The sequence below is a fragment of the Centrocercus urophasianus genome, unplaced genomic scaffold (assembly GCF_019232065.1).
Source record: "Centrocercus urophasianus isolate 14NV4802_14NV808 unplaced genomic scaffold, USGS_Curo_1.0 seq_32, whole genome shotgun sequence".
Classification (NCBI taxonomy): Eukaryota; Metazoa; Chordata; class Aves; order Galliformes; family Phasianidae; genus Centrocercus; species Centrocercus urophasianus.
The window spans coordinates 8446717-8518805 of NW_024884889.1; positions in this window are offsets into that span (position 1 = coordinate 8446717).

Below are 72089 nucleotides of genomic sequence, written 5' to 3' on the forward strand. Positions count from 1 at the left end.
TTAAACATTGGTTTTGATAGAATTTGAGTTTTTTTACTGCCTAGCAGATATTAGTGTAGGGTTTTTGCAATGTACAGAATTTATAGACTCGATTCACCTGGACTGTTGAGAAGGTAATAATCACTAAATATCTTCTACTGCTTTCTTCCTTCCCTCCTGCTAGCTTGTTTTGATTTAGAGAAATCCCAGTGATCTCTTAGTTGAAAATAAGGTAAAATATGATGAATGGGTATTCTGAATCACATTGGTTTGTTTTCCTCGAGACCATTAATGTATCTGCTGGCACATTCAAGGATTTGCTGACCCCCATTAAAATACCTGACAGACTTTATGACATTTTGCTTTAAAATACACTTACTGAGTACAAAAATCAGGAGACACTGGAAATTATGGAAAGTGACCATTTTTATTTTCTTTCTTTAAGATGGCTGAGGTTTAGTTGAGCACACTGCTTACTGAAAGCATCTCATGTTGTTAGGGAGTGTTCTTAAATAAAATAAAGTTTAAGAAACCATCAAGTCGGTATAAAGGACCTTAGCCCTTCAGATTTGAAAGATCAACTCCCTTCCTACTCTTGTACTTCTCACGTGAATCCCACAGAATCAAGTATCTCTGCTGTTGTACCAACGTGTCTTACACTGCTGAATATTTAAACATTAGAAACTGCTTTGCATATTTCAAAATAACTTTGGAATGTCACCAGAAGGCTTTCCAAAACCAAACCATTCCTCCAAAATTAAGCCATATGTCCTGATGGGTTTTTTCCATGTTTTTTTTTTTTTTTTCCTCAGAGGCTCAAGTTCCTTTGAAGTTTTTTAAAAGCTTCAGACGCTATTAGTTTGTATATCTAAAGTCAATAAAAATAGCCAAAGATATAATGTTAAAAAGTACCCAGAAATTCTTAGTGGGCATTGTCCATCAGAATTTTTGCTCTGATTTACGTAGCTGAATATTTTTCTTCTTTGCTTTAATGCAGTGTCTAAAAGCAGACCACAATACTCATTTCTAGAATGTGCAGATCTACAAGTTCTGCACCTTCCACAAACAAGGTTTGCAAAGAATTTTTGCAAAGAATTCTGTAAAAGCATTCATGTCAGCTTTTTAGTATGATTAAAAGGTGTCAATCAGGAGAAGATAAGGTTATGCAAAAATCACAGTAGCCTCTTCTGTCCATCTCTTCCTAATGATTCCATAGCTCATGTGGTCACCTGATCCTTTTCACATTGTATTTCAGCCATCACTTATAAGGCTATTCTACACATTAATTATCTCTGGAAAAGTCACTCTTGAAAAATATTAAAGCATCTTGCTGATAAATTGAGCTGCTGAAGCCAGCATTCAATGTATCTTGAAACACGGAAAAATGGCTAATAAGTAAATCTGCAGTGGGTGCTAAAAATGAAGAGGGTGACCTGAGCAACTGTAGGATGTTCAGCCTGATATCAAGGTCAAGCAAAAATAATTAGAAATACTGCTGAGGGATGTGAAGATTACTAGCTGAAGAGCGTTAGTACAATTAAAGCCGGTCAGTGTGCTTGTTTCTTTTAATTGGGAATCACTCATGTCAAATAAACCAGTCTATCATGTAATCATGAGTCCACTAGGAGGCTGAATAATCCCTTTAGTCTAACAAAAGGTCTTGCACTGTATATTGTAACTACAAATGGGTGAATCTTGTCTTCATGTATTCATTAAAAATATTACGACTCAGCCTCACAGTGATCTATTACCCCACAAGGTGATTAGCTTGCAGTAGCTTGTGGGATGGTGTCCCAGCTAACAAATGTCAATGTGACTTTCAAAATACCTAACTTCTGAAAATAAACTTCTCTCCCTGACATCTGTTGGCATCTAGCTTAGGAGTACACACAGATCTACTGTGTTTTTTGGTGATCACTTTGCACTCTACAGAGCTGTTTTTCATCTACTACCAACTTAATTGCCCTTAACCATTACTTCGAAACAGCAATGGTTCCTTCCTGCCTATAAGGCTGAACAGAATTTTGTTTTTCTGCTACACTGAAACAGAGTTTTCATAATATTAAGTAAGCAACCCAGGGAACTCTGCAAGATGACTGCAAGTCAGGGCGCATCTACATTAACATAGATTTGACTGAGAAGTGCAATTTGAAGGGAATCTCCAGACTGTTGCTGTTTATTGCTCTTCAATTCACATCATGAAGTGGTTTTAGAGCGTATAAAACATTTTCTGCCTGACTCAAGAAAAATGAAAAGACATGTATGCACTCAAAAGTTGTAGTTACTGTGTGGATGTCAGGTTGTCAGCACCAGCTACTTTGCTCTGAAGATCTGCTGCACTGATAGAATCACAGCCTCCACACTTTCCCAAAATGATGTGCTGTTACCAAAAATGTGTTCCAACATAGAGTGTCATGGCTGCATTTTTCTGTCTTACCCCTCTTTACAGATGACAGCGTAAGATATACGTGGTTGATACACATGGTTGCATCAATGCAACAAATTAATTTAGCTGATAAGGCAGTACCTTTACACACAATTGTCTTATCTGAAAAGGACAGTTAGATCAATAGCTTTGTTAATAAGGGACATTATACTGGGAATAAGAAATTAATTAATAATAGTCACGAAAGCTGCATGACCTTGTTGGCAACAAAAGACCCCTATCAGAAAATGAGATCTATGAACAATCCATTTGCATGTTTGTCTAAGTAGGGGGTCTTTGGATGGAGCACAGTGAAGAAAGTCTCCTTTCCAGGAGAAAGGAACTTTCCCCTTGAAAATAATGGTGAGTGCATATCTCTAACTCCACAGAAGTGACTTTGGTTGACAGCCTGAGGCTATTTTGTAGAAGGCAGCCTTGTGTAAGGTAATGCAAACATTCAAAATGTAATTGTTTCAGCTGGCTTCTCATTTTGAGACAACATCTGGTCTTGAATGTCTTCAAAATGGACTGTACCCTCTACTGGAGTCATGTATAAATACATATAGGTGGATTTAACAATTTCAGGCATTCTGAAAAAGATTTTTTTTTCTTGTTCTGTGAATTTTTGTGTAAATGCCAAGACACCATATTTAGAATGGGAGATTTTGGGCTGAGGAAATCAGGTGCAGAACCTTATAGGAGAGAGCAACTTGTCTCATTTTATTAAAACAACATTTACATCAGCTGTAGGTCTGGCCATTCATCTGTGGGGATCTCAGGGTTTCTGAGCACCCATCTCTGCTTTATCATGATAGAGAAGAGCTGTCCTGGGTATGGACAGCCCACTTCTTCCTGGTCTATCAGCTTTCCAATTGGCATCTGCAATTTGCCTGGAAATTTAAACCAGGATTATTTGGAAACACGGGAAAAAAAAATACTGCTGTTCCAATAACCTCTTTTAAGAATCTTCACACCTAAGTAAGTGGCTTTGTTGAATTAGACTATCTAGAGTTCAATTCTAAGCTGGCATTATATGAACCTGCAGTTTAAAAACAGATTTGCAGTGTCAGAAAAACACTATAAAAAGATACATTCAAAGTCAATTATTGTACCAACCAGAGAAGATTGCCTTTAGCTGACCTAGCATCCCAACTCTTTCTGAGGCTGCCTAATGACTTCTGTGACTTCATTCCTAATCTGGCTCCTGAGGAGCTGCTGCTTATTGTAGCACTGTGAGCGCTTCTGCTCTGAAGTTTTATTTACTTGCACCTTTTCCCTATGGCCTGGAGCTCAGATATCTCAGAGTGGTGACTACATACTTCTGTGTTTCATCATTTTCCCTCCATTACTGAACACATTTTCAGCTTCAGAGTTTCCTCCCTCTCCTACTGTTTTGTACAGTGGGTGGTGGTATCTGTTTTCAGGTCAATAATTCTGCTGTAGGCTCATAGTTTTTATGCTGTAGTAGATTGGTCTCCATGGGTCTGTATAGGCTCCATGGGTATGTATATCTTTCTGGGGACACCTCAGAGTAGCCCTGGGCTTGTTCAGCCTGGAGAAGAGAAGGCTGCGGGGTGACCTCTTTGCAGCCTTCCAGTACCTAAAGGGAGCCCATAAACAGGAGGGGAGTCAACTCTTTGAACAGGTGGATAATGGCCAAACAAGGGGAAATGGTTTTAAATTGAAAGAGGGAAGATTTAGGTTGGATGTCGGGGGAAGGTCCTTAACAAGAGTGCTGGAACAGCTGCCCAGAGAGGCTGTGGATGCCCCGTCCATCCCTGGAGGTGTTCAAAGCCAGGTTGGATGGGGCCCTGGGCAGCCTGGGCTGGTATCAGATATGGAGATTGGAAGCTCTGCCTGCAGCAGGGGGTTTGGAACTTGCTGATCCTTGAGGTCTTCTCCAACTCAAGCCCTGGTCTATGATTCTGTGATTCTAAAGCGGGGCTATAAGAAGGAAGGAATCAGACTCTTTAGCAGGGTCTGCTGCGATCTCATACCAGCTTTCAGCATATCTAAAAATGACAATTTTATTTACCATCAGTAATTATTTGGAAACATCTCATGAACCAAAATCATCTGTTTCTTGCACAAGCCTTGTGTCCAGCATGCTAGACTGCTAGAACTTCATCTGAAAGGCTTATATCTCTAAGACTGTCCAGGACTAGAAGCTGGGGTTTAGTAGACAGCTACTGTCTTGTGGAATTTAATCTCCTTGGCAGAACTGAAATCCAGATTTTCTGTGTGGGTGTGTAGCTTTCTTCTGTAGCTTTTATTTTAGTTACTTGCACAGCCCATCAGTATTTATGCCTGAATACTGCAATTTTTAAATCAGTTCCATTCCTGCCTACATCTCCAGTAGTCTCTATCTTTTTAGTGATAGCAATGCCACTCTAATAGAACTCTTTTGTCTAATGTATATTTAATATTTGTAGTTTTATTATAAGAAAGTTTGTATTAATAGATTCCAAATAGATTAATTCTGCAGATTGTTAATCTAAAAAAATAATCAAAACTTTTCTGTAAACTCTAAAAAAATATAAATTTTCACTCCAAAAATTACACAGCATAATCACTGTAAGTTTTCAAAAGCTGCCAGCGATAATGGCATATAAAAGATTTCAGACACACATGATAAGCTTTGTAATGTAGAAGACTACAGATAAGCATAGCAGCACCATTAAGGAGTATTACTGCAATCTTCTATGCATTTACATTTCTCTTTTCCATTATCCCTCTCCTTCCCCAGTCAGCATATAAGACACATATGTACAATTCAGTAACAGAACAGTGAGTGTAAAACTCCTCTAGCCAAGGTACTGCAAATCCAAAAGCATAAAATACCAGTTAGCTAACTCTGGCCTCTTTGGAGAACCTAACAACTCATAGTAAGAATTTGTATATTTCATTCTCCTGTTCTCAGAAAGTTCAGTTCAGTGCCCAACAATTTGATGTTAAAAATGTGTGTGTGTTTATCAGTTCCTTGCCTCCTTCATTCTGTGTCATATTCTATGTCCTTTGGGTACAACCTCCTTTTCTGGCAAGTTTTTTTTTTTTTTTCTTTTTAAAGAGCTTTCTTGAAGGTTACACCTGTGCTTTGGGACATTACACGTAGAGTTGGGTTAACCTTACTGGTAGCCTCTTGAAACTACTTTTATCAAGGATAAAGTTATTATTGCCTGTGGAGAAAATCATTCCAGCTTGTCAGTCTCCATTGGAGCAGATGGGTATTCTTGCTTTGTAGCATCCACTATTAGCATCATTTTTTCTCGTTTCTCTTTCTCTGTACCACCCTTTACCTTACACCTTCTATAACATAAGCAAGCCTTCATTTCTGTACATTGATGACACCTTCGTAAAAACAATGCCCTGCCAAAGCATCAGATGCCCTTGACAAACAATACACAGGTAATCAAAATGCAACTGTGGAATGCACCAAAAAGCATTACCATAGCAGCACAGTAAATAATCATAACTCGCGGGTACTGTAAAGTGAAGCACAACATGTGGTATGAAAACAGGGCTACTGGTGAGGCATACACATCTAGTGATCGTGCCATGATGTTAGCTGAGCAGAAACATTCACCTTTAGGAATCTAAATTCTCTGGCTGCCTACGACAGACAAGGTCAGTACTCTAAGAAGTAGCTAATTTTTTATTCCTACCACAGCAGACTATTGCACCAGAAGTCTCAAGATTATTTTTTTCTTTTGCTTAAAAGTTGTTAAAAAAAAAAAAAAAAAAAGATGAGACCCTGTGTATAAATACACAGTGTTGTTGCTATCTGGTCCTGGAAAAATTAAATGCACCTAACATATTACAAATATGAACTATTGATTTAAGCCATTTTTAACCTTAAAATGGCAGTGAAGGGCTTAGTATGAGTTGGAGAGAGTTCCAAACACTTCATGCATTTCCTTTTCTTGGTGTCAAATCTGACAATTCAAAAGGCTTTCAGGAGAACAGATATGCCTCTACTGGACCTTGAAGTGGTCATATCATTAATTCTGCTTCTTGTTCTGAGCTTTGACAGGTTTCATACCAGTTACAGAATGTTCTATTTCATTGCATTGGCAACAAATTCTGGTTAGAATAAGCAAAACCAAAATGAAGATTTTTTGCATGTGCTGTTAAATTCTCTGGGTAAAAAACCTATCAGAGCTGAGAGTTCCATTCCCACTAAATAATGGTATCAACTGCTCTGCCATGGGATTTTACACAGCAAGTAGTCACGAAGAAGCAAAACTTGGCATGGAGGCAGAACAATTTTAGGTTGGCACGCTGAATGCATTGCTGAGGAAGTCAGGGTTCTGGGGCCTACAGAGAGATTTGGCTCTGGAGCATCACCCATCCCTGTTCTTTAGAGTGTTACCTTCATTTGGAAGCACAGGAAGCAATGCACTGAGCAGTTGTGTGCAGGGCAGCGCTCTCCTCTCGCATTGATAAATTCCAGTGACTGGCCTGGTGGGGAATAATCTAATCCTATTTGGGATTTCAAGAGGACGCAGTTCAAACCTGGTTTGGATACACTGAATGCTGTAATAGCTAGCTTCTGAATTCTCCTCATTGGGAGGCTTTTATCCCATTTGCACTAATTTCACTTTCCCTTCACATGGTCAACACAGTAAAACCCTCAAAGTGTGGCCAAATGTACTTCAAATATGCATTTATTTTGTCACATAAAATAATAATGTTTGCAACTGTAGATTTTCTCCCTGTAAAAGCAGAACAGCAAACTCAGTCTTGCCTATTAGAAGCTCCTGGCCTCTTTCCATGTTGCACAATATCACTTGTCATAAAAAATGCTGCAAGTGAAATGATGCCCTTTTGTTAGGTCCGTGATGCAATTACCTTAGTGCATTTGGCACTGACATGATTAAACAGATTAATCACCTCTACTGATGTAGGATAGGGAACGGTGCTGCAGCTCATTCAGACTTAATTGTGTTGGTTTTGCCAAGGCTATACAACATAAAACTTTTCACCAACAGGAGCTGACATGATTCACAGTGCACAGCAGGACTGGGTTTAGTGTACTGGCACAGGCAGGGACTTCACAGATCAGAGCTGTGCATTAGAGCCTGCCTCCTGCACCTGCTAAATCATACTTATCTAGAAATGGATTCTGAAAGAACGTATATCTCTGTCTGTGAGACATCTGCAGACCCTCTTGGCCCTTTGTCCTTGCCAAACCTGTCAGTATGTGTAGCTTCTTTCAAAGGTTCAGCAGGACTTTTCTGTTCAATTGCACCCAGTGAATGGCTTGAAGCACATGACACTCTAACAAGCACTGCATGTAACTCACAGTTCAGAACTCAGGTACAAATTAGCAGACTTGCTTTTAAAATCCAAGTGGTTGAATACAAAAGAATTCATCAAACCGGACCAAGAGTGCAAGACTTTGTTATTTCTCTCAGCTAAGCAGTTCATGTTTTCCACTCCCAGGAAAAGAGCAGCTAGGGCCTGACTCTCGCAGCCCCAGGCCACAGCCTGGCTCCCAGCAGCGATGGTAGGGGATTCAGAAGGAGAGAGAAATCAAGCAGATTCCCTCGCCCAGATGCTGTCTACAGCACAACATTGAGCAGCTGACCTCCAGTGTTCTCATCTTTTTTTCCCTCAGAAGAGATTCTAGCTGACTTAGGGCAGGGAATAGAGGTCAAATGCAATCAAGCTCAGATTGTGTTCAGGTGGTGGTTTTTTGTTGTTTTTCTTCCCCTCCCCCCCCCCCCCCCCGCGTCTCTTCTTATGTTTCAAGTTTATTCCATGTTATCTTTATGATGCCAAGAATTGTTCTCCTAGTGTGTGTTCCCGACTAATCTGTCCAGCCTGAATTTCAAATGAGTAGAGGGATGTATCTTTCATTTCAGAGGAAACTGAATTCTTTAGGAGACTCCTATCCAAAAAAGCCCCCTGCTCTCTGCTCTGCTGGAAGTTTGCTTATTTTAGAATCATAGAATTGCTCAGGTTGGAAAAGACATTAGAGATCACCAAATCCAACTGCACCCTAAGCATTTTGTGCCAAAATGACATATTTATGATGGTCTTTGAGCAGAGTTAAAAAGGAAGAACTAATTATAGCTACCGAACATAGAAGGGAAATTTTTTGAAACTCATTTTCCAGGTAATGCCACAGCAGAACAACCTAGGAAATAAAAATTGCTTGCAAGATGGGTGGAATATTATTTTGATTATTTCGCAAAATGAAAAGGAGCAGTACAAGATGTGCATATGAATGAATTTATGCCAAGATCTGCAGAAGGCTCCCTTACCCGTCTGTGGTCTCTCTGTAGCTGTAATCAGGTGTGCTTGTTCTCTGCTGAACTACCTAGGAGCTCTTTGTTGCAGGACTTCCTCTGGTGTGGTTACTGAACTTCTGACACTACATCTAGTGACAAGTGCATTTGATTGAGATAGATGCGACTGAAAAATGCTGCAGAGGATATTAGGTGCCTGAGGTTGAATTAGGAAGAGAGGCTACAACCAAAAAATCCTCAGGACTTTGCACTAGCAGATAAGTCTAGCTGTGGAATAACTGAAAGCTGTGAATTATGTGGCAATCAATTTTTTTTTTTTTTCCAAAGGAACCTCCCAAACATTCCGAACCTGAAAGAAGAATCATGTTTTCTTCCTGTCAGGCGTAACATTCATTACTGATTACTGTGCTATACTAATCCAAGCAGGTGTCATAATGTGCAGCCCAGACTAGGAAAGCTATGATAAAATAACACTCCTACAGTGTGTCAGTTAATGATAGACTATGGCAGAATTCTTGAAGAAGGTAATACAATTAGAAATCCATATTACTGTTGAGTGAATTGGCTATGATTAGCACTATATGGGCAGCCTGAGAGAAATTCATACTTGCACTCTCCAAAAATATTTAAAGTAGAACTTTGATAGATAGTGGATAAATCTTCATAAACAGTGTAATTTTCTGTTGAATAGGTGATAGCCAGTTCTGAAGACTTGAGTTCTTGTGTGGCCTTTGAACTATTTTCTAAAGTGTTTTTGTAGCTGTACCAAAATTTTGTTATGAACCACTATGAGACTGAGTATTTAACATAGATACTAAACATCGGTGATACCAATGATCTTAAATTTGTTCCTAAAGGACAGAGTAGGGGAAAAAAGGAATGATTTGGACGATGACAGCACAGTTGAACAATAACTGAGATACAATGCATTTTGCCTTGCTCTAATGGTTCCTGTCAGAGGGCTACAATTTCTCTTGCGTTCATTTAAACATCTTTCTAAAAAGATCAGTACTAAGTGGAAGCTCAAACATGCAGGCAAATACTTGAGGTTGTTCACTTGAATCAAGTTGCACATACCAGCCTACAATTCTGCTTTCAGGACTGGTTTGTAGTGGCAGTGGTGGGTTCTTGCCTATTCATTGCTTACACTGAAGATGATTCAGAACACTGCAATGGCTAAATTGCTACCCACAGCATACTGACTCTGCATACACTCAAGAAACAACACAAACAACAAAAGCAAATTCGGTAAATCTGTACCATTCATTCTGGAGGAGGTGACAAAAAGACAATAGTTTATTAGTGGTTTATATCAAGCCATAACTTTCAACTGTTAGATTTAAATATACTTGTTCTTTCCCCTTTCATAGCTCATGATTATTCAAGTAGTCTATTTGTTATACTTACAACAGTGGCTATATTTAATCTCAATGTGCAAAAGCTTGATGTGTCTAACCGTATCTTTGCTTTTTCCTGTGAAATATATTTGATTATATACAATGCAGAGACTGAATACCCACATTGAAACGTGTTTCTGCTGCATATAACCATCTTTTATAGTGAATACATATTGTTTAAATTGTTCAGATCCCTGTAAATTGTGCCCTCCTCCAAGGAGGTATGATAGAGCAGACAAGCCAGTTTAACTGCTCGAAACGGAAGAAACAAGATGTGTTTCAGAATCATAGAATCATAAAATCACAAGATTGGAAAGAACGTATGAGATCGAGTCCAACCATCCTCATATCACCATTACTACCACTAAGCTATTAATCCACATCACGCAGCTCCTCATCCAGGCGCCTCTTGAACACTGCCAGGGACGGCGACTCCACCACCTCCCTGTGCAGCCATTCCAGTGCCTGACCACCATCTGAGAGAAAAAGTTTTTCCTTATGTCCAACCTAAACCTCCTCTGGTACAACTTGCAGCCATTACCCCATGTCCTGTTTGTTGCCTGGGAGAAGAGGCCATGGGGTTGCTGTGGCCAAAGTGCAGGACCTGGCACTTGGCCTTGTTGAACTTCATCCCATTCACAGCCCAGCGATCCAGCTTATCCAGATCCCTCTGAAGGGCCTCCCTACCCTCAGGCAGATCCACACCACCTCCCAGCTTGGTGTCATCTGCAAACTTATGAGGATGCACTCAATGCCCTCATGTAGGTCATCAATAAAGATATTAAACAAGATGGGCCCCAGCACCGACCCCTGGAGGACACCACTTGTAATGGGTCGCCAGCTGGACTTCACTCCATCAACTACTACCCTCTAGGCACTGTTCTCTACTTGTCATGACACGTATGTTTTTACTCACTGTAAAGAATATCACCTTATCTTTGGGAATCAGATACTGTGACATCATACTAATGCAATAATTAAAGCTCAGATAGCATTTTCACCATGCCCTTATATCAGTTCTTTAAAGGCACTCATGCTTGTTCTTTAGTACACAGAAAATATTTTTGAAGAGTTCTAGTAAGATTGCATTTTAAGACATTTCAGCAATACTATTTGGGGATCCCTAGAGTATTTCTGTAATACTAACTACAGCAGCAATAAAACAAGGGTTTCTGAGAGGTGTTACCTTTTAAAAATAAAAATACTGAAAAGCATTCCAGATCTAGTCACTGAGTTACAAGCACTAAAGAAAGAAAGGCATCTGGACTATAAGTGACCAAATCTGAAATGCTAAACGAGTTAACTGTGCTAATTCTTTTTGCCAATAGGCACTGGAATTTGGGTACCAACAATACTTAAACTGCTGTCAGAGTAATTTGAATCAACTCTTAGTGTTCATGGAACCTTGTTCTAGGATTTTGATTTGCTCTGGAAGTACCATAAGGAGCTCCTCAGCACCTCTGATCTTCTAACCTTTCTAACTGTTGCTTTCCCCAGAAAAGCCTTTTGAAATTAGTATTTCAGTTTCGGTTATATAACATGCTTACACAAATAATAACCTCCATAAACTACCAAAAGTCAGTGTGCGTTGAGTGACAGTGGACTGAAACTACAACCTCCTTAGCTATTGATAGGATATTTGATAGGAACATAATACCTCTTTATTTTCTGACAAACTAATTTAAGATACGTTGTTTTAGATAGATTATATCTAAAGCTTATCTGATTGATGCTATTTTTCAAAAGGCAGAAAGCTTTATTAACAAATTAAGACTCTATAAACATTCCATCATGCTGCCCCCTTCATTACTTCAAAACACTGATGTTATCTTTTGTCAGCTGTTAGAAGTTGACGGTTCTGAATCCAAAACAAAATTGATTTGCTGTCAGTACACTGCACGTACTGGACAGATCTGTTTTATCTTGAGAGTACAGAATCTGATTTCACTCTATTTTCCTTAGTCTGACTGCATTCCCAACCAGGAACCTCATGAACTCAGCACCCTGCCAAGTAATTGGGCTCTCCTGGAGCAGTCGGCATATAATTTATACATGAAGAATAGGAATATCTCAGCAGCGCAGCAGTAATCATTATTTGCAGTGGGGCTGTGATTAAAAATGCTGGGTTTTTATTTGTACACCCACATCTTCAATTCTGCTACCAATGCTAATCAAAAAAGTCAGTATTATTCAGAACTAAAAAAAAAAAAATCTGAATTACTCGTCATGGCCAGTTGGTTACATAATGCCTTTTAACTTCAATTTTCTTTCATAGATAACAGCTCTACTCAGAAATCTCTGACAGACATAACATTTCTTCCATCCCCACCTGCAGTAATTTAGAACATTGGTTTGATAAAACCAATGCGAATGAAATCAGAACCATTTCGTATTTATACCTTGGAGGTTTTTGGTACAGTTGAATAGGCATTAAACTTGTTTTACTGAGATTATCAATACAAATTATAGGCAGGATTTCCTTTAGCAAAGGCAATGGAAAATTAGCTATACACAGTCCTAACATCTCTGAAAAACCTGCTTAGAGGCCTTCTGTTTAGTTCAACATTCACAACTTGGGTGATGCACCAGTGTATAATCAATGAATATTAAGATGTTATAACTACAAAACAAACAAGAGTTTGGCAAAGCAGACTATGATAACTAAAAGAGAAGGGATAGGAAACTTACCCCTATCCTGGGCTCACTCACAAAACTCCAGCAGAGCAGATCTCCAGAAGAGATCCTTCCCCACTGCTAGCCAGCTCTTAAACAGGTCTAGGATAATTCACCTTCCAGCAGCACAGGTGAATTGCCTTCACCTGTACTGCTCTGGCTGACTCACTGCTCTCCTCAGGTGATCCATCAGAGGTTCAGGCCATACTCAGCAGTTCCCATACAACCAGTGACAGTGCAAAGGAAGGAAGCCCCCTCGCAGTGTTTATGCCATGATGTTTAAGCTGTGGGTTTAAGTTATGAGAGCTTAAACTCTATATCTATAGAGTGAGAGGAGGAAGAATATACCAAGTATCTTTTATCTTGGCTATTTAGATTCTTCATCTTTCTTAGAAACAGTACTGGAAATCTTAAATTTCTGCAGTAAGAGAATTTTGCAGCAGCATGTTCGTTCTGCTGTCTCCTCTCCTCAAAAGTCTTAACAAAATTGTGTTTTGATAATGCTTTCCTTGGCAAGTTAGCATGAAATAGTGCTTGATTTAGTGTGTCAAGGCTGATTCAACAACATAATGAATAGTAAAATATGAGACACTGACCTAAGAGAAAAAGTGATGTCAGATCACTTCAGTTTAATGTTTTCTTTTGGACACTCACATAAGATGTAAATCTTATTCCCAAGGAGATGAGGATGAACTAAACATGTCTTTAAACAAAATGAAAAAATGCACGACCAACACAGTGATGGAGATTAGTGAAAAAAAAGGAAGGGCAGTCTGTCAGATTTTGAAGGAAAAAAAAAAGGCTTTTAAATAAGCATTTTCTCTCTGGCTAGAGGAAAATCTAAATAAAAGGACAGGATGGGAGCCAGTTAAAGAATAGAAGGAGCCAGAAGTGGAGATTTAGATGTTTCTGGCTGTGGAGCACCTATAATGTGGATGGCAATTACGGACTTCTGATGTGGAATTATTTTGTCTGCTGTATTCTGGACTGATGCAAGAGAAGTAAAAGGGAAGTTGCATGCGGAAAGATAGAGTACTGTGGTAGAGCTAAAGAAACAGAAGAGAGGGACTTCTGACCCCACTGTTAAAAGTGAGAGAAGGGAAATTACTGTGACTTGATGAATGGACTGAGAGGATTAAAAAACTGTCCCAAGGACAGTGGGCTAACTACACTGTGCTCCAAACTGGGAAATCTTGATCCAGGTCACCAAAAGTGCAAGTGTGGGAAATGTTCCTTTCCACTCAAAGTTTTGTCTGATACGTATCTTAGGTGCAGATACAGTTGGCGACATTTCAGATCCACTGGACTTTCTTTTACAGGAATTCTGTTTTGAAACCATTTGACTAAGCTTCTTTATGTTCATTGGCCAGGTTCTCCAAGTGCCCCTTTGCTGCACAGCACAATGTGCATTGCCAGAAATCTCTCTAACTTCCATAGTCAGACAACAAGACATGAACCTGTCCTGACAGCCTCTGATGGTCAGATCTTTCTTTATATTTAACTGAATATCTGAATTCTCCTTTGCTGGAATACACTGCTAACAGTTTAGAAGAAAAAGCTCAGTATTGGCCATCTTCTTGCAAGTTAAATTTTGAAGGTATCCAGTTTGAATTAAAGATAGTAGAAAATAAAGATACTAGATCGGGATCCTTGCTCATTCCATTCAGATTTTGACATTTGTAATTTTAATAAAGCTGTTATCATGCAAAACAGATGTAGTTAGTGAGCAGGTCTATCTGCAACCTGAGACTTTACCTGCCAGAAGAAAGCACTGAGGAAAATTTCTTTATATTTTAAAAACATACTAAAAAAAATTTCTCCTGCTTTGTTTTGATCTAAACGAATACATTAAATTCAGATGAAAAATGTTTTTATCAACACAAAATTCAACATAAATTTTTTGTAATTATTTTTTTCTTATTGTCACTGTCTCCTATTATTTCAAAGTCTGCAGTGATATACAAAGTTTAAAGCCATGAGGCAACAAAGAAACTTCAGTACCTGTAATATTTGTCCTAATGTTTCATTTACTAGTGCTGTAAATAAATTACATACTTGTAATACAAAAAGGGAACAGACTTTTTACCAGAGTCTGTTGTGATATGACAAGTGGAAATTGTTTCAAACTAAAAGGGGGAAGATTTAGACTGTATATCAGGAAGAAATTTTTTACCGTAGGAGTAGTAAGGCACTGGCACAGGTTGCCCATAGGGGTGGTGGATGCCCCATCCCTGGAGACACTCAGGGGCAGGCTGGACGGAGCTCTGAGCACCTGATGGAGCTGTAGGTGCTCCTATTCATTGCAGGGGAGTTGGACCAGATGGTCTCTACAGGTCCCTTCCAACTCAAATGATTTTAAATCTATGATTCCATGACCAACATGAAACAAATATGAAAGAGAAATGTGAAATCTCTTGTTTGAACGCACTTTCTGAAACTCTCGGAATGAGCAAATTCATCCTGCAGCAACAACAACAACAACAAAAACCAACCAAACAAACAAAAAAACCCCAAACCACAAAAACTTAAAAGCAAAGTAAATGAATTATTATTAATAATAATAATAAAATCAACCAAACAACTCTTCCGCTGAAAGCCCCAATCCCCAATGACAGAATTACCTTTTAACAAGCTACCAGACTACACCCTTTAAAGAATAAATTCACTGAAAGATGTAGCTTGTGAAAAGTAGTTCAGTAGGCCATCTTATTTTTACGTATGTCCTCAAATGAAGTTGTTGTGCAATTTAATTCCTATTAGGTTCAGTGAAAACTGTGCTAAGAACCTGACTGTGACTAGAACAAAGCCTATTATTAATCATGTGTAACTGGAAACAAGAGAATATGAGAAATGAGGACACTGGAAGATATATTGCAATGAATCTTCCAGAAATGTTGAAGTTCCCAAACATTCCCACCCACTTTTCTCTTGTAGTCAGTGCTTCTGTTTCCACACAAGGTGTAGCACAATGAGCACTCGGGTGCTTCTCAGCTGCTTCAGGCATGGGTGAGAAAAGAAAGGTGTTCTGCTTTACTACTGTGGGCAGGTATGGGTAGGGAGGCAGGGAAGAAAAGGATAAGGAAGATAATAAATGTCTTTTCAAAAACTGCAGATAGGAAGGAAATAAATGTTAACATCCTTGAATGTTTAATGTGGAGCTTGCACTTTAAGTCTTGAAACGCCAAGATTTTTTCTTTTCATTATATAATTTTATCTCCAATGTTGTTATGACTTTTAGTTGCTGATAAACTTTGCAGGATGATAAAGAATTTATTTAAGGAAAGAGGTGTGGGTGGGGTTTTCTTGGTGGATTCGTGTTCTTCTGTGGTTCTTTCTGTGCAAACGTGAGAGAATTTCAGCACAGCTTCAGATGTGTTCCTCACTTTCAGAGTGAATTTTCTCCTCTTGCTTGCAGGATGGAGTTGAATTTTTTCAGCCTCTTTCCTCTCTCAAGTTTTGTTGACAAAGAAAGGAATAAACCTGCATCACGGCAAACAAAATATTGGCTTCTGATTGCTTATGCTTTCTAACCATGCCAGTCAAGTAGCTCTCTAAGATTTCTGAACATTCAAAATGGTAGTCAAATGCACACATTAACAGCACTTCACGACAGAGGGCAACAACTTCTCATATCGCTCTTCCATTTTGAGTTTGATAGTGAAAAATATCTTTCCAAAGACAGGCAAGGATTAGAAGCCACCTAATAAATAACTTTGGATTGCAGAGCAAAGAGGTTTGAGTGAAGAAAATCATCAGAGCACCTCCAAAGAGAAACCTTTTGCATAGGTTTGCTCTAAAAAAGACAGATGATCAGAGACAGGAGGGACATGGCCTATGTTGGCCAGTGGCAGGGGAAACATCCCTTCAGTTCAAGACCATGTCCTCTTTTTATCATTTTTTGGATTGTCTTCACTCCCAATTCAGCCAAATTTCCCTCTGCCAGCTATCAAATTTCCTTAAGGACAGCCTGCCTGAGAAGTCAATACCTTTTTTCTATCCTTGTATCCATGAAGTTGGTCATCGGTGTTTAGTTTGCTGTTGTTGTTGTTATGAAACCTTAAATAAATCAAATTCTTAACAAAAAAGGGAAAAGGCAATTTCATAATTCCTTGCAACTTTTATTTTTCCCTTATCTTCCCCACATAGTGTACTGTAACAAGCTATTTCCGTGCAACTCTTTGTTTGTCATGGAGTTTCTTAACACGGAATGTCACAGGAGAAAGGATTGTTGATTTTTTGGGGGGTGTGTTGACCTCCCTTTGATTCTAAACACGAGCAGATTTCTCTGTGCAAACAGTTCTGCAGTCTTTCCTACTACACTCTGAACATTCTGGAGCTTTAAGGCAAATAGAATGACTGAGCAGAGCCAGAAGTACCCTTTGGAGGATTTTAGGATGCCACACTAATGGGAAGGAGGTGAGCAGAAGGCAAAGACAGACAAGAAAAGACATCACCTCAGTGCCAGAGACACAAAATGCAAGTGCCCTGAGAGAATCATTCTGTTGTACAGAACAGAGATGGCTGAAGCTGCAGGCACAGTGCTCTCTTGTTCCAAAGACTTGTACAGCTGATGCAGCAAGTTTCTAGTGTAGTTAAAAACTGTTCCTGCTTACTTAGCTAGCTCTGGCCCACATACAGTTTCATATCTTGTTATTAAAAATCTTGTTATTAAAAAAAATCCTGCCAAATAAACAGGTAATGCTGTCACTGAAAACAGCTATCTAGGTTGATCCTGAGTTTCATGGAATAAACTGAAATTAGGTGCTGTTGTTTAGCTGGTGACTCAGAGTGGAACAGTAACACTGCCAATATTCTGCCCAGCCCCAAACCCCATCCTTTTGGGTTTTGTTGGATTTGCTTCTCCGTGCCCTGACACTGAACTGCAAAAGTGAGATCTGATGCTACGCTCCTACGGTGTCTGCCTGTACTGTGTACAAGTTTCATTTTTCCCCCTTTATGGAAATAATCCCTCATAAAACAACAGCTAACTGCTGCCAGCTCAGTGTGGTAACGTACACAGCAGCAACCCATCAAATAACTCATATCAAAGGGTGTAATGAGAACAAGCTGAGTAATTGGGCTTGCCTGAATAGAAGGAATCTAGCAAATTTTGAAATGCCATTTCAATTTGCTGTAGCTCTATGTCATGCTCACCAGCGTTCCTTCTGCAATTGGATTTTATTCAGTGTAATTGCTAGGGGGCATGCAGACTTACTAGGGAGGTAAGCATTTGTGACAACATTAGGGAATGCGATAATGGTAATTATCATCTACATCAGCTGTAATGATTTAAAGATGTGAGCATAAATAAGAATCAGAATTGGTGGTTTTTTTTAAATTTTATCCAGGACACCTTCTAATTTTCGTCTTCTGTAGCTTAAGAATATACTTTAACTATTATTTGATGGTATGATAGCCTTGCTAAAGATAAGTTAGAAGAATTTGTGATGATTGAAATTAAAATCTACTGATTTAATCCCATAGCTAGTGGTTGTAAACAGAAATCATACACATACACAGGCTTGTTAGAGATTGTTCCTGAATTTAGCAGCAATGTCTGTTGAACAAATGAGTGAAGTATGTTCCCTCTGTTATCTCTTGTTGATCTCCTTGTATTGTCACACTAAAAAGGCATTTTAATGATCTTATCTGCAGTGTGCTGAATTCCTGAATCTGCTGCTGAAAAACGAAAAGCAAAGCAACGCAGAAAAGAAGGGACGTAAGAGAAAAGCACAGATCCAAAAGAACAGAAGTAAAAAAGAAAGTAGAACGTCTACAACAACAACCTGGAGACAAGAGTAATGAGCAAATCTAATTTCAGAAAGAATAATCATACTGCAGAAATCTTCCAGTGAGGAGCACATGAGGCTGATGCACACAGTTTAGACAAATTGTCTGAAAATTTAGGAGCTGTTCAGTATGTGATGTTACCATGAGGTAAATTGCTTAGATGTTCAGTGTGAACTGCATTCTCCAGGGTGCTTGAGTAGCTAACTGGAAAGTGGCACACCTCTGCAATTCAAACCAACGTTTAATGTTGATTTTCCCGTTAGGGAAAGGTTAGGGACTGGGGTGACCCTGAAGACATCAGGACCTGAAGGGTTCATTACCTAAAGCAGAACCCAGGCAGCTGCTGAGTGCTGGTCCCACTCTTTGCTACTGCTCTTCTGCCCCATGGTCCTGAGCAAGTCTCGTAGCCCACGGATGCAAAGGCACATGTGGACAAGCCTCACCCCACAACTGAGTTTCTTCTGTCTGCTTGGACACAGAAATAGATGGTCACCCTCAGCTTTATAGCCCTAATTAGCTAGTGCTGCCACAGTGCTTATAAACACCAAACACATAAAGCTGGTATCTTGTACAAGCTGATCACTGATTTATTCTTCTGTAGTTCAGATTTGTGCAAGTCTCAGGGAAATAGAAAATACTCTCTCCCCAACTACTTTTGCAGTCACCCATAAAATGGCAGTCAAAAGACATTTAGGTACCCCCAATATCTTTGCTGTGGCAGCCAAATAAGTTGTATCCTGTAAGCTAGATCAGATTTATGTTGAACTGATTCAGACTGACTTTGTTGCTCACCTTTCTGTGGATGTATGAAGTACAGAAAATGGCTCCTCTGCTCTCTTTTCGAATTCATGTTCCCTGCAACAAGTGAGATTTTCTTAAAGGAAAAGAAAGGAACATCTGAGAAAAGATTTGTCCTCGCATCTCATCAGCAAGAGTGTAAAATAAAACCAAAGGAAAAAAAACAGAAACAAGGGTGCAGAATGCTGGAAGGAATGTAGCTCTCAAAGATACAAGCTCAGAAAGAAATTAAATTCACAGACACCAAAAAAGGGGAGAAGACTGGAATAATAGTGGTTATGACTCTTGATAGTTATCAGAGGGGAAAAAAAGCCGCAGGAGAGGAAAAGACATATTAAAGCAAGGCAGTAGCAGTGTTTTAAGGAAACTAATTGGAAAACTCAAAGCAACTTTGATGCTAGTGAAAGGAAAAAGAGAGGGGTCTGAGGCACAGCACTCAGGTTTGATCCGAAAATACCTCTTTTCATGCTAGCTTCCCAAAAAGTCTATTTGGGAAGTAAATCTGTCAAGTATTATTTCTATCTATCTGATTTATCTAAAACATTGCTTATAAACTTCTTTTAAAATATCACATCTGAGGTTTATTTATTTGCAGAAAGAAACTAATCAAAGAGGAATTTCAAAGTGGATAATTCTGATATATTAATATTATCTTTCCCATAGCAAAGACTGAAAGAGTAATTTCAAAAACCAGAATAATTGTTGTCAATACTATAAGATGCATATATAGTGTTACTTAAAATATTTAAACATATAAATTAATAAATGAAACCCTTAGATATTTCAGGTAAAATTCCCCAAACCTGCTAAAATCTATAATTGTAAAAGGAGATAAGCAACATCGAACTCTCAAATTTAACTCCTGTTGTCTTATAACAAGTAGAGGGAGATCTAAGCACTTGAAAAGGAGATGGACGCATGTAGAGAACCTCAAAATCCCCAAGAGGTTATACACTTATATTTGCAATGGATCAGGTCTTTTATTCTAGAGGAACATTTTTCTGTTATCAAGTTTCAAATCTCTAAATTGCAGTAGAAATTTAAGTCAGTATCTTCCCAAGTACTGAGAATCTGTCTCTGACACTGGGAAATTTTAATCTAAATTGAATTATTTAATGAGGACAAAAGACCACGGAATGCTGTCAATAAAGCTGGCAGAGAAGAAAGATGGAAATCCCACTGAAGACTATTGCAGTGTCTCTCTGTTGCACATGAGCCCACATATGTACATAGGATACGTAACCAAAAAGCAGCTAGTGTTACTGGGGACAGAAAACTGAAAGAGTTGAACCACTGAGTTAAATCAATAAACAAATTAATATGCTTTTGAAAAAGGTTTGAACAAAGTTATGCTGCGTATCAAACAGGAATCAAATGCCAGGATGGCACCCTTGCAAAAAGATGATGTTCTTACAGTGGCAGATGGCAGAAAGGGATTTGTCCTTCCTAGATTCTGCTGAAGACCAGCAATGTAAAGAGTCTGTGAGTTGAGGAGGTGTAGGTAAAAACTGAAGAGGATGAAAGGAGGATGCAGGCGTATCTGGAATCTTTGTCTTTCTGGTGACCACCTTTCCTTGGCAAGTCTTGAATATTTTTCTATAAGAAAGGAAGAAGAAAAAGGACTAATACTCATCTGTTTCACAACTCAAGAAATTCATAAATGAAAGTCATTTTTTTCCTTCAAAATGGTGTAACTACTTAATCAGGCAATTACTTCAGCTCCAGCAGGTGCACTGAAACCGTGCTTGCCTCACGCAGAGAGCTCTTCCACTATTTTTATTTGGGGCTGGATAATTGGATTGAAGTTTCTTGTTCACTTCTTTTGTTCCCAGGCTTTGGATAGTTGGGAGCCTCTCAGATCTCTCTCCATTCCCAGCACCACCGCAGCTCTTGCTTAAACATGAACCGAATATTTCTGCAGATCAAAGTTCAGGGATTCTTTCAACATGCCTGTGGCAGCAGGGCTGGAATTCACTCCTATTTCAAATAGGGAAGCTGCCGGTCTGTGATCACTTAGTGTCTAATGCAAGGTGTTTGTGGCATCAGGAAGAGGTCCATTAGGATACTTAAGCAATGGTGCTTTGTGGTGATGTTCTTTTTTTCCCTTTCTTTTTATGGAAAATATTTGTTACAGAGCAGAAGCCTGATCATTTACTACTACTGTTAATGAAATTTCAATAAGAATATTTATATTGCTTGTAAGAATAAGAGCTTTAGGGGACGACTTATTTAGACTTTTCTCCTCAAGAGATCTGCAAAACAGGAAGTAATGTGTTTTTTCATGAAGCAGAAAACACAGTGAATTAATAAATTCAATAGCAGATTCATCCGTTAAAAAATGCACCTACAAGATACAGAATCACAGAATGGCCAGGGTTGGAAGGAGCTCAAGGATCACGAATCTCCAACCCCCTGCCAAGGCAGGGCCACCAACCTCTCCATTTCATAGCAGCCCAGGCTGCGCAGGGCCCCATCCAACCCGGCCTTGAACACCTCCAGGGATGGACGGGGCATCCACAGCCTCTCTGGGCAGCTGTTCCAGCACCTCACCACTCCCATAGTAAAGAACTTCCCCTTGCCTTCAGTGTATAAAACAGAATCCTTTACTTTTATTTCTTCATGAACTCTGATTCTTTTTTTTTCTTTCCTGTTCCAGTCAATTTTAGCTTCTTAAGTGTGAGAAACGACACCATTCTACACGATTTTAAATCAACTCCTGCTTTTTAATTACTGAACCCATTTTAACGGGGCGGGGGCTTGTTATCTTGTGTAGTGCTGCTTTGGAAGGAAAAAACAGTGGCATTCTAAATTGCCATAACAACAGGCTGCACCACTTAAAACAGGATAAGCTGTGTGTCAAACTGTTGCCGTGGTAACCGGCTGCGTATTTAAAGTGCAGCCTGGTTTAATCAGCCAAATTGCCCCTTTTCAAAAAGGAAAACATGTAGGCATTCCTACACAAGAAGAGAGAGGAGAATGCACAACTTAATCAAGAATCAGCCCTTCAGTTTGTTTCCTGAGTGATACCTTTGAGTTCAGCAATGTCACTTACTCTGCTTTTTTTATGTGTGTGAGAATTCCCGACCCTGTTTCACCGGAGAACACTCAGAAATTCCTCTCAGCTGCTCGTGCTACGCTTCCTTTGAGCAGATTAATAAGATCCTAGCATCTAAGCATGTAGGTGCAACTTCATACAGTCACCTAGTGACAGTAGCACATATTTATATCCTCTCTGGGAAGACTTAAAAAAATGGCAGGTGAGCTTAAATCAACATCACCTTAACATGAGCTTAAGTCAACATCTGCTGTTTCTATGAACCTCCTGATTAGAAGGTCAAAGCTAAAAGCTGTTCACCTTCTTTCTTTTTCCTTCTTTTTTTTTTTTATTCTTTATTTTGAGAATACATTTGTGTACTGAAAAATAGATTGTTTCTGTTTGGAAGAGTTTTCTCAGGTGTGTTTTCTCAGCCATATTGTGTCATGTCAAATTCCTGCACTTTTGTCTCTGAATGTTGACAAACCAGCAGGAAAGCAACATTTAAGTCACATGAGAATACAGAAAAGTAAGTAAACATAGCATTCCAAGTCTATACAAATGATCCACAATTACTAAACAGTTCTTTTGAGATACGTTCTGATATGGTAGAAGATGAGTAGAGCACACAACCTATAAACAGCAATTGCACAAATATCACCTAACCTCCCAGTATGTTTAGAAGTACCAATAGCTTACCTTTCCTAATAACTTTTTGAGTAAGGGAGTCCAGTTCTCAGTCTCAGTGGTGTAGTTGCCTGTCTTATTTCTTTCAAAGCCTAGAGAACAAAGTGGTTGAATACAGAAAAAAGGAGGTTCTGTAGATTTGGATTGGCTTCCTTCTCCTTGTCAGTGATGTTGGATCAGAAACTGCAAGAGAGCTCCTGGAATGAAAATGGCCTCTTTCAAGACCAGATTTCATAATTTTAATAGACAAGTAGAATATAACAGGTGTCTTACTGAAAAAGGTTAAAGAAAAACATGAACTGTGAAGCACTTCATTTGTTTTTTGCATTCCCTGCAGAGAATATAAACTCTATTACGTTACTGTTCTTCTACCAGAAATATTAAGGTTTCCTGAAAAAGGAAAAGCAGAATTACAGAGGGATTTTGCCATTTCCTGGTGCAGTATCTCTATGCAAGATGGTACATATCTCAGAAGAATGGCCAGATCTTCCTCTAAAAGCTGCCAGAAAGTCATTAATTTCTAACACGGGACAAATGCAGAACACAACTGATCTAAGTCCAGAAGTGGTCTGACTGTACTTTAAGCTTGCATATCTCATCGCTGCTGTGTTATGGTTATTTGAGGGTGACGTCACAACTGAGACTTTCAGAAATTAAATATAGCTATCAGCTCTCTTTTCTAAGTGACTGTCAGAACATTTCTTTTTCTTGCTCGTGGTGATAAGCCTCCCTTCTGACACTTCTATAGCACTGCTAGGACATTGTTTTGGTTTTAATATATTATGGAAACTGCTTATGCTAGCTAACCAAAAGCAAATGAAAAAAATATCAGAGTTACTCTGTGGTATAACTAGACCTGAAGCTTCAAAGGTCTGTGAGATACAAGACCTGGAATCTCAGGCACAAAGAGCATTCCTCCATTTGCTTTCTTGAGTGACTGTCAGCATTACTGTGCATTCCTAGCATCACAGCACCACCTGCTACACCACAGCACATCATGGCTTGTGAGTTAGCAGTTTTGTTGAACGAGAAACAGGAGAAAAAAATAAAATAAAATCAAGCTTTTTCCAGAAGGGCAAGAAATCTACAGCAGCCCACAAATATAAGTAGTGAAGCGAAGTAATGACCACTGCATGAAAATAATTACTCTCAAGAATCCGGATCCCAAACACTCATTCTCTACTGCAGGAAGCAGATGGCTTCTGAAAGCTGACATTGAGGATATTTTTATATCGCAGCCAAGACGCAAGTGCAGCTCACAAAGACAACAAGTGAATCTGAGGTAATGCAGAGCCCAGTGCAGGCTCTGTGGAAAGGATCCTTGATAAGGATGCACACAGGTATTTTATCTTGAGCTCAGATAATTTGCCTGAAGCTGAATGTCACCCCATGCTATCTTTGCATTAATCTTGAAGGAGAAATTTGAAACTAGCTTGGAAGCCCTGAAACAAGTAAAGGAATGATTTAGTGTGTAAAAACATCTTGAGATGGAAAGCAAACTTACCATAACACTCACAAACAAGAAGAACCAACACCACAGCATTGCTTCAGACTGAATACTGCTCATGTGCACCTGCTTTAAAATCATGCATAAAAGACAAAAGCCTTTGGCATGACACCTACAAACAAGATTCAGTCACTGCAGCTTGCAAGAAGCTAGACACTGAGGCTGCTCTGTTGTGAGGAGAAAGACATGGCCTCAAGGAAAGAGTCTTCCAGAAGTGCTCACTGCTACACTGAGTACCCACTGTTTAGCCATTTAATATGGATGAAGGCCACAGGGAGAAGTTGCCCCCCACCATGGCAGAAGGCTATGGAACTGTCTGTAAGCCTTGGGCTATCTCCACTGCCCTGCACACAGTTGGGTGCCCCTTTCAAAGGGGAGAGCTTCTGCCCAGTTTTGCATATGGGAAAATGAAGGCGACAGCAAAAATTTAAGCTGGGAAGAGCCCTCAATGGGCAATACCCTTCAATGCTCCTGCCTGGCCCAAGAAGTCCACAGCGGGCCTGGATGTGATGAAACAGAGGAAAGGTCTCAGCGTCAGGAGCTCTGGGCTTAGCCAGGGGAGATGCCTTGTCTTGATCTCTCTCTCTCTGTTGTTTTATCCCTAGCACTCTCCCATTATGTGCATACATTATTCATAGTTTAAAAGATGAAGGTTAAATAGGACGACAGTTTAGTCTGATGTTTAACATGTGCTACTCTTTCTGTATTTATATATAGAAAAGTTATTGCTGTAACAGCTGTATGGACATTATCTCTCCTTCTTTACGGAGGGAAGTTTTTACCAGTGTGATCAGAAATACATATTTGGGCCTGAATGCTCATAATTATATTTCAATAAAATATGCTCTTGCTCAGCTGAAAGAACCTTTGTGATTAGTGTTTAACTCTCAATTGCAGAGAGAAAAGCAGACCAGCTTTGAAAGAAAAAAAAAAAGAGCAACAAAAACAAAAACAAACAGTAGGGAGGATCTTATCAATACGTACAAATATCTGAAAGGTGAATGTAAAGAAAACAGATCCAGCTCATTTTGCTCATGTCTAGTGCTAGGACAAGAGGCAATGGACACAAGATGTTGTTTCTGAACACTTTTCAATTTTACCTGGAGCTTTTCTTCTGGTTTACCAAACAGCAGGAGCATCTGGGCAGGTTGGGTCTGGCCTGATCTCACTGGGGTGGTCTTGTGTTCTTCCCATTGCAAATTCCAGTCCAAGCAGAGCCTGTTTTGGGATTACCTCAGTCGGTAATCTTTGAAAGTGCTTTCTAATGTACCAATAAAAAAATGACACAGTATGTTATCATTTTGTTGGTTTTTTTTTTTTTATATATATATAATTTTAACATTTTTAATCTCTGCAGCAATATCCAAATCTTTGCTTTTAATGCAGAGCCACTCCTTTAGGATGCACACAAGGATCCCAGTCTTTTACTTTAGTGCGTTTGATCTTTCTGTAGCTGTTGCAGGCACCTTCTCACACGTACTAGAAGCAGCCAGGCACTAAAAGAAAGTGTCAGTCTCAACTTAAATGACTGGTACGACTTAAACAGATTGCTGCTGCGTGGCTGCCTCCTCATCACAAAGCTAAAGACATGCTACAAGTGCAAAAAAATCTTTATATCCCAGGCACAAAGCTAACTGTATGCGTGGAGGAGCTTGGGTGTTTGTGATGGCAGGCCTAGCATAAGTCAGTAGAGAAAATAAAATAGAGATCTACTCCACACTCCTAAATTCATATGAAAATCCTCGTCTCCTGAAGGCAGACAGCACCATTTGTTCTGAGTGAGGCACTCTGCTAGCTAGATGAATACAGGCCATTAAATCTGGCATGCAGTGTTTAACGTTGCTACAATTGCAGAATAAATTCAGCTGCAGTGTTTTTCCTCCTTCTCTTCTGCTCTTTCCCTTGGGCATTAATTAAATACAGCATTCACAAGCGAGGCCCCTTTAGGAATGATTGTTCTTTACATATTACAAATCTCAAGCTGTGAATGCATGGGATAGCTATATTAATTTCTAATCACCATTTTTAACAGGAAGCAGCTGGGCTGCATCAAGCCAGCAACAGATATCTGTAGGAATTTAAATACTTTTGTCCATTAGTATGCAAATGTAAAATTGAACAGAGTCTTATTGCTAGAACAGTGAATTTTAGTTGTTTGAAAATATGAGTAACTACAAGGAAGTTAAAATTAGACCACAGTCCTCCTAGATACAGTTATTTGTCATTTATATGTTGTCTGAATGCCTCAGGTGTTTGTGCAAACACGTGAGAAGTTCATATGGTAAAAAAAATACACATCCAAGTGTGCCTGAAAAGCGTACAGAAAGTGGGAAATCCATCAGAAATACTTAACATCTCTGTCAGAATGACTGGGTTACAAACTTGAAAGAAAGGAGACGTTCTACTTCCATTAAATAAGACTTAAACATTATATAAATAGCATTTATATATAATATGCATGTGCAATATAGACTGTATTTTCCATTGCACATTTTCATTGCTGAGCTGAATTGCCTTGTTTGTGCTTTCTCCATTATTTTGCCTTTATTGGTATTTGAAAGCACATTATTTATTTAGGAAAAAGCATACTCAGTTATGTCTGTACTTTCTGTTGCAATCAGCCCTTGACCTAGATCCACACAGTTCTCAGAAATTATGTTCCTTAAGTTCTTCAGATATTGTACTTCAAAGCAGAGCGAGCTCTTAAAATGTTGTATTTAGTCAAAACTCAATGTGTTAATCAATATTGGACAAAACTCATATTGTCCTACTCTCAAGAGCCATTTTTAGTGTATTCAATAATTGCTTCACAGCTGGCTTTAATAAAAATGAGCATTGGAAAGAAGCCAGGCTCCCTGTATTTAAACACACGTCTAGCTGGAAAATAAAATGTTACTGCAGTCTGATATTTAGAGATGTCAGACAGACTGATTTTTTTGTGTAGTAGTAGAGAGCTCAATTTAATATGCATCCCATATCTTAAGCATACAAATAACATAACGCAAATTGAGTATTAACAACATCCCATCTCCATAAACAGAGCCAAAATATATATATGTGTATGTGTATATATATATGTGTATGTGTATATATATATATATATATATATATATTAATGCTTTAATGCATTGTTCTTTCTTCATTGTTATGATCAAATCAGAAGGGAGGTGCGCAATCAGGCTCAAAGGTATGCATGAAGTCCCAGATCAGAACAGGTAAACTGTAAACATGACAGTCTAATGGAAGGACAGACTGTAATCCAAAACTGAATGTAGCATCATTATCTCACTGTATCTCTCTACCTACCCAGAGGTGTCCAGTGGTAAAATTTAATGCCAAAAGAGGAAAGATTAGAGATTGCTGAGGAGAGGGCTCTCTGGATAAGAGAGTGTAATAGCTCTAAATTGATTTTCCATAAACGCTTTATGTGTCATGTGTTAATAGCACTGTTAAGGTAAAACCCTTAATTAAAACATTCTACTTACATGTCACTCACAGAGTTCAAACAAACTGGAAGGATCATCCTGTAAACTGTATTTCTCAGTTTAGTCTTGAATTGTGACACAGCACTTCCTTCATCTGGCTTCAGAGCAGAAAAGATGTCAAAACAACGCTCTAATATCTAGCTTGAATAATTGTTACAGCAGGCCTTTGAAGATCCAGCAATATTCTTTGTTAGGTTCTCCAGGCAAATATGTAAACACGTTTTATATTCTGTTGAAATCCCAGTTCTTGGGGAAGAGACATGTTTGACTGCCCAGCTTTCACCATCTCCTTCAGACAGAACGCTGTGAACTGAGCTCTGGAAAAGACATTCCTGTTGCTTCTATTTATTTGTCAATTGGTTGTGGTTCCTCACCTGCCTGATCTATCTTCCTGGTTATTGTGTTCCACAGCAGGAACTGTATGCTTTGGGTAAAGGACACAGAGGTATTGTGCATTTCAGACTAAACATAGATAGCTCTGAAAGTAAAGAAGACGTTTTTAGCAAACAACATCCCAAAGTGATAATCTTCATGTATTTTAGTTTAAATAGCTGTAATTTAATCACACATTACCCAAGATGTAAAGCTTGTCTATCATCCATTTTTACAGTTTACATACTTCGGAAAAGCAGAAACATCATGAGAATTCTAATGAGCCTTTGCTACCATGTAATAACAGAACTGTAAGCTGCCCTGTGTTTTAAATTTGCTCTTTGGCATCACTCAACCAACAAGCTTGGGAACATGGATTATGCTTATTCTACTGATTAAGCTTATTCTACTAATTTCCTTGAATAAATATGTAAAAACTGTCATTCACACCCGTGTTTCTTGGAACAAACAGCTTTCAGGAAATGCAACAGAAACAGATGGCCGTCATGAGAGTCTCAAGTGCTAAAAAAAAATATAATGAAACATATCAGCAAGTTTATATAGCTAGTTTGATGTTGAGTAATGTTGAGACCTTACTACTACCGCCTTCATGTTCTCTGTTCTTCTCTTCAAAGTCACGCTTGCTATAGTGTTGGTTTATTACATGACCCTTCTGTGCAGGCCATGGAACCTCAAGTTGTGTAACAGTAGAGACAGGAAGAACTTATCTTCCAGGATAGCAAGTCCAGCAAGTACATCCGTTCTGCATTCTGAATTAGATGCTCAAGGTTTCTCTACAAGAAGAGACTCAGAGATGCTGAGAAAAGGAGGCATGCAATCACCCATGTGCTCGAAAGGCTGCAAGCAGGCCGATGGCAAAGTGCAGCAGACAGCACAGCGCTGCCAAGCTGGGCACAAGGCACTCTCTCTACCTCCTGCTTGGCTTTCAACAGAATAATTAAAATCGCTGGGCCAGAGAGAATCTCTGGTGTAGTGGTCAGGGCACTCGTCTGACCACATTTCCTTCTTGGCTCCAGTCAGTGCCGAAGCAATTTACGTTACTTACTCCTTGTGGCAAGGGCTGGGGGCTTTCTTCACACCCTGAGCCGCATGCAGTTAAAGGAAGCTGAAGAGTCTATCTGTTCAAACTTGAGCAATAACTAGCCAGGCCTTGAAGCAGAATTTTACATAGAAGCATTTCAGGTGAAAACGTAGGTAGGTAGGCGAAAATGTTTTTCTCTGCGCAGTCTTAAAACTTACGAAGAATTGAGTACGTTTCTGGTTTTGCAATTTCAATTTGGGTGCATACTTTCCATTTGAAGCCTTAAAATCTGAGAAAGGAAGGAAAGAAATCAAATTAAATATTTACCCCAGGAAAATATGAGACAAATTTCTGCATGCTCAGCACTGCTGATCAGCAAATACTCAAATTAAATATTAAATATATTAACTAAGCCTTAAACATTAAGTATTTATAAATATTTAAATTAGATATCTAATACACTATTATAAACACTAACGTTTTAATACAAATATTTTAAATATCTTGAACAGTTTGAGAAGCAATGATTATATTTTGTTTCTTTATTGTATTATTTTTCTCTTGATTGCCACTATCAATTTCTCCTACAGTAGATTAACACAGCATTTTCCTAGCACAGGAATAGGCAAAAAAGAAATTCATTTTAGTCTTAGAATGACAAATTTGAGAAAGACTATATTTTATATTTAACTCCTCTGTATATGCATATGAATTACATGTAATGCCATTTTACATACTTCTATAAGTATGGTATCTACATAGCAATCTTATGAAAACGAAGAACTCAATTTCATTAAGAAACAGGATAAAACTAGTGATTTTTTTTTTTTTAAATCAAGAAAGAACAAGTAAGAAAAATGAAGGAAAGCAAGCCTTCATTATGTTATCTAATTATTGCAACACATGTAATCTCATCTACTTTGTTTCAAATATGATGAAAATGAAGAAAAATCATTTCAACAATAAATATGCATCAATTAGTACCAGTACTCAGGGACTTATTTCAGTAGACAATTATTATAGAACTAGAAATAGAAAATATTTAAAGAGTAAAAGGGCTACATAACCATTTCTGTGACAAAGAAACGCACTCAGAGGTGTTTTATTTTCATACTTAAAGTCAATCTCAGCAGAAGTGTAATTTGAAGCACTAATGTCTCTGCAGTTTCCCTATCTACATCTCTGTATGTGCATTTTTGTATCTGGAAAAACTAATATAGACAATAAGCAAGTGACATTACAAGAAATACAGGAAACTATATTAGGAATAGTGTCCTAGGCAAATTTTCACAAAATGTCATGCCCAGATAATTACTCATAATTTTCATGCTGACTTCCCCAGCACAGCTAGAATTCCCCATAGGGTCACTATGAGTTCTAACTGTAAAACAATAGAAAGAAAAATCTGGCTAAAATCAGATAGCAATGTTAGTCATAATTTGACTTCCTGAAATGATTGGTAGCTTTCGTTTTGTACTTCATTAAACTCGCTTATCACTGGGTCAGAAGCATTCAGAGAAAAACAGGGGATGAAAAATGAATTGCATGCTCAAAACAACACACCGGGGATAATATTAATGTCCTCTCTGTTTTAACATTGAAATAGAATGAAACAAAAGGAGGAGTGTGAATTATACACCATATTGAGCTTTTTCATCACCTTCTATAGTCCTTGGACCCTGTGCTTCAGGATAGCAAATTTCTGACTGCAGCTGGAATTGCTGGATGGAATTCCCTAGGAAACTGCCCTTAGGGGCACAGGCACAGAACAGGACTGGCAGCTCTTTAAAAGCACCCTTCTGAGAACACAATGCTCTCCACCCCCCAGCAGAAGTTGTCGAGCGGGGGGAAGCAGGCAAGCAGCATGGCTGAGCAAGGACCTGCAGCTTAAACTGAGGGAAATATATAGAAAGTGGGAGCAGGATTGTGTAGTCTGGGAGGATACAGGGCTGTTGTCTGCATGTGTAGAGATAGGATTAGGAAAGCCAAGGCACAGAGGGAGTTGAATTTGGCGAGGGAACTATCAAAGATAACAAGAAGGGGTTTTACAGCTACACAAGCAGGAGGAGACAGGCCAAGGAGAGTGTTCCCTCTCTGATAAAAGGTAATGGAGAGCTGGCCTCCTCAGACATGGAAAAAGCTGAGGTACTCAGCGAGTGTTTTCCCCCAGTCTTCACAGGTGGTCAGGCTTCACAGGAGGTCTGAGCAATGGATTCTGTCCCACTGTTACAGTGGAACAAGTCCGAGACCTCCTTGTGCAACTAAATGTGAGCTTGTCCTTTTGACTCGTCTCTCCTCAGTACAGTTCCTGAGTGATATTAGTGCAGCTAGCACTTTAGTATTGAACACTCCTCACAGTTAAAACATAGCTCTAGCTTTACTCCATCACTGTAGCCAGATCCAGTTTTAACTCAGTTATGCATGTTTCAACTAACCTAAGCAATTAGGAGACAAGAGATGAGCGAGTTTTTACTTACATGTCATTGACTTTTGTTGCATCTAATCCACTGAGCAAGATAGAATTCAAGATACAATAGATCAGTCAGGTGGAGCAAGACAAACCTCTACAGCCTGGCAGTTCAAAGCAATCAACCTGGAAAAGAAGTACTATTTTCCAGGCCTGTTCTGAGAACAGCTTTTAAGTATTACCCTGTATCTCCCACAGCAAAATATATTGATTGCCTTTTTAATAAAGGCTAGAACTGACAAAGGCAGCAGAGAAATCTAATGTTTGATTCTGATTAAATTTAGATATGAGACAGATGCCTGTAGTCAACCTGGTCAATACTAAAATGCTGTAGCACGTACAAAAAAAAAAGGAAAACTATGGATATAAACTGCTTTGATGAAGCATCGCAGAGTTCAGTGATTTCCAGAGTTAGGGAACAGCTTGCATGAATATTTTTAGGGTGAAGCCTTTTCTGCCCAAGTAGGTTTTGCTTAGAAGAAAAAGAAGTAGGCTTTGCTTAGACTGGACACTATAATCACTGAAATCAATGACACAACTCTGTGGTCTGAAGGGTTCAAAATCAAGTGCTAAAAGCCTCCAGGGAACCATCAGTAGTGTAATTCCCCAATGATCTAAGAAGATTGGGATACCTGTTGAAATAACAAGCAAGGTATATTGCATTTATTTGTCAGGCTGTGTAATCAATGAATATTAAGATGCAATAACTACAAAATAAACAAGAGAGCTTGGCAAAGCAGACTATGATAACAAAAAGAGAATAGATAGAAAGCTTACCCCTATCCTGGGCTCACTTACAAAACTCCAGCAGAGCAGATCTCCCAAAGAGATCCTTCCCCACTGGTAGCCAGCTCTTAAATAGGTCTAGGAGGGGTGCAGCCAGGAATTGCCTTCACCTGTGCTTTGCCTTCACCTGTGCTCCTCTGGCTGACTCATGGCTCGCCCCAGGTGATCAATCAGAGGTTCAGGCCCTGACTCAGCAGCTCCCATACACTGGCTTATGTAAAACTTTATGGAGAATATTGAAAAGAAAAAAAAAAAAATCAACAAGTTGGAAAAAAAGCTACTTGGTCTACCAAGTATGAATACATGCACTGTATTCTCCAAGAACTCTTTCTATTGTTTGAGAAGAATTCTTGAAAGCATTACACGTGTTAAATGCGTAACTGAAAGCATGAAGAGGGAGTGTGGAATTGCAGACGGATACATCACGAAAGAGGTACCTGCACAATTAAAATGGAAAATTATGTGACTGAAATGAAATTAAACAACATCAGTAACTTGTTTTTCACTAGAAACAAATTTCTGAGAGTACTGGTCAAAGAGGCGTATAAGAATTGAAATCTATACGTTGGTCAACACTTGCATTTTTTGTTTCTTTTGACACAAGTCTCTGCATGAACTTCACTTTTGAATTGAGTACACAAGATTGACTAAGTAGATTCCTTAGCTGTATTCAGAGTAATAAGTGTGTACAAGAGACAAGAAACTGGATACTTGTAAAAATTTCCAGGGAGTGAAAATCTCAAACTGAAAAATTCAGAATAATCCTGAATTTATTTTTCTTGTCTAGGTATGATTCTTTTTGCCATATGTATCTGAAGTATTTCTGAGTAACCTAGAGACACGTCAGAGTGGCTCCAAGAGGCCTTTCATTGCAGTTTTTGTGCTATACTAAAAATACATCTGAATTAGAAGCTTCTTGTTGCATTTTTGCTTAGGAATATAAGAAGAAAATGAAGTGACAGTCAGCAAACCAAATGTACAAAAACCTGATCTTACTTACTGTGTTCACATCAGTACCAGCATAGTGAACACCTAAACGCAGACTGCATTTTGTTTTCTCTTCTTTTAAAACGCTACCAATCATGAGTATCATTTACTTCCTTCAGCTGATAAGAAAGTCAAGTTTTATACCAACTCCTTCTGATTCCCAGAGCTGTCACTGAAATATTGTTATGAGCTTAACCTTTCTGGTTTCTGCTTTGCTGAAATTCAAGATACATTAACATTTGTATTTGTATACTGGCTTCAGCTCTAGTTAGGGAGCTTACACAGCTCTTCAGCGTATCTTCATTTCTATGTTTTGCTGTTCTCTCACACTGACAACACTGAAGTTATTTGTAGACCTGATATGGACTTACCTGTTCCACTACAGACAAGTGCACAAATAAGAGCAGTACTGTGACACTGCGTGACAGTGCTTTCAGTGCAGCACTTTTTCATTTCCTTCTCGGTCACAGAAGGTCACTTATTCAAATTATGTGACTAACCTGAAAGATCCTGGTCTAGAATGAGTTGGATCAATTGGATACTGAAATAAGAGACTGAAGATGTGATGAGTCCTACTGTGCAATCTGTTGAAATTCAACATTTCCACTGATAAACTAAATGCAAAACTCAAGACAAAACACAACAGGATAAACCGTGTATTGACTTTTAAATTTAACAGCATTCTGCAACATTCAAGCTAATATTTGGCATAGGAAGGAATGCTAGAAGGGAAATACATGTTTGGTAACAGTACTTTGTATTTCCTTTAATTATTTTTTCTCTTAATTTTTCTGTCTCCCATTCACCGCTGAGCTCGTTTCTCTCAGCTCCTGTTTCTCAGTTTAAGTTTATTTTTATCTTATTGATGAGTCACTCGTCATTCTCTGGTTCAAACACATCCTGCATCTCTGGATGTTCTCAAGTGCTTTTTATATAAAGGAAGAAGAGGACTGTGTAATGGTATCGTGACTCTTTATTCTGTTTCACTCAAAAAGGAAGTTAAGATGGTATTTATTTATAGTCTGAAAAATTCTTTATTTGTTTTCCTATTGAAATTTCCTTCAGGTTCCTATGAGTGTATTTACCCAGCTCTGCTACTACTTACTTCTCACTCGCTGCTGGTGGTTGTTTGCTTACACTCCATCAGTTCCACTAAAGCTGAAAACATTAAATTCTCATAATTATAATGATGTCATTCAAAAAACTAGAACTAAGGTCATGTCAGCAACCCCATTATAAATCCTTAATTTAAATGGTCTGCAATAACTCAACCATAAAATATGTTTTGAGATGAACCTGAGCATGTAAGGTCTCAGGCCACCAACAACATCCTTTTTGCAACTGGAAAAAAAAAAATAAATTGGAAAACACTCAATCTGCAAACATTTCAAGAATGAACTAAATGCCTGTGAAGTTGTAGACGTATTGGCCTCTGAACTGAGGTATGGTGAAATCTGCAGCCATACAAGAGGTGCGTTACAGGTTTCATCTGTTGAGCTCAGTTTGACTGACAAAATTCTTATGCCATGTTAGGAGAACTGCTTAAACGCCGTGCAAGCTGATCTCTGCTTTAAGACTGATAGTAGGAGAGTTATTTTATGACAGTTTTGGTATTAAATTAAGGGAGCGGTTAAAAGCATCTACACCAGCCAGCACCACCAAATTGCACCTCACACCTCTTTCAGACACAAACGAACCATCCGGAATAATGAACCATGACCTTGTTGGGATGAAAGATTTTCTTTTTTTCTTTATAGAATAATCTGGTTTCTCTGCTGCTTGAAACGCAATATGAGTTCAGATGCTTCTCACATTCTTGTTCCTACTCATTTTAAATGGTTTCATTTTTTCTTCCTGTATTTTGCAGCTGGTTAAAGCACACAACCGAAGCAGAGCCTTGGTCTGCATTGTCACAGTTCCCAGTGCACGATTTCCAGGTGGTATCTCACAAAACTCCACCTAATAAATGGAAAACAAACAGCTCATTAAATTCTGTTTGCATTTACGTAGCATAACCTTGTATAGACCGACATAAAGTATAACTGGCACAGATCAAACTTCATTTAAAAAATAATGGATTGAGAATTTTCCTATTGATTTACTCATGCCTATGCATTTCAAGAAGTCTCAGCTGATTGCCATTCACCTTCAAACAGAAACATTCTGTCTCTATTGCTACCATTATCCGTGGGTTTTGATCTTTATGTATTTAAGACTGAAATACAACACGATGCTAAGTCTTCATATTTATTATTTAATGCAATATTCTGTGGACAAGACCTATAAAAGTAAATGCTGTGCTATACGTATAAATCTCATGGAGGTGTGGGTGCTTTCTTTATTTTTATTTTCCTTCTAATTCAAATAACTAAACTTCATAATTAATCCGATTTCATTTAAACTTGCAGCACTATTTTGTTCCCCCTCATCTTGGTTCTACATGCTGTGTTTGAGCGTTATTAGAAGAGTCTATAACTTCAGAGGAAAATATATCAGCTCTAAAAGTTGTTAGCATCATGAAATATATATTTTATAAAACTTCTAAAGTAGATATTCCATAAAATGTTCACTTTCTGATACCTAAAGTCTAATTCTTATTTTATGCCATGTACGTCCTACCAACAATACCTATAATAAAACATAGAACTCGATCTCATTACATTCAAAAACTTAAATTCCTGATTTTTTTTTCCTTACTCAGCTACCGAAGATGACATTCAGATCTTTATACCACATGATGAGCTTTTGATCAGCAATTTTCTACATTCTTTTACATCAGATAGCCTGCTTGTATGCTTGTGGGAGTTTTATCTCCATCCACGTTATCTAGAATGTAATACAACCATACTCAGAATGTCATAGAAAATGAGGAATATTACTGTGATGCTATCTATTAAACGCACAAGAGGAAGACAGCACTTTCGTTGTTATCAGTTCACTCCTTGTTGTAGTTTTACAACGTGAAAAGGTCCTGATATCCCTACCCAAGGCAGACAACCCACCACAGATCTCCCACAGTCAGAAGTGACAAGCCATGCCAACCAAGGACAAAAAATATCTTAGTTACACCCGTGGGGTGCACTGCTTGTGTACGGCACTGCTCTAGCTTTTCTTTTAGGACTCAGGACAATATTTCATCTCAGTATCAAACTGAGTTTTCCTATGCTGTCTGAGGGTAGTTTGGGAATGTCTAGAATTCAGGTGCCTTGCACGTGTGTATTTCCAAAGGAAAAAATACGTGACTGAAGTCTAGGAAAAGCATCAAGTCTTCCATCTTTAAAACTCCCCTAGAATTTAAGAGTAAGTTGTCCAAGTAAATTTCAAGGTCTCTATATAAGTCTGTGCTAAAATTACGAGTTGTATTTTCTCCGTTTCAAAATTTGCCTTTCAAATCCTTTCTTGTGTCAGCAGCGACGACAGTAAAAGATTGGCAACTCTGAAACCATTCAGGGCTTTCTTCCATCTTCATCAAGACTTCTATTCTTAACAGTTTTGCAGTGATGTAATTACTTGGGGAGGACAGCCAGTTGATTGCACTTACTGAGCAGTTTTGGTGCTTGTCTTAACGATATAATAAGAAACAACAAATGACATCTCACTGACGTGGACAATGTCATTTTGTCCTATGAATTTGAGAGTCACTGGTTTCGATGAAGGGTTCTATATTCATAGGAGAATCACTCCTTCCTTTCTGAAGGTGGGAGAAGTATCATCACTTCATGGTGCATGAATAAGCAGCAGCATTAACATATCAGCTATTGTGAGTCACTACTTCAGGGGACAACTGTATTTGAAGTTGGAAAGAAAACCCATTATATTCAACTTCTTTCCTGCCAGCAAACAAAGATGAAGGAAAAGTGACAGTACTTGAAAACAGACCAAGTAAAATGTTCAGCTCAGATGACCTATAATACTTTACTGTGAATTAGAATTTTTTTTCTTCTATCATCCACATACTTGCTGCATTTCCCAGTAGACATTGTTCCCAAACACAATAAGCTTGAAGACTTGGCTAGGTCTCATGATCAGGAAAGCTCTTCAGCTTCTATGATTCAGAACTGATTGATGGAATGATAGCCTTGATTTCAGTATGAATAAATAAGTACAAACTATTCCTGTGTATTGCAGCTTGTATTATTTCTTCCTTTCCACTTTTGCTGCTCTTTACTATTCGATCAGGCTTTGAAATATTACCTCGTGCAATAAGATCTCAAGTTGTCAGACTTCTTCCTCATCCTTAAGATTCACCTGGACAAGGTAGCATGAATGACTTTTATTCTCTTATGTAATGTAATATTCCCTTATGTAACAATGCTCATTCTTCAAGACATTAAGTAAAATCAGCAACACCAAGAGTAAGAATATTTTGGAGCCTTGTCCAATCCACATATTCCATCCAACAACCTCCTTGCAAGAGTTTTGTTGTTGTTGTTGTTGTTGTTGTTGTTGTTTTAAATACAAAGTACTTATCTCCCTCAGATTCATATTCTCTACTTTCTGCAAAAGAATCACCAGGAAATTTTTACTGCTAATTTGATGTGATAAGAGTAAGCTGGAAGTTATCTTGGCCTAAATGTTTGCCTGTGCCTTAGAGATGCAGTCTATAGCATTAGCATCTGAGTCATTGTCAGTAATCACCCATTTCATCAGCACAGGTCTGTTTTGTTACCTTACATGACTATTTTTAAACTTGTTTGTATCAAGGGCTTTATCTCTTTCCTTCCAGCTGTTCCAGAATAGTGAGGGTTGTCATTCCCTCTTGCATTCAGAGCTACAGACTGAAGTAATACCTTTTCCCCCTTGGGCTAGCGCTTCGATGGCCAGTTTGTGTTCTATTCTGGACAGCCTCATTGCCATACTCATATCTATATAGGTATTTAGCATACTGCTTTGGTATTTACTTTTTAGGAAAAGGCAAATGAAAACTAATGTGCAAATAAAAGCCTTCTTATTGCTTAAATGGCAAATATCTTCAATCTTTATATCATCCATAACAAGAAAGTGTCATGTTCTGACAAGTCCTAGAAATGACATGAGCTGAGGCAAAGTGTTTCTATACAGTACTTAAGAACAGTATTACAATAGGCTTTATTATTTCTCAGATTTCTCTTACCATACCAATCTAAGCAATCTAATTCACTCTCTGCAATATTACTGACTAATTCATTGAATAGTGCAGCACTTATTTCCTTGTTTTGACTCTCTTCCATTATCTTTGGTTAAAGCTTCTGCATACCAAATATAGTTTTGCTAACTTAAATGTAGACGTAAGGGACCTTATCCAGGGTTTCTGAGTCTCTCAAACTGTGACGATGTTGCATAACGTAAACACAGAGCTGGAGAAGAAGCTGAATCCTTAGACATCCATTCAAATGGATTAATGCAAAAGAATTCTCCAGAGTGCTCTCACATTCTTTAAGTGTGATTGTGCCAGTCTTGGGACAAAACAAACTTTCGAAACTGACAGTGATATTGGCAACTGCCTTTCATCTTGCAGGAAGAAGTAAATAGCTCCTCTCTGTACTTAATTCCCCAACCACTCCACTCTCCTTACATGACTGCATATACTTTATTTTTTCAGGGAAAAACACACAAACTGAACTTCATTCAAAGTTTGAATTTCATGCCATTTATCCTTCACTGCTAATTGTTTGATCTCAGATCTTGCTGCTCTGAGACAGTAAGAAACCCTGATGACTTGTATTCTTGCTCTACATAAGGTTCCAGCTTACAGACACAAAGAACACTGCCATCAACTGGTATAAGACTCACTTTCATTGTTTTTCCTTCAAGAGACCTTTCCAACTTCTGCCTTCTATCACTGATAGCATCAGTCAAGTACTTTATCTTCACAGATGGAAACAAATTATGCTATACTGCACTCCTAAGAGAGAAGCAAGAATGTATGTCTTAACATAATATAGATATAACATAGAGATTTAACAGCAATTGAAGATTAAGGATGCACTTCATCATTTACTGCTTAGAAAGTGGAAACACACATAGGAAACCCTCCCATAGACTCATAGCTTTCATAGTAGACCCCCTTGCTTTCTGAACAGCTTGAAACACACAAGTAAGAGCTGAATCTACTCCTGGCCCTAGACTTTGCCAATAGTTTACACCTGAGGGATTATACATGCACCATCGATTTAAGATATAATCTTAGCAAAGCCAACAAAGCATACACTCAAAAGTACAATCTTAACAAAGCTAGCAAAGCCTAAAACAATTAGTCACTTTCTGCAGATCTGTAGGGCAAGGCATCTTGACATCAAGACATAAGGGATTTCTGTAGAGATGTACTTACAACAGGTGTCCCTGCTCAAGAGAAGATGCTACCACACAACCAGCTGCTACACAGGGAAGCTCAAAGGGGGTCACCTGCTGCTCACTATTTATGGGGTAAGGTGATTGACTCACAGTCACAGGTTGCTTTTCAGGAACGTGCTCAGTTGATCTTCAGGTGCTGAACCAGATGTCTGCTATCAGTTCTTTTAGACCCCCAAGTTTGAGACAGATTTGAGGTTGTTAATCTGTCTTAGCAAGAACGTTATCAGTCCTGTCGCCCATTGTCCACCTGTGCAAGGCCTTGTCTGCAAGGCCAGGTCAAAGGAGATTGTTGATAGGGAAGGAAGGTGTTAGAGTGTAGCAGGGAGGACGCAGTGTCACAACCTTTTTCTGAATTCACTCCAATCAATCAAACAAATCAACCTACTCACCTCCATAAAGCTTTATCAGGGTCTTGCTGTCCAAAGGTTTTAAAAAAGCTAGAAGTCTGTAAACAAATGTTGCAAATCCGGTCTGCCCTATGCTTTGACTCAGTTAGATGCGTTCTTGTTATGATTCTGTGTGCTTCTGTGATCCATGAGTGGTTCCCAGTCATTTGGAGCTCCTGCTGCAGATGAGTGTATTGCTTTTTGCTGCAAATTTCTTCATATTCTGAAAATAGGCTGTGGAGATCAAAATTCCAATTAGACTTACACGTCGTACTGATCATTTCTGGGAATATTTTAATTATATTTAGGGTGTTCACACTGTATGTTCTAGACATGAAAATGTTCTAATTTCTAGAAGATGTAGCAAAAATCAAACTGTACATACGTAATACTAATAAGCAAAGATGACAGTACAAATTTCAACGTTAGATGGGAATAAAGTTGTAGGTGTAGGTAGGTATTGGGAATTCTGGATTTAGCTTTTGCCCATAAGATTTTTTTGTGTATTACCTTGAAAAGCTGTCTAGACATTTGTGCATGAGTACAAATTGTGGCTTTCTTTGTAAGACATTAATGCAATTGTAGTCAGAGGAGTCACCTGGGCTGAAACCCTATCAGAAAAAGAATTAAAGGAAGCACTAGGAGGACCTGAAGTTTTGTGATCTCTTTCCTTGAGGTTGTAGCAATAAGACATTCAAAGTGCTTAACAAAGTTCTGACCCACATGCTGGTAGTTGAGCAAAGAGGGATATAGAGAAAGTGATGGTAGGAGTTTTAACGTTTGCAAAACTTATGCTGCAGTTACAGGGTAATGGTCTTTGTTAGGCCTGTTGTCAAGCTCTGATTTGAAAGACCTGAATTTCTGAGGGGCTGCTGAAGATCAAGAGACCATGAGGGCTATTCTGCTTTTGCCATTACTTCCAATAAAGAAATCTTCTTGCTTTACAGTTGAGCTAGGAATTGTAGAATTTGTATATTTGGCTTCTGCACCTAGTCTCTATGGGCCCAAAGAAAACACAAACTTTTTGTTTCTGTCCCAGCTTCTCCCTTTTCTTTCCAAGCAGGGTTGGGTCCTTCTTTTTTTCTGTTCTGGTATTAAAAGGCACTCACCCTATTTTTCTTGACCACATACAGGCTGTCAACAATGTTGTTTTTCAGAGATGGGAATTTCTAGAGAGTCCCCTCAGCTGTAATATAAAGACACAAATAAATATGCTGTAAAAAATGAATTAAAAATTACTTAACTAGCTTAAGCCCTGGCAAGCAGACAGAGTGCAGATAACATTCTCCATTAAATTTCTAGCACTTCACACAATGTGAAGTTTGAGAACTACAGGATGGGCACATGTTTTATTCAGAAACCAGTGAGAGTTTACTGCTGTGCCAAGTGACTGTCAGAAAATTGGCATAAGATGTCCTCTGTGTTCTATTCTGGGATATTGAAAACAATTAAATACGAGAACAGATTTTTATTTTAATTTTTTTAGTACTGTCTCAGCAAGTACTGGAGAATCCTGAAAAAGTAAAGACCTAAAATTTGAGCTCTCTTTTCATGCTATTCTAAGATCAACATATTTGGTTTAGCATTACGATTTTAAGATTTTAAAATCAGCCTTCCTTTACAATTCCAGTGCACTTTTAAAGGCTAAACCTCTTGCCATAATCAATAAAGCATGTAATACAAATCTTTCATCTCCACGTAATGATTCTAAACAGAGAAACTCAATGTTTGTATCAATGTCTTCAGTCAGCTCACTCCACATGTCTAATTTCTCTTTTTATGTTCACTATTTCTTCACTTGTCTCTCAGATCTGCTGCTTATTGCCTAACTTCCTACATTTTCTCTTGGCTTGGGGACTAGTGGATTGCTCTCCATGTGTAAAGTGCAGTTGTCTGGACCAAATTCAGCTAGCATCTGAGTGAGCTGTGAAGGTCTCATAAGGTTAATCTCTTGTCCTAGCATATTTAGGCAAGAAACAGGAGTAATTTAAACGACTTTGCCTCTGAAAACAGGAAAAAATGTCAAATATCCAGTGTGGATCATAACGCGATCAAGGAAAAATAGAGCAGGTCTTGGTTATTGCCCATCAGATCTATGCAGGAGAGAACACGGATGAAAACTGGGAATTCCAGTGCAGTGATTGTATTCAAGACTGGGCACCTGGGGTAAAAACCCAGGGGTAAAAAATGGTGAAATCTGTATTTTTTTATCCAATACCAAGTAAAAATCTACCCAGTATTTCTACAAGAAGCTTGATTTGTTGGACTTCTGCTTCTGGTTTCACCGAGTCTAGGGTCTTTATGGAGTCTACTTGCAAATCTTCATTCTGCATCCCTGCAGCTCCTGCAAGAAGCTAACTTAGGCATTTATTAAATATTCCAAGAGTACAAACTTGCTAAATTGATGAAGCTTTTCTACTGCTGTGTTTCAAGTAAACCAATTTTTATGTAAACCCTACAACCTAACAATGCAGAATACAGTATTCACTCATCTCAATCTGGATGGACTCTTTGTCAGGCAGGCAGATGAAAAGTAAAGAAGGACAGGACTGGGATTTGAAAATCCTTGTTCTAGATATTCAGTATTTTGCCACTCTAGAAATGTTTCAAGCATTCCTTTACCACATAATTGTAACCTTTATTTTCAGCAGCTTTGTATAAAGAAAACAGATGTAGTACAGGCAAATTCAAAATTCATTAAGAGATACCATGAATTGTGCATTGTCTTCTCTTCTGCAGTAGGATTTGCAACATAGCTTGCCATTTCTTCAGATTTTTTGTAGTTATAAAGAATAAGCTTACTATAAAAATTTGAAGTGTTTTGCAATATGCCATTAGTCTTGATTATACAAGTATTGTTTATGTTTCTTGGTAGGACTTTGTTTCCCACATTGAAACTCTCTTAATGGGAAAGCACACCAGTATAAGGAAAAAAAAAAATAATAAAATGGCAGCAACAGAGAAAGGAGAGAAAGGAAAAAACTTCTAAAAATTGTTATTTTTTACAAATTGATTTTTTTGTGGATTATCTCTGAGAGACGGAAGATTAATTTTAAAGAATATGGCCTACAGAGAAGTTTAAAACTAAATCAGAAATGAACATCTACGAATTCAAATCAATATTCTTCATGACTTAATTATAATGCCCATAATTATATTCAGAACCTGGCCTTCAATCTGCTTAGTCTCAGATTTGCATTACAAAAGTGAAATTCTACAATCTGTATTTAGGAAAGAGCATTTCTTTCTGACAATGGCTCCTCAATGTAAATGCCTGTATTCTGTGAACTGAGGATGTAGGAGATTCATATTTATTAATAAGAGCTATAGATTAGCTGCATACTAAATTAATTTGCATGAAATTACAACAGGAGCGTAAAAGTTGCACTGCTCCATATAAAGGCTGATACTTTATATTTTTTTTCAGTGAAACTCGGTTTCTTTCAAAAATTAGGGCCATCATTTATTGAGATTTTTGAGAATTCTGCCTTCTGTTAAACCTCCACTGATGTGAAAACAAAATATTTGAAGGAAAGCATATGGCAACATGCTTTTCTGATTTGAAGTAACAGGCAAGTGGCCCGATGCTCTTTTGTTCTCAAAAGCACTAAGACCCACCAGCATCCACCAAAATCCACCTGAAACAGACTCTGATGAACATAACAATACATAATAAGGGAAATTCCACTTAAACATGTGAATATTTTGTTGCATTTTGAGCTTGGCTGAACTCTGGAACGGGCTGAGCAGAGACTGTGGAATCTCCACCTTTGAAGATACTCAAAAGTCTGACTGGACACAGGTCTGAGCAATTTGCTCTAACTGACCTTGCTGAAGTGGACAGTCTCTACATGTCTCTTTCTACCTCAAGCATTCTACGATTCTATGATACTCTCAGTAAAAAGGTCATGAAAGGGGCTAGATGTAATCCTCTTTCAATAAGATGAAAGCTACCCAAAGAAGCCTGGCATTCAAAGAGTTGCCTGAGAAGCTGTCTTGGCTAGTTTTAAGAGAGAGTTTTTAAGCTTCAAGCTGTACCAGTTTATCCATATTTGAGCAGATAGGCAACTGGAAGCCTGTGGGCAATATTTCTGTGGAACTGTACTTCAGGAAGTGCTTGCTAGCAGAAATCTATCACCAGTTGCTTTTTTTAGGCCAAATTCAATCAGACTTACTGCTTTAGTAAATACAGAAACACGAACAGAAATAACTGCTGTGGTGACTAGATAATGATAACGAATGGGCAGTTGAGTTTAAGAGTTCAAATTTAGCTGAACAACATAGATGCACAGGAAATAATTCTGACTAACTTATGGTGAAAAGGGGGCAGAAGTATTTACAAAGGGTCATGAGATCACAGAGCTTAATCAGTTTATAATCACAGAGTATGTTGTCAATTACAAGTGTCAGCTGATAGGTTTTTAAGCACTTCTAATTAAAAGAAGGGTAAATTAAGTGCAGCTGTTGATGAAGCAGCCAGGATCCTTGCAAGTCATTACTTTTCCCTGTATCTTAATGCTGCTGTGCGATATTCAGAAGCTGTTTCATCCTTTCTTTTTTATCATAAGCGTGGTCTTTGCAGTTCTATTGAGACAGGGCCACAAGTAAAACCTTATGATAGAGCTAAATCTAAGTATTCACCACCCTGCTCCTGCTGGTAGCACTGTTTCTGATATAAGGCAGAATGCCATTGGCCTTCTCGGCTACCTGGGCACACAGGGCAAGTGTTTTTATACTTTAATAAAAACATTACCTTGATAAATAATGCTAAAAGAACATCAAGGTTGCAGAAGGCCAGAATTCACACGGTAGGCAATGTCAGCTTAAAAGAAGCTCAAATGCTGCTATTACAAACTTAATTTGTTATTTTGTGCATGTTGTATGCTATGCAGTGCCATGCTTTGTTGATTGCACATTGTCCCAATACTCTCTGAAGGGAGAACTGAAGATTATTTGGGTGTTCTTTATCACCATAGTATTGGTGTGCTTCACATAAGAAAGCAGTTAATTCACCATGGCATCTTGTGTACGAGGACCAGGATTATCTTAATTCCACTACATAGATGCAGGCCCTAAGCCATAAGTATGATATCTGTATGTGCGCAGCAGAAGCTTCCTGAAGATTGTTTCAAAGCCAGATTTAACTCTTGATCTTTTAACCTGCTGGACAATTCTAGGCATTGACCTGTAGAGAGAATGAATATTTAGATAAGAAGTTTCAGATGCCTCTCACGCTTTAAAAGGCAAATGTTCTACATTGGAAGTGTTTGAAGACCAGAAGATAGGACTAGCAATAATACTTTACACCTGGTCTGATTAATTAGGTTATTTTTCTTTTCCCCAGTACATGATGTCATACGACCTTTTATGAGGATCCCAGTGTTGCTTGCTACAATGGTAAAAGGGGTTTTTGCAGTGGGCACACGTGAGCAAAAAGTTAGTGCATGGGACTGGTTCACAGTAAGGCTTATGAACATAAATAAAAACAATTCTTGAAGTCAAATTTATTTCAATCCCCTTGAGCCTTATAGCACTACATAGTATATCTAACTTTTCAAAAAATAATCTACCAAACTGGTGTTACGCAGAAACCCTGTGGCAGAAGTTAGGATTCAGTTCAACAGAATTTTGTTGTCTTAAGGATGAGATGATATTTTGTCTTCCTGCTTGATTACTTTGCTCTTTCCAGAATTTGCAAATAGGAAAAAAAGTCCTATAAGCAGGTCGACTTTCTGTCCTGATTAAAATTGTCTCATAGATAAAAAATGAGCTGTGATCTTGCAATTAATGACTCCTGCATTGTTCAAATGGCAAAATTAGGGTTACATGAGCCACTCTACTTCTGAGCCTTTAACTTTTCTTCCTCCACAGCTTTATTTTCACATAAAAGTCAGAGACCTCTTGTGGAATTCTGGCATTCAAATAGACAGATATGTCCTAGAGGAAAAGTTTTGCCCGTGGATTTGATATGCATTTAGTTTTGGCCAATACATGGCAAGGCTCAGGAGTCTTAGGTATAGCTCTAAGTTCTGGAGGGAAAAATTGATACCAATAGTAGCCAACTCATCTATAACTTCTCCTTATAACCTGCTCTGTTGGTTCAACTCTAACACCAGCCTATAGTTTCATCCTATATATTTTTGCCTCGTCTACTACAATTGTTACTTTCCTACTCTAAATATTTCAACTTCAATTCTCCCTAGCTCTGGTTTAGGCTCTTCCCTGACACTGCACCATTCTTTCCTCCAGTCTTAGGCTTCTTTTTCCACATACAAAACATGAACTGTATCATCCTTGAGCACTTTGCTATTCTTATCACTGACCATCCTAACACTAAATTCTTTCCTTTCATCCAAATCATGTCAAAAGAAGTTTCTCTGAGGTTTTAATAATGAACAAAATCATTACTGCTTGGTATTTTTGCTGAAATACTCAAGAAGCATGCGTCTAAGACACAGAACAAACAAAGCTGAGTTCAAAATTGTCTGAGTTTATCACAGAAGACCAAACTTTGAACTATTTATACCTTGGAAGAAGTATTGTGTAATTATCACAGTAAATGGCTGTGCCAGAAATATCTTGCAAATTACTCAATACGTAGATAATTAATTTTTAACTCAAAGTCTTTTTTGAAGGATTTTGACAACAGTCATCCAATGACTTCTAAAGTTATAACAGCAATTAACCTGCTTTATATAGCAATAATTATACAGAAATAGCTGCTCTAAATAAACAGGATTACCACCTATCATTTATTCAAATTATATGTGGTACATTACCTTTTTGTAATTATTTTAGGATAGTCGCCTTTCTTTCCCTCTTTTATTAGTATTTTTTTGCTTGCTCACCTGCTAGACATTCCATATGCTTGTAGCACCAAAGTAGGATAGGGAGAGCTATTACAAGATAATGATTGACAGAGTGCTAGTAGCCACTGTTTTATGGCAGGGAGCTGTTTTATGTCAAATCACATGTGCTCATCGTGGTCTCTGATGGGCTGATGGCCATTTACACACTGTCATATAAATTCAATTTTATAAATACATGGCAAATACATTTACCATGCCCAGAACAAAATCTTCTTCGACACAACATGATTATGGATCTTCCAGAAGGCAAAGGGGCCCCAGAACACTGCGTGCGATGCAGATAAACTGAGATGTGCCTAAGTGTCGTGGACTTCTTCAAGAAGGTTAAGGAGTGCCCTGAGCCGTGCAAGAAAGAGATGTGCTGTGAGAGACTTCAAGAGACCCTCGTGCCTAAGCCAAACCTCCTATGGTGACACAGGAGAACTGAGGCAGGCATGGGCCATTTTATAGAGCTGCAGAACACAAGAAATTGCCACTTCTTGCATTCAAAACAGTGAATTCCACAACAGTGGAATATTTTTCTGATTAAAGTGATTTGACATTAGCAGTTGTGCACTTAGCAAAACTAAAATATTACCAGTGCTAGTGGATACTTTCTTCATTTTGTCCATCTAAGACAGTGAATTCACTTTTTTCATTACAAATCTATTTAACCATAATTGAAACAACATAACAATTGGCAGTATACTTAAATTCTCAGTTATGTAGATTCCATTTCAACTGATAGCGATTCTTCAGTTTAGACAGTGACCTTAAGTCCTCGATTACAGCAGAGTGCTTTACAAGGACACAATCCTACCTACAAATTAGGGTACGCAAGAGTTTTCTGCTGGTGAATTCATCAGTGTGATAGGAGATGCTAAATTCAAGTTGCTCACAAAATTTGGCTTTAAATCAGGTACATATGACTGCTTCACAAAAGCTGAAAATGATGACTGAAATTAGACCAGACACCATGCAGGGTAATGAATCTGGTCGAACAAACCAATCAAGCTTTTTGTTACCGCTGATGCATTTCATTGTGTGCATAAAAGAAATGTGAATGTCTAATTTCAGCAGAGATGTGATGTCTAGTAAGAAGATAAAATTGAAAGCAGTGGGAATCCATTTTGAAGTGAGAACTTGTCTAGTCCTAAAGCTTGTTGTGGTCTCACAGTGAACATGCCCAAATCAAGGGTAGGGATGTACACCAGGATATAGAAGGGCAGATGCTCCTTGTTTTTTCATTGCAATTTTTGCAGTTTTTATATACTAAATATTAACTGAACAAGAGAGAAGAAAGGAGATTGGCTTTATACCTTGTTATCTAGGTATCAGGTTATTCATGGATGAATGTCACTCAAGCGCCCGCTACAATTCAGATCACAGAAATGCTCAGGTTGGAAAAGACCTCCAAGATCATCAAGTCCAACCACAACCTGACCATGCTACCCTAACTCTAACAGCCCTTCCACTAAATCGTGTTCCTGGGCACCACATCCAAACGGTTCTTAAACACATCCAGGGATGGTGACTCAACCACCTCCCTGGGGAGCCCATTCCAGATGTATTTAAATACACTGAAACATATTCAGTAGGAGGGATGGAACATAAACTTAGATTATACATGTCTGTTCTGGTTTCAGTTTTTCAGCTTCTCGTGTTGTCCTGCCAGCAAGGGCCCTACAGGGGCACAAGGAGATGAGAAGGGATGGAACCAGGACAGCTAACCTAAACTTATTCAAAAAGATATTCCATACCATATGACATCATTTGAAAAAAAAACCACTATAAAACTAAGGGGAGTTAGCCAGAGGGGCAGCTGCTGCTCAGGAGCTGGCTGGGCAACCTTGGTGGGGGGTGAGCAATTGAATTGTGCATCACTCATTTTGTAAATACATACAAATATATAATTACTACTACTACTGCCTTCTGTTTTAGTAAATAGTTTTTATCTCAACACACAAGTTTTATGTTTTTTTTTCCCCAATTCTCCTCCCATCCCATAGGGAGGGAGTGAAAGGCTGCGTATTTCTGTGCATGATATCAATTTTAATAAAGAAAGTTACGCCTTTATCCCATTAAATTCCCTAAGCATTACTCAGTTCCACTTCTAAGCAATGGAATAAAGTGAAGGCCAGGAGATTATTTGGATTTCTCTGGAAACATGGAGAACTGTTTCCATCCACCCAAGCACACACAGCCACCATCAGAAGCAGTTCTCCCCACAATAGACCCATCAGCATAATGTTCATGCCAGTGAGTTTTTTTAAGAGCACTAAATACATGGAGTACTGTATTGTGCTCTTTAATTAGGAATGCAATATACTCCATCTGGAGTGACTCATTTTTGCAGTCTTCTGTGGAAGACTGAATTTCCAACTTTCCCTAAAAGCCAAACACATGGCAGTATATTCATTCAGTGCATTTGTATTTTAGAAGATAAACAGGGCTGTCTGAAGCTTTGTTTCTGAATGTAGGATGTCTTAATATAAGCTTTAGAAAACAAATATAAATCTATAATTTTCTTTCATGAGAGCTGTGTGTAAGTACAAGAAGTAACAAAAATAGATAACTGCACTCATCACAGTCCTTGGTTCTGGGTTTTTCAAGGAATGAAGAGTGAGTGAATCTACTGCTTTATCCTTCTTCACAAATCACACTGAAATCCCCAATCTCCACACGTAATAAAACACTGACTTGGCATGCAGGTTAGCAGCACATGACAAAGAGCAGAATCTGGCAGAAAAAGGTCTGGTTGATTTGGGGAAAAAGATAGATTTTAGTTATAAGGGAATCACCAGATCACTCGGGGGATAAGTAATGACTTTCTCAAAAGTTATCAATATTTCTGATTGCCATTTGTGCTTAGCATTAAATAATCTGGTGGTTTTGCTGCTCCTGGATGGCTGTGCAGAATAGAGCGTATTTGGAGCAGGCTGGCAGTCTCACTATCTACACATATGAGTGGTAGATATACATAAATAACATAAGTATGTACTTACGCTATGTAGGATTCGTGTCTGCTTTCCTTTAGAAGATTTGACAGATTCATCCTTTTCTCTTCTTGTGAGCTCCATTTACTCAGCTTTAATAAACATTTCCCGAATTTGAGCATTTTTCTCTTTTTGTTTTTCAGACAAAGGAAATTACTTTTTCCTTAGGCAGTCTTCTTTTTTCCAAAAAAAATATTTTTTTTATCTTCAATCTCGTGAAAGTCAGCGTGAGTCTTTCATTGGCTAATGCATAATATTAAAGTGAAAGTCGTCTGTTATGTTAGTGGCACAGAGAGGAAGGTGTATTTACATTGCTTAACTTGAAGCACTTCACTGATGGATCCCAGCCTTCAGCTGAAACACTAAGGAAAAAGAGAGGCCTCTTCACATACAGCCTGAGGGGCAGTGTGTTTTCCCCATTATCAGTACTAATGCCTGGGGACAATTTCCTAGCTGCAGCACTGCAAGCTGGATGAGTGCAAAGAAAGGTATTTCATACTACCTTCATACTACCTCTGATGACAGGGAGTAGCTTTTCTTCTGACTAGACTGGGTAAACCTAAAATGGACTTTCCATTTATCATTTTTTTTTTAAGTAATTCCTTTAACTCATACCACCAGTGTACTCTGTTACAAGCTGAAACAGGTATTTAAGGCCTTGAAAATACCTCCAAATAATAGAAACAGCATGACTACCATTGTTCTACATCACAGAATCACAGAAACACCAAGGTTGGAGAAGACCTACAAGGTCATCCAGTCCAACCATCAGTGCAATCTATTCCAGAACATGCACTCAGAATGACACACAGGCACCCTGGACTTATGATCAATTCTCACACATCTACCATTTGCTTCAATTTAGCTCCAGAGGAAGATCAATTACAAAACAATAGTCCTGTTGTTTGTACTGCCTCACTTTCATTAGCTGCTTCTTTACTCATCTTCCCACCTCTGAAACTAATAGCAGACTACGTCTGCTATTTTGTCATATAAACTGTAAGGTCTTTGCAAGATTCTACTTTCTGATACAATCTGCTGACTTCTGCAATATTTTAATAGAAAACTTGAATGGAACACTTTAAAAACCATGTATGTTTTGAGACTATTCAGTCAGTGCAAATCCATAATTTACCTGTACTTACGGAGAACAAAAATCAGGGGGCACAAGCATAACTCACCCTGCACACCTGGTATAATCTTACGGAACTAAGTTTCATTCTAACTGAAAACTTGGCTCAAGTAGTACAAATATGCAAGCTTTTTTTTTTTATTTTATTTGCCTGCTTTGAATTCAGTGTGACTCTATCTTTTAGCATCAACTCTCTCATCCCATTTTAACATTTTAACCAGAAGAAGAACATGGCAGAAGAAGGGAGGTGAAGGAGATAGCATGAAAGTATTTTAAACTTCTATTTGCCCTGGATTGCAATTTAGAAATCAGAAAACCTGGAAGTTCATGGGAGAATTCACTGAAATGGAAGTTCACTGGAATGAATTATGGAAAAGTTGCAATTTTCAGTCCTGAAGATTTTGAGAGCACCTCTAGAATGAGAAAGCTTTCAGTTACCTTCAGGTGACAGTCGAAATCTGTTGCTGACTCCTCAGATAGGGATGAAGGGTTATGTCAGAGGTTGATAACAGTCTTTCCAGTTAGCGAGTAATTGATCATAGACATCACCTTGCACTCCCTTTTCAAGAGAAAAACAATGTGAAAATGTTCATTAGGAAGGAAGAGCAAGAAATAAGTGAAATTTAAAGGTCAAATATTCTCTTGTCCACAAGCCAGCCAAAGTCTGGAGATAAAAACTTCTCAGAGCTATAAGAAAAATAACAAAACACATAGGCTTAAATCTTGTGTTAAAGGAAGAACTGAAAATCTCTGAGACTTCAAGATGTAGTGCAGCTGTGCAGAACATCATTTGCAATGGCCCCGAAATGAAATTGACTGCTTTAGAAAAAGTCAGAAAGGCGGGTCTCATCATCACTGATGTTTTTTTGCTGGAATTTAAATCTTAAAGTAGATTTTGCTGTATTTCCAGGTCAGTTTGTGTAATGTATAGTGCTTCTGTATTCGTACATTTCTGCAGCACTTGTTTTTTTTTACTGCTGTTTTGCTTGTAGGATTTCTTTTATATGATCTTTTAAGGTTATGAGTTCACCAAAACAGGGTTTCAGGTCACAGAGTAAGAGCAGTGACAGCAGGATATATGTGACAAAAATGGGGCAATGATTGTTCAATTAACAGATCAACATGTCCTCTCTCACCTAAATGGTTGTCAATGACAGATGCCCAAGGGTTGCTTAAGCTGCATTTCCAAAGGCTTCAATGTAAAAATCGATCTTGAAAATACACATAGAACAGCCTTTCAAATCTATAACTGTGACAATGACATGAGCCCAGAAATCATAAAAATGTATCTTGATCCTATTTGTAGGTCTTGCTGCGGGCCATTCCTGTTTATCCAGCCACCTGAACTGCAGAACCTTGTGCTAAATAAACTGCAACAATCTGCATAAAGAAACAAAACGGTCTTTCAGATTTCTGTTTTTCTCTTATGCTGCCAGCGCAGTGACTGCTGGAAAGGAAAAGGAAATCAGGCTGAGTGTTCAGTGAGGAGTGAGCAAGACCCGCAGTTGTGTCATTTGAATGCAAAGGATGCTGATGGGAGCCTAGCATGAATTCAGAAAGGAAGGAGAGGGCTGCAGAGCACCTTCTGTCACTGCAGTCTGTTTAAAAACGTGCTCATGAAAGGGCTGTTTTGCTTCTGTTAGCATTACAATGAACAGATCATGGATGATTATTTTCTCCAGATTTTACTTTACATTTAATGCATGTATATGCAGGCACACCGTGAAAGCTTTCCCTCTGCATGGTATTGTTAAGTGAATGTATTTATTGCAGTCATCTTTTCAAATTTATATAACTGCCTGAAAATACCTTCTTCCTCTATTCCCATCATTCTGAGGATAGGAAAGCTTATTTTAATTACATTGATGTTTATATATTTCTGCACTTTTATTACTTTGAAATCGTATTTTACAGACTATGAGTTCCTCCAAAAGTTTGGAAATGTTTTTACAGTTGCAAGCAAATGTTAGATTAAAAGCTATGCATATTTATATGATTTCCCAGAACTTCTATACATAGGAAAAGTAGTTTCCAGCAGCTACCTTTCAGCTCCACAATAAAGGCATTACGTGTGCACCCTTCTGATGATGGCTCCTACTGGCATGGCTTTTTTTTCCCTGCATTTCAACAAAAGATTTGAAAGGATTAGCAAATACCTGCATTTGAAGATCATTTTCATCAGAAAATTCTTTGAGACTACACTTCCTATGGACAGAGGCCATTCTGTCTTCAAGACCACACTGATACGATCTGATCTGTGCTCCTTCTGTCCAAATGCTAAAATCAAGGGAAATAAATGGGAAAATAGAAGCCATCCAGTCCAATCTGTCTTAAGAAGGCAGTTTCTACTGTCATTTCTACTTTGGTAGTTTTGGTGCTCCAAAATCATCCAGTACTTTTAGTACTGTTTCCTCATGCGAACAAAGAACTCGCATGGGATTTATGAATACATGAACTGAGACCTAAAAATCTCTGAGAGGGGAAACAGATAGCAAAAATGGTATTACAGAAAAATCAAACAGATTACGTTAAGGGTCTTCTCCAATAAATAAATACATTTTCAATAAGAAAATAATACCTACGTGTAATCAAGACTATGAGTAACAGGTATTAGGTTGTTTCACACTGTGATTATCATTGTCTTAGACATGAATTATTCAATAAGACAGCAGCATTTATACTTTCCAATCAGAGGAGAAAAATCCAAGTTCACACTTTCAATCTCCTTTGATGTGGAACAACATGAATTCTTTTTTAATCTTCAGAAAAGGAGGAAAAAGTGTCTATGTAACAGATTTTAGAAACTGAGCACTTAAGAGAATATAGCAAAGCCCTTCACTGTTCTGATGTATGCAGCACTCTCTCCTTACTGCTACACTGCAACTAGAAAAACAGAAGAGGAAAACACAGAGCACAAAACGTCAAAAATATCAATGTTAATAAAATATATAAATAATAAATTAATAAAAATATCAGTAAAAAATGTCAATATACCACTTAAGCTGCGAGAGACATCAGTCTATCACATTGGTGAGATGGAGTGGTTTGGTTTAAAAGTCCAGCCCATTGATATAGATGGCTTTATTGAATTGAAAATTTTACTCTTACCTGTTAAAAATGCACATCTCCCTTGCAGTGATGGCATGCCAAATGGCTCTACATTTATTTTATCTATATATAATTACTCCCAGGATTCTTCACTGTAGCAGCAGATTCATGACATTAATCCAGTGGAAGTCTCTTACAGATTGTCAGTTCCTGATTCTGTGTGAACACAGCAAGAATCTCAAATTTTAAGAACTCTACCCTCATCTCCAATGTCTAATCAAAGCTTAGGATGTGAACTTGAGATTTCATTTATCGAGAACATATTTTGCAGCTTCTGAACTGCAGGATTAGTTATAATTAGGGTATGTCAAACATTATTTTCCAATAACTTAAAGGGTTACAATAATTTGCTTAAAATAGCAGAATTTACAGGAAATTTACTATTAAAACAAACTACGCCTATAGATACATTTCCTTAAATGCACAAAATAATTTGCATTGTAATGTACCAGTTTTCTTGTGATGTCATTTATACTTAAAGGAATTTGGCTTCTAGAGCCTCGCAAAATGCTAAGCGTGAAGAATCAAGAGCTAAACCAGAGGTAAGATCCTATTAGAAACAATGGGTCCATGGAAACTTTATTCTTTTATCTTTCTGGCACATGCTGCTATAGAGCCACAGATGGAACATAAAACAAAGTAGACAGTGTGGGAAAACCTTAAAGACATGAAGAAACTTACTCTGACCACGTACTCCCAAATCTTCCCGATGAGAAGCAGAATCTTGCTGGGAAAGACACCTAGGAATTGAAGAGAAAATTCTTGCAACATTCCAGTGTTTGTAATTATCCACTGTTTCTAGTAATACTTAGTACACACAATTGGCTGTCAAAGGATTTGAGAATATAGTTGGAACGTGTACTTGAATTTGCTTAAAACAGAAACTTCAACTTAAGCAGAACCAACTTGTCAAAATCTGAGTCCGGAGGAAAGATGACATCTTGCAAGGCAGATTTTAGTTGTTGTTTCTTCTTCGTGTTGCTTTTGTTCCCCTCCAGTTTATAAACGATATGAATGTCCTCAGTCCTTCAGTACATTGCTCAGCAGCTTTGAGAGTAGTCGGCTTCTGATCTAAACAACAAAAATATGCATCATTTATATGCTTTGCTAATGATTATGTTCCTCACAATTAATGGCAACAGCTCACCGTAACTCATAGAACAACAGTGTAAGAATGTCTCCCAACAGGATTATTTTTGACTCTGAGGTTAATTTGACAATTTAGAATATTTGTCGAATTACATAGGTTTCCTTACAGTATCCTCTTTATCACTAATGATAACGTGTTTTTCACAGAACTTGTTTCTCACTGACCAAATAAGACTTCTGATGCATTTCTGAAAACAATTTAAATAATCAGCAAATCAAATTTTTACATCTTAACTTAAATAGAATTGAATGAAAACCAGAAATTGTCTAAAGGGCGTCTAAAGGCAAAAAGTGATACCCCAGATTTCTAGCTTCTGAAGGGGATGCTCTAGATTACTGCAGTTTTGTCCCAGCTGCTTTGAAAACAGGGCAGCCAAATTTAAGAGAGCTGACTACCCCACACCTCCAACACAAAGCTTTCTGTTTTTCTGCTGTACTGTGAAGCTCTAGACCCAGGCAACACGATTCTCTTGGCAGGGCACAAGGAGTGGCTTACAAACAATTACTGCATAGTGTTGGGACATCACACAGACTATCAGCTAAGTAAACTTCAAATAAGGTGATGCTGAACCATGTTTCTGAATGCCACTATTCCATCCCACTCATCACTCCCATTCACTACCAGCTGTTTGGAAGAGAAATAAATGTTCAGATACTTGGTTGTTCTACAGTCCTAGCTGATTACAGGAGAAAGGAAAAACACCTACCTAAAAGATGTCATCTACAGATAGCATCTTCTGTCGCAGCTTTCAACACTGATTTATTTCTATTACATCTTACCAGTTTCATCATTATCCCCATAACTCTGGAATATGTCTCATTTACTTCATTGAATCTAGAATACTCTGATACTGTCTGGCCTTTTGGAATATCCTACAGAGTGCCCAGGGAGAACAGTTTTCAACTGGGCACTATCACCATAGCATTTTGGCAGTACTCACCTTTTCCTCCTGGCTGGTGCTAAGGAATATTTATATTTCTTTTGCAATGGCTGAGAAAAAACAAAAAAAAAAAACAGGGGAGGAAGAAAAAGATGCTTTAAATGGTCAGCAGACAAGCCAGTATTTGATTGATGGCAAACTGGCATCACTGGTAAGTGAAAGTCAGTAATACAATTGGGAAAATGTTTTTTAATGGCATTTTTTCCCTACCATTACTATTTTTAAACTACTAAGATAAGTGATTTGAAAATTAAAAAATGCAGATGATCTTTAAGGTAGTTTTTGAAAAAACATGTACTACTTTCTGTCCTGGAGGCAAAAAAAAACCTCAAAGTAGACCTATCTAGAAGGCTGAACTTGTTTGACATCCCATTTAAACAGAAGAGATGGAAATGCAGCCAAACTTTCAAAGCTGCTGTATAGCCCATAAGATAATTTCAAATAAATAGGCAACAAGATTCATCAGTTTACCTCTGCGTTTTCTAGGAGCGCATTTATTTTTGAAATCCTACTATAGAGAAAATATGAAATCTCTATTGTATTTATTTCCCTCTCAGTTTGATATATCAAACATACAAAGTCACAAGGCGAGGAAATTCTGCGCATATTTAATGTTAACTATAAGGCTAAGCTCTTAATTGGATCAAAGCTGCCATGCATAATTTTCTTCTTACAACATTTAGCCTTAGTGACCCAGCATGAGCTCTAGGAATCAAGCTGACTTCTTTCTATCTTGTTCATCCTCATCATTACTAGAAGCCAAATTAGAGCATCACTGACAGCTGTGCAACAAACTTTGCTATGCAGTCATGCCCTGTCAGCTGATGTAAGCAGCTAGGTGCAGAAAAAAGCTCTTGAAGATGCACATAAGGAATAAAATCTAGTTCATTCTTATAGCTGTGATGCTGTTGCGGGGCAAATGGGAACACAAAGCATCAAGCAGCTATTTTTATTTCCAGACTCAGCATATTCAAAATATGCATAGAGACAGGTTGTTTTTGTTTGTTTGTTTTTTCCTGATCCAGTTTTTACCAAATCATCTTTTCAGAACAGGACATTTCTTTTACATTTCCTCTAAGATAGCTTTGAGAAATTTCTGCCCTTTCTGCTTACAATCAGAGTTACTGTCAAACATGTCCAAGTTGCTACATTATCACATGGAGCCATTTCAGAGCTGTCAGCCCTAGACTTTGTCTTCAGCTACATCGCCCATTCAATCTCCCTGGCTGTCAGTCAGGTTGGGAAGAAACCAACCCTACTGGCTTGAAGACTGGGAAGATGGGCATTACAGCGACTACAAGGCCAGTGCACAATTCTCATAGACGTCAGTCAAGCTGGGCAGTTTGAGCCTCTTCATCTGAGGTGATGGAGGACTTGTCTGAAAGCCATGGGAGTGTTTGGGAACAGCAAGGGCAAGCTGCTTCCTCAGGAGTAGGGTGCAGTGGGGACTCCCTTGTAGTAGCAGCCAAGGGCATCAGGCACGGTGGTGGTAAAGATATGGATCTTCAATTCATCTGCTGCTCAGGATCAGGGCAGTAAGGGTAATTAGGCTCAGACACAGCCTGCTCATCAACAGACAGGTTCACAGGGATAAAGACCAAACTAGGACACCAGCTGACAAAGCTGGAAACCAGCATCCCATGTTGTCACTAAGGATAACTATATTCAGTGGACTCTAGACATACTAAAACAGGTATCATTTATGTTGCCAAAATGAATACTGAGGAGAAGATTTCAGTGATTGCAGTGTAGCCAGTTTACAGTACCAGTGAGGAACAACTTTTATGCACACTAACTGAAAACTGTAACTTTTATTCACGTATGTGCCCCCCAGTATGCTTCAGCTACCTAAAATACCTCTTTTAACAGCAATCACGTGTTATTAACTTATTTTTCTTAAATTATGTCTGCTAAATAAACATTTTTTTAAGCTCAGTAGCAATAACAAAGCAGTTCCACATGTTCAGTTGATGCCAAGATTATATTTGTAAGTAAAGCAACAATCTAAAAACAGTCCAAAAATGCAAACATCGTAAAACAGAGACTTGAATGAAGGAGTTTGCATCCAGCTAAACATTTTTATGTAATCAAACGTCCTTATTCTGCAATCCTTTTCTATCTGTTTACTTCAGAAGCACCACCCACATGCATACACCTGATGAACCTTGTGTACCTGAATGCACCTTAAAGGGGATGGAATCCTCCACTGTTTTATCTCAGTGTGCTTTGTCCATCCTTATTTTCAACAGATGTAGGTCAAGTCCTGGTAGACAAAGATAGCAAAAATAAAAAGGACATGGATTATTTTATTCTAAAAGGAATATAACGCCTGCACTATTTTCAAAATTTTGTTTGCATGCTTTATATGCCTTTAGCTTCCTGATTTATGGAAATACCTGTTGATGCGTCTCTAGATTTATTTCCTCTTTATTTTCCCATCATTTCACAGAACTTACAATGAATTCTTATGTGTTTGTGTTGTGTTTTTTCTTACCACGAATGAAGATGTAGCCAAAGAAGTATGATGGCACTGAATTTTTTTTTTTGCCTCTGATTTGTTCTTTTTCAAAATTTTCTTTTAATCAGGATTCCTGTTAAGAAGTCTGACCTACATTTTGCAACCATCTATTTTCAATGCACCAGGCGTAGACAAACCTTTGCCACACGTACTTCCCTACCTTTGAGGAAGAGGGGTGAACTAAGAACAGATGACACCTCGCTGCACCACAACAAGGAGCTGAGGCAGTCTGTGAGAATTCTATCTGATATAATGGAATCAGCCCTTCAGCATTTTCTGCAGCCTCTGCAATGTTCTTATTTAGCTTTCTCGACATCCAAAGAGTCAAAAGTAGTTTTGCTTCTGGAATCGTGTTGGAAAAATAAAAGCGGTTGTGTCAAAGATCTTCTGTGATAGGAAACGGTCTTTTTCATGTTTTAAAACTGAAAATAGAAGGAATCTGTGAAGAGAGTTAAAAGCACTAACAGCCTTGGAAACGCTTATTTGAAGGACTAATACTTCAACACAAGTAAAGTCTTACATTCTTTAGAGAGCTGATATATATACTCAGCTGTCAACATGATAGACTGTCACAGACTGCTTTTCACAGGTGACAGAAATGAATCTTTCAATAGTGGTCTAGACCCAGTATGCGCTCTACAGGACTTCATACCTTAGTAAATTGAATAGGGGATGAAAGAACAAGTGGGTGGGAGATGACAGGATGAAGGACATATGACAGTCACCACTGGTGCATATTTTCCCTGTTCTACATTAAAAACCTCTAAAAACAATACATTGCTCCCAACTACACGGGCAGGCCACTTTTTGCAGATCTACGTTTCGGTGTATCTGCCCTAGATCATCAATCTTATGCTGAAAAAGTAGGAGAGAGAAAACAAATTAGAGAGGAAAGCTCTAAAAATCTTATGATTTTATGTCATTCTTAAAGCTGTGGTGCATCTTCCCAAGGGAGTTTTGCTGAGAATGAAAGCAAGGTATCCAGCAAAGCAAGTAATTAGAGCTTCCTGACAGATCAAGGAAAGAGGCTGATGTAAAGACCGAAACGTGATTATCTCAGCCTTGAAATTAAGAGCAGAGGACCTATGTGTTTTGGGATTACTTACTAACTGCTTTCAGCACTGTGCATGATTAACTCCTGATGTGCATTCTCTGTAGCTGGAAGCTTTGTTAAGAATAGAATGTATGCTTTCAACCTTTATCTGAATGCAATCAGTCCCTCTAAGATGGATAGTGAAAGAGTTCTTACAATTAAAAAGCTGAGAAAAATTGAGAGGTTCAAGCTCTGCATGGGCATATGTTACTCTGAGATCAATATTCCTTTTAAGAATAAAAGAACACCTTGTGACATATTTTATTTGCAATAACATATGTTGCTGAATGTGTTTACCTTTAATTTCTGTCTACTTGGGATGATAATGAGAGAAATTCTGCAAGGCTAAAGAGAAATTTACATGATACGGTCCTGTTCCCAAACACTGATGCCTTTGGGATTCTTTGAGCTTAATTTTCAGATTAAGTCCCAGGAGAATTCATGAAGGTTAATAACAATATTGACAGAAAGGAGCATATTTTCAAAGAGGCAGTAACAGATGGGTTCACTGTCCCTGTTTTTTACTAGGATCACTGGAGAAAAATACTAAGCAATTCTTTCATACGCAGTCATTTCTTCCTGGTTTGAACACTCACTTTACATGGCTGTCTTACTTTGTAACAGAGTGATCTATTTCTTTGCAGAGAAATGAAGTGCATATTTTGAAAATGTTTCCTTTTAGAAACATAAATTTAAATAGATATTTTTCTTCTCTTTCAGTTATGTGTGAAACTGCTTTAATGTCTGGCACAAAATAACAGTCCTATACAAGTTTCTCATGTACTTATTCAGTGTTTTCCTTGTGAAGAATGCCCTAAATACATGTGCTGGCTGTGTACTACGCTTAATGTAGAATTGTAAAGCACTCTGAATGTCTTCCAGTCAAGCACAGTGCCTTTATGGTTGTTTTAGGAAAGCAGTGTCATTTAAAAGGATGTCATTAAAAAAGAGCTATAAGATCATCCTGCTCTTCTGAATGTCTGCCAACAACTTTTTGGCTCAGGATCATGCCTGAGGTTGGGAAATAAGAGATCCTGAGAGCTCCTCAAACTGGCACTGATAACAATTAATACTTACCTTAAATATTATTACATACCTTCATAGGTGACTATAGCACTACCAAACCAGTTAGAAAGCCCCTCAGAAATTGACAGAGGAATAGGATTAATGAGCTTATCAATTAAGGTATCAAATACACAGAGAGGTGATTTGTTTATACTACACATTTATGATCAAAGCTGACAGAACACACCGCTTTCAAATCCCAGGCTACTTCTCCATAGCTTATATTCCCTTTTACAACTTATTAGCCAAATCCTTAAGCAACAGTTTTTGAGGGCAAAAAGGGCACGGTGTAACTCATTCCGGGAAGTCTGATGAACACTCCACAAGTTCAGACTTTTTGAATAACTGGAGTTTCATCTTCTTGTTGAAGCTTTCTTGTTGTGCAAGTTGTTTCATGCCTCAGTAGCAACTTAGCAAATAGGCCTGGAAGGCACTGTAATAACTGCATAATGAAGAACATGGAGGGTACAGCTTTCAGAATCTCTTTCTCCATTTTCAAATGGTTCCCTAGGCAGGTTTCTGTATTATCATACAGTATTTTGTTTTCATTAATCCTTTCTACTCTTTCCTCAGACAGCACGGAGGTATTTGTATCCTAACAACACAGCACTTTCATTGCCAAGTTAAGTAAAAACACTCAAGTATGGACACAAATACAGTGAGCGCACTAATGCTTGATGGCGTACCCTCCATCAGATGTTTGTGTCGTGTGACTGAGTGTGAAGGAGCAAAATGCTCATAAAATGGCAATTTGATGTGAGAATTTAAAACAGAAGGAGATCCTGTGGCAGAAGGACAATAGGGTCCAGTCAGTATATCCATCTGTCTCACCTATACTGCAAGACAGCACTGAGGAGCCAGTCAGAAATAGGTGAACTACTCATCTAGAATATCACATGGGAAGATCACTTTTGAATGCATTGCTCTTGCCCTGTGGTGATGTGCTTTTTAGACCAACTCAACTCATTGTAATTTCTTTCCATTTTAATGTCTGTTCATATTCAGTCTCTTTATTCCTTTTTTTCCCCTTCCTTTCTACTCCTAAAGAACGCGACTGACGTTAACCAATGGCCACTGATGTTCTTCCATCCCTTCTGCTCAAGTGAGTTGCAGTCAGAGAATATTTTACCTAATTTTCAGCACCTGTGTGTGAATTAGGAGGCAAAACTACTAATTGCAGCATCATGCTTATTTTGTACCCAGCCGGTCAATGATCACAAATAACATTTGCATATTAGCATAAATAAGCAGTAAGATTTGATAAGCTGAAAAAAAAAAACTGGCTACTCTTCCTTTTTGAAAGATGTGGATGGTTAAAAAAAGTTTCAGCCACGTTGTCGCATAGCAGTGGTAGCAGAAACATGTTCAACTCCTTACAAAATTGGGCAGCTTCCCAAATTAACTAAGTCAGTGAAACATCTAATCCCGTTTCTCCTTGGTCTCATGATCACATATTCTCCACACACCTATAATTTCAACCGCCCTGTTAAAGATTCACTTTTTTGCTCCTGTTAATTTATGTGAACTATTATCCAGGCTGGGCTTTTTTATTATTATTATTATTCATTACCACTAAATTATCTACTTCTTTGCTTTTATTAACTCTGAAGTAATAAATCTAATCAGCAACTAAAAGTAAGATACTGCCATTTATATTTTAGGAGCAAATTTGTATAATTAATTTTAGCACTTTCACATTTAGACATAGTAAGTAGCTGCTTAAAAATATTCTTTTATGAATGAGCAAAGCTACATACAAAATGGGTTAATTAGTGGAAAAGAAACACACCATGAAAGTAGAGCTGTTCTTACTCACTTAAAACCTCTACCATCATATCACATTATATTGATTAGCAACACATTAAACACAAGGAATTTTGATTGCCACATCTTATTACAATGCCCTGACCTCTCAGTCCAGTAAGTACAGTAGTTGACCAAGGAGAGCAACAATTCACAATCACTACATCAGCCTGGTAGCCATTCCAGAAAGCCACAGTTCCTGAACAACTGTAAGTATATTTTACTCTCTCTCAAATAGAAGTATTTGCTAATTCAGTTTTAGTATACAACTGCTAATTAAAAATAACAGACATTTGTAAAAATTCCATACAACCATTTTTTCCCCCCATCATGAGTTTACAAGGGAGATTCTCTAACCTTGGTTACTTTAAATAAGTACTTTCACATTTAACAGAAAACATAGCAGTAAATAGATTTCAGGGAACAAAATATTAAAACTTCACTAAACAATAATTGGGCTGAAATCATAGAATTAGAAAGAGCACAGGTACAGAGTTTGTGTTGATACGCATTTACCATTAACTAATAATTAGTGACAGATAAGTAAATGATTTGTCATCGTGAACAGCTGCAAGTGTTAGCAATCACTTGTGGTCAGAGATCATTGGGTAACTCAATCAGTTAGGTGATAATGCCTTGGTTATGTGGTAAATAAAAGAATCTCTGAAGCACTGTAATTTTTAATGAAACACTGAAAGACAAAATGCAAATGGAGAGGAATTAGCACTGAAAAACAGGACTCTTTCTTTCTCTCTTTCCTCTCCATATAGCAAGGCTACAGTGATCTCTACCAATGGTTTCTTGACACAATTAATAAGCCACATATGTATGACATGGACATTCAGATTAGATCAATACATTAAACCAATTGTTAACCTATGTGCATTAAAACTAAAAAAATAATTCCTTTCCTTGTCTCTAAATACTGCAAAGGTAATTTCCTTTCTGTGAAACTGCACAAATGTCCACAAATTTTGTCACAGAAGCAATAAAGACAAATTATCCCTGGAGCCAAATCATCTTCCACAGTCAATATTCAGATAGTATATTTCTACTACTAAATCTTAACCTTATTTTGTCTTATCTCCAGTAGGCACAGCTGTATTTTCTTTTAGTTAATTTAATGTTATCAATATAGAGATTTTCAGTTCTGTTGCTGTAATTGATTCTGCATCTTGCACCAAACGTATTATTATGGGAAGGCCACTTACAGAACTGCTGTTCCAATATATGGTGATAATGGCAGATGTGGTCTAAATATTTCCTTGAATCCTAAAGTAATTGAATTTGCTTACTCTATTGGCTCTCTTTCTTAAAGTACCTCCGAATGGCAAACTGCAGTGTAGAGCTAATAGATTCTAACTAGCTGTGGTCCAGACAAAACACAAATGACCAAAGCTCAAAATCACTTTATCTGTTTCCTGAAAGTTCAGCATTTACTTGCATAACTCTACACTGCCCTCAAAGCTATGAGTGATCCTGCCTAAAAGGCTAAGAAAAATTGTTGTTTGGGTATAATCTGCAGTGGAGAGAAAAATTCTTTTCTACAAAATCAGCTTCAGACCATTAGGATGTCAAAAGGGCTGAATGATTCTGTTGGATGTGTACTGAGGAGATGGAACCTAGAGAAAATTTCCTGAAGTTCTCATGGAGGCATAAGCAGCCAAACAAAACATTACTAAAACAATAGTCAAGTTTTCTGACTGAGATATTTAGCATCATATGCACTGAATTTACTTTAAAATTTAAAAAAAAAAAAAAAAAAAAAAGGATCACGGGAGCTGAAGAACTTGACAGGTAATCAATCCTTTCTTGTAAATGTGTAGTTAATTAATACAGCATAATCCTCATTAAGAATGAGATTCTTCATTTTGCGTGCTTAACTGAGATTGATTGGATGATGACGCAGGAAAATGCCAGCATATGTGGTCCCATCTGTGTCTTTCACTCAGATTTCCTTGTGCAAGTACATGACACCAATATATACCTTCTAAGCGATGCAAGTGGTAAATCTGGCTGTTAAAAAGATAGCATCTGTGGACAGAAAGTTTGTCTCCTGTGATCTATGTAGGTCAGAAATAAACTATTCTTCTCCTGTCAGTGCTCGAAAAATAGATATACTGAATGCAACTGTGTTAAAAATAAGTAAAACAATGCAAGGTTTAGGGCACTAGAGGTGGCAGAAAGATAAGAACAATAAGTAGACTTTTTTGTCTGCTGCAGACTTGATCAGAAAAATCAAGATACCTTTCAGCTCTAAGTCTACTTTGCTGCTTAAGGAACAATTCTGCTGAGCACAGAAATTGCAGGGGAGCTTACCAGCTCTTAACTTCAATTCTTCAGCAATTGAAAGGGCAAAAATAAGTATTTCTGTCTCTAAGGGCCTCAATAGCTACAGATTTTTTTTACAGCCGCTTAAAATTCTGATAAAACAATAATAAAGATTTTATTGTTTGTTCTTGCCTACTTGACAGAGTTGAGAAGACTTTGAATAGCAGCTGTAGTCTTCAGTGCATATAATGCCAACCTGGCAACATCAGAACATCACCAGGGGCCAGAGATGTCATTGGTATTTCATGCAGCTTCACTGCCTTACATTAAAAACATCAAGATCTCTCAGTTCACAAGATCACACGTAGTTCTGTATGTGTTTGCTGAGTACTGTATCAGAAGAATTAAGTACATTGACAATGCTTTCAGTTCTAGGAATAACCAATACTAGGGTCTACTTTCAACAGTGGTACAACAGGGTCTTGACTGAGATGGACAAAGTAAGTCGTCTCCACCTGAGGTCTAACCAGTTTCTAGCTATATTGATAGGTGACTAGATTCAAGAAATTTGCATGTTATTCTCATGGTAAAGACCTTTATTCTCAGGGGAAGGTCATTCAGCTTCTTTCCAGCAGTGACTCTTCCTGATTTATGCTGAGAGGAGACTCTCTTGACATTCCTGGATGATACTGTAAAGCACATGGGCGTATTTTACTATTCTTTGACAGGAGACAGATGGAGGAAAATTTTCAGTCTCAAGTTGCTAGACATATCCCCCAGGCAACATCCAAACTAACGTAATGTCCTTGAATGCTAAGACTTGAATTTTGACCTTTGTGGCCAACCACAAGCTATGAATACGTGCGACATGTTACCCTATACCCAAAGAAACTGATTCCTTGTGAAAAAGGAATAGCCTTTGGCTTGAACCAGCATTAGCAGAATCTCTGTTAGGATCCCAAAATCTGATACAAGGCACTGTAGATCTAAAAGCAGTATTATTTGTCACTTGTTATTTCATTATAACAGGGCTGGTAATTCAGCTATTGAACAGCAATTTAGACCAGAAGGAAGATCAATAAAAACATAAAAATTACCAAGCCTTGCCAAAAATGTAATATCTATCACAGCTGACCTGACCAATACAGAACATCACCTTCTCATTAAGATCAATACTTGTGATATCTTCTAAATGCAACCTAACATTATTAAAACAGAGAACATCCTTTGGGCATGAACTTCTGCAGGGCACTAAGAGCTTAGAAAAAAATCTTGTATAACATCTACCCAAAATAATCGTGGGCGAACAAAGTCTCGTTGACTCCCTTAAAGGCAAGATAGTATGTTAACTTAAAAGTGAATCCCCCACCTCATATCTTGTTACGTTGAGTACCAGTGAAGTGAAGGTAAACTTTAAAAATAAAAAGCCAACAAAAAAAATACAAGAAAAGAAAAAACAAACAGCGCACACCCCAGCAGGAGAAAACACAAAAGTTACATTTCTAAAAATTGTTGCTAATCTATAACAAGAGCTATAATATCAGAATTTAATCTGTTATGCTACAAAGGCACCCCATGTAAACAGAGCTGAGTGGACCTGCTAATGCTTGAAGGTTCAGACTGCACAGTTTTTTTTTGTCATAAAGCATGACTGAGTGATTTAAAATATAAAAATCTGAGGAGTTCAAGATATTTTTTACCTTTTCCAATAGACATCAGTACTTGAGTGTACAATTTTTAGAGCCCAATTTACATGTTGGTATAAATATTTTGTGTGATTTCTAGTGACAGTATTTAAAAACAATTATGAATACCAACTAGTTCCTACTAGAAACAGAATTAGGTGTTAATGTGTCTTGCTTCTCTTGCTATGTGGCATTAAGTACAAGCATCAAAACTGGCAGAAGTCTCTCAATATTATGGAAACTGTTGGAATATGATATTTGCACATGTTCAACTGAAGTGCAGCAGCACACCTGAATCTCCTCTCTTACCAAGTCACATTTAAGAGACTGATTTTCTTCCTGAGGTTGGAAACCTTCAACTTTCCCTTCAAAGATCCTTCCTTTCTTTGGCTGCAGTCACCAGTGTCAATGTTTGTGACTACTAATCTTGGCATGCTCATTTTGTTAACAATTCTTTAAGCACTAAGTATGTTGAACAATGCACAAAAATCACATTGTGTACACAATGCAGCACAGCCTTCAGGCATGTCAGCCAATCCTCCCAACCTCGTATCACCAGCAAACTTGCTGAGGGTGGCCACTATCCCCTCATCGAGGTCATTGATGAAGATGTTGAACAAGAACGGACCCAGCACAGACCCCTGGGGGACACCACTGGTTACAGGCCTCCAGCCAGACTCTGCACCGCAAACGACGACCCTCTGCACTCTGCCAATCAGCCAGTTCTCAACCCACCTCACTGCCCACTCATCCATCCCACACTTCCTCAGCTTTGTTATAAGGATGCCGTGGGGGACAGTATCAAATGCCTTGCTGAAACCAATTCCTGAGGGAGAGCTTTTTCACTGAAGACAGAAGCAAAGAAGGCATTCAGTATCTCCGCCTTCTCAGCATCCCCCGTTACCAGCACACCCCTGTCACTTAGCAGGGGAGCCACATTCTCTCTAGTCTTCCTTTTACTGTTTACATAATTAAAAAAGCCTTTTTTATTATCCTGGATTGCTTTTGCCAGATTCAATTCCAGGTGGGCTTCAGCCTTCCTTGTTGCATCCCTGCAGGCCCTGACAACATTTCTATACTCTTCCCAAGTGGTCAGACCCTTTTTCCACATTTCATGGACCTTCTTCTTCCCTTTGAGTTTGTGCACGAGCTCCTTGCTCATGCACACAAGTCTCCTGCCACCCTTTCCTGATTTCTTGCTCACAGGGATGCACTGATCCTGAGCTTGGCAGAAGAGCTGTTTAAATGCCAACCAGCTCTTGCAGGCCCAATTACCAGGAGCCTAGGCGCAAGAAGGACTAGAGAGGCAAGAATAGTAATTGAACTGACAAGGCATCCCCAAACTGCTAAGTGGCAATGGCAGCTAAGTTCATGATCAAATTTCTTGATGTGGATTGTCAGTTTTCAGTATTCAGCATTATTTTTTCAGTACCTTCCCACTTCATTATTTCATCTTCCTCCCTTTCTCTTCTGAGAGGGGAAAGAAGCACAGAACTGAATAACAGGACTTCTACTCTGAATTCAGCATTCGAGGAATGATACGGGCTTTTTCAAGGAAGCTGATGGGAAAAGATCATCAGAGGAAGTCTCCATAGATAGTTCCCTGTTCACTCCTTGCCAACAGCTGTGACATCATTAGGATGGAGACATTGGGATCCTTCTAGAAACCCTGATTTATTAGGAGGAAAGCTCAGCTATTTGCAGAAAAGTTTAGCACTTTCTTCCCTTTTCCCTGTGGCTCCCTTAAGGGGCATTCCTTTCCTCAGGACTGTTTCATCAACAGTTTTTTCACTGACAAAGTAGCTTGAAATTATGGGTTGTATAAAAAGCACACTGCCCTCCCTATTTCTTACCTAAAAAAACCAAATCTGTTGTGAAAGTAAAATAACTGCAGGAATGGATTACTTGTTAGAAGTAAACAAAATTACATTGGGAGCTGGAAAAAAGTTTTAGACTTACACAGTTCTGCTTTATATATAATTAGACAGTGTTAGGTATCACACAGAAAAGGTTTCTGATATTTATGAAGCAAGCACAAATCGTTTGCTTTTCAGTAACAACAAATCTAGTTGCTATTAGAGATAGAGACATTCAGCATAGGAAATACGTATGAATATGTATTAACCAATTGCATTTCTCTAACTTAAAGAGAAAATGAAATGGCTGGAAATGCAACACCAGAATTGTTGAGTTGTAAATAAAAGGGTTTTTTCTCCGTATGTCTCAGAATTAAGATGCAACCATGCACCCGACAATTCAAGTACAGAATATAAGATGTTGATAAGCTGGGAGAATGAACAAGATAAGGATTGGAACAATGAACTGGAGAACTAGAGAAACTAATATAAGGATTGTAACTTGCTACGAGTGCAAGTTTATGAAATTAAGCACTTCTATTCCTGTTCTCATTATTTCCAGAAAAAGATGTTGGAGGACTAAATAGCAACAACACTATTACTAATATCTTTGAGTTTTTTCTACATTTTTTCCTTTTGAACCCTACATATGAATTAAAGCAATTTTTTTTGTTTGTTTGTTTGTTTTTAAAGACCAATTTTCACCTTTCCTAATGGTTATATCGGCCAATAGCAGAAAACTTCTGGAACAGCAGGGGGAAATATATCAAGCAGAGCCTTTTAAAGAACTTACAGATTGAATAAGGAGACCTGAAAAAGGATCTGGTAGGCGATGGATCGTCAGGATGTGTGTGCAGAATCGATGCGACGTGTTCTGTTCCCTGCATCGGTGGGAGGGAAGAGTCTGCAGCGACACATCTTGGAGAGGACAGACTGCAAGCCATGGTGTCTTGGTCCTCAGCCAGAAGGAACAGAGAGCAGCATGTTTTTTAGTCAAATGGAAGTAATAGCTCTTCAGTTTCATAGATTTTCCTATCGCACCAATGTTTACTAACACAACTCTTTTAATTTTAAGCCAAAAATTAAATGAATGAATGGTAATTAAAACAATGAAAGGTAAAGATAAGGGACTCGACTACTCAGCAAAACAGAGAGTTGGCCACAGGGCGCTGGAAGAAAGGCTTCTGCTGATACCAAGAGTAGGCTTAACTTTTGCAGTTGCTCTGCCAGGGGCAAATCTACTAGAAAATCTTGTCACCACCAGGTAACTGTCTTTGGTGTAGCTAAACTTCAGGTTTAGTTGGATCTGTCAGCCTGAAACAAGGAGAAATCAATGCTTTATCTCCAGTTTTCAGCCTTCATTTGCTGTCCTCCTTCTTACCTTGTATTCTCACAGCCACAATGGGATGCACACTCAGAGGTTTGCTTTCATAGTGAAGACTACAAAGTGTTGCTGCTTTTCATCTGTGGAAAGACCTTTCTGTCTTTCCCCTGCCCTTTCTAAGTAAGGAAATGATTTGTAACTTCTCACCAGAAGGAAGCCAACAACCATGCATAGCTTCTACATTTGCTGCCCATCAAAGATTATTTTCAGTTCTTGAGCATGACATTTCAAAATCATAGCCTATATATATATATATATGTTCCAGCACACTCTCGTGCATGGAAAAGAAAACGTGAGAAAAGATCAGAAATAAAGCTCTCTTGTGTTCAGAGAACCAGAACTCAGCAATGACAGGGGCTGCTGAGAGAAAGCAGTTTTTAATAGCTCCGTGGATGTAATAGAATTCGCTTTCATCCCTATAAACAAACATTAAATATGTGCTTAATGACATTATGAAATGACAGAAGAAAGTCAAACTCTATAAATGAGAAATGCGTCTCAGCTACAGGCAAAACTGAAGGAAAACTTCAATCAACACAATCACAAGTAATTTGACAGAAAATAATTGTAAAGAAGTAGAAAGATGTAAGGATGAGCTCTGACATTTTTGTTGCTTCAGATTAGGTATGAAGCAGAAGGCTGCACAATAAAATGAATAAAACGAATATCTTAGGGGTTGTTCCAAATACAGGATCTTAATGTTGTAGCATGAAATATCATTTAGTTCCTTGTGCTTGTGAACTCCAAAGAACCCTCTCTTTCACTAAAAAGATTTAGATGTATTGGTCGCAATCACTACAAACCAAAACCATTGCTGGACATCACAGTAAAGAAAAACCTGCTGGTGTAAAATTGTTCTGAATCAGTAGAGTCCCATGAGGGTAAGAGAGGTCAGGATTTTGATTGATTCTGACTTCAAAGCTATAGGGAAAATTAATGCAGTGTTTAATAATCAATTTGGGACAGGGTCATACTTGTGCTTTGTTTGGTGCCAGGTTTTACTACATCTGCTTTACATCTCCTGAGGCTCTGCGCTGCATAATGGGACCTTCTGCAATGCTTCCCTGAAGTAGCAACAAAAACTGGATCTCGAGACATGGCCTGGCAACAGCTGCTATGCTTTACTATTCATATTTTTTCTCCATCTTGTGTTCCCTTCATGTGTATCACTGCAGTAGCCGAACATTGTTTGTCGCGTGGAGCAATTAGCTTTCACATGCAAGGCAAGAAATTAATAACCCAAACTAGGGAACTAAGCCACTGAAGGACTGCAGCAGAGGAGTGACCAGGGGGATGTCTCCTGTTCTGACAGCATTGACTGCCTTTCAGCAAGGTCACTGCCCTTTCTGGAGTGAAAGATTATGGGAAGAACTTCTCAGTTTTAATTGCTGTCAGTGTCAATTATGTTGCAGGACTGTGTGATTTTGTAACTTGGCAGAGAGCTGAGAAGAGGAAGTGCTCAGAAATTATTGCAGCTAGTTGCTGTGAGGTGTTGCAAATCCGAGCAGGGTTGACAAGGTTTGCTCCTTGAAGATAGCCCAAGAGTAATGCATACCAGTTCCAGCAAAGCGTGTGTAGGAGTTGTGAAAGAGCACACGGTATTTCAGGATAATAATTGTGTTCATTGGGATCTAGTTATCTTCGGGAAAGGATATTTAAGGGTAAACTAACACTGATAATTTCAGTGAGTAATTGGATGCTACCGTCCAAGACATCACTCTATAAATGCTTCTAAGAAATAATTTGATTAAAAATGCCTTCTACATTATGTCATCTATTTGCACTCTCTCTCAGCTTCTATGAAAGGCACAACTAGGTTATGATTAAGTCATAGAAATGCC